Source organism: Akebia trifoliata, chromosome 10, assembly GCF_017979445.1.
Source record: "Akebia trifoliata isolate Shusen 1 chromosome 10, ASM1797944v1, whole genome shotgun sequence".
In the NCBI taxonomy this organism is placed as follows: domain Eukaryota; kingdom Viridiplantae; phylum Streptophyta; class Magnoliopsida; order Ranunculales; family Lardizabalaceae; genus Akebia; species Akebia trifoliata.
This window is the reverse complement of record NC_141384.1, coordinates 24895836-24967924: the sequence shown is the minus strand read 5'-3', so window position 1 is coordinate 24967924 and position 72089 is coordinate 24895836. Positions and strand designations below refer to the sequence as shown.

Below are 72089 nucleotides of genomic sequence, written 5' to 3'. Positions count from 1 at the left end.
AACACTACTGAGTTCTTATTTATTCTAATAACATAGTCAGATTCTTGTAGATACATCACGTAGTCATCTAAAATTGTAGGTCTCCTTACTTTTAGAGATCTTCTCAGAACTACAATTTGTGATGGTTTTATAGTTTCATTGATGACTTCTTGATGGAATAGTAAATAATTTTCATTCATCCATTATCTTACTTCCTTAGTCTATGGCATAGATTGAGAGGCAATAATTCTTTGAAGATTAAGAGGTAATAGGACATCCACTTTAATTGCTTCAAGTATTACATTACAAGATCTCACAATCTCACTAATTTAGTCATTTTCTAAGAATGTAGCATTTTCAAAATCAAAAATTTGCAAAAGCACTCAAGTTATTTTTGGCATTTTTTAAATTGAGGAATGGAAACTTAGAACTTTACCCAAACGTTAAAGACCTTTGACTGATTTGGGAAATATCATTATATTTGTTTAGCATACTTTGATTTTGATATTTATGTAAAATGTAGAATTTTGTAGGTATATTCACTACAAATCACGAGTCAAATTCATCTACCTAGTGCCAAATGCAATCGTGAAACCTACGAAAGTGATTTTGTTTAATTTTAATTTTTGCTCGGGACTAGAAAAAATCAAGGTTTTGGGGTGTGATCAAGTCCTAGAAAGACATTTCTACGACCATAATTATAGAGAGTTTATCTACACTTGATTGCTAATTTTTCCAAATAAAAATAAATCACTTAAAAATTCTAAAATTATTGATAATTAAATAATTTATATTGTTTGCAAGTAAAAAAGGCAAATATTCGGATACAAATGGAAAAAGCAAAGCCAACACTGTAGTACTTGAGCAAACTCAGATCAACAAGCCAAAATTCAGTTCATGTGTTTTTATCTAAACCACGCCACCTTAGAGATGTGGTACGTCGCAGTGGTCCCAAAAGGGACAGCCTTGAGATTTATGTTGACACTTTTCGGCTGCATTGTCTTTTCATCAATGGAGTTGTCTCAAAACAACTTGAGTGGGAATGATCCAGAAACTCTATAAATAAGAAGTGTTGTTAGTTTGTTAGGGAGATTAAAAGGTGGGGAAAACTCCAAGGCTTAGAGGAGAGGCTCTTCCTCTCCCTTTTCTCCTCTCTTCTTTGTTCTTCTTTTAGTTTTAGTTTTAGTTTAGTTTAGGTTTTTAATTTGAAACTTTGTAATGAAGTATGATTCAACTAATGTTCAGACTCAAGATCAATAAAGAAGACATTTCATCTTTTCATTTCTATTTCATTTTCTTTTTGATTATATTTTGCACTGATTATTAGCTAGACCTTCCATTAGAGTGGTCAATGAAACTGGAGCAATCTTTTCTCTCATAGTTAAATTTTCATTTACCTTATGCTTCATAGTTTTCATTATGAGAATTCTTAAGTAGGGATTATTGGGTTGAGTATTTAATTTCCTAATTTTGATGATTTATTCTTAGATAAACTCAAGTTAAATCATGCTTCACCAAGAACATCAAATACAAATCCTTTAATTTCATCTTATCAATTTATTCACAAACTTTTAGATTTCATTTTTGACTTAACCGCTCTTCCGATCTATCGACATTAGTTTGTTGAGAGGATTGAGACAAGTATAGGACAAATTGATCTAAGGATAAGATTTGCTCAGTGGATATGATCGTTCTAAGATTTACATTGCATCTTTATTTCTTATTTTGCTTTTAGTCAATTAGTGAATCTCTTTTCTGCTAAAACTATTTTAATTTGATTACTTAATTCTAAGTCGATTTTGAGTTGAAAAAAATATTCAATCAACATTGATCATGTGGATCGATCCTTGCTTGCCAAGATTTAATTTTGTTCATATTATATCTGTGATCTGCATTGAACATCTTCCATGAGGTATATGTTCGTTCTATCACCAAGTAGTTGACAATGTCAGCATACCATGGTGTACCCAGATGAGAGGTTGCTACTAATTGTTTGTCTAGAAAATTCTCGGAGATGGGCAAGGTGTTGAAACCAATTTCAACTACTAATCTGGATATGTGGTTGGCAACCACATTTTCACATCCTTTATTATATCAAATTTTGATGTCAAACTCTGAAAACAAGACGATCTATCGGATTAACCTTACTTTTGCATCCTTTTTGGAGAGAAGGTATTTTAGTACTGCATGATCAGTGAATATTACTACCTTGGATTCTATCAAATATAAACGAAATTTATCTAGATCAAAGACTATTGTTAGTAGCTCTTTCTTAATTGTGGAGTAGTTGAGTTAGGCATCATTTAGTATTTTGTTTGCATACTGAGTGACTTTATCAATTCATTGTCCTAGTACAATACCTATTGCGTATTCTGAAGCATTACACATCACCTCAAAGGGAAGATCTCAATTGGGTGGCTGGATGATAGTTGTTGAAGTCAACTCAGTTTTGAGTTTATCGAATGCATTTAATTAGGTTGTGGAAAGTTCAAAGTTGTCATCTTGGATAGTAAGTTGCATTGGGGTTTGGAAATCTTTCCAAAATCCTTAATGAAGCACGTATAAAAGTCAGTGTGCCCTAAGAAAGAACAGATTTCCTTTACAATTTTAAGGGGAGGTAGATTAGCAATAAGATCAATCTTTGTCTTATCTATCTAAATTCCCTTGTGGGATACGATGTGTCCCAATATAATCTTAGAAGTGACCATGAAATGACACTTGTCCCAATTTAACATAAGATTTTTCTCACGGCATCTAGCTAAGACTAACTTTAGGTAGTTTAAGCAGTCGTCGATGCTAGATCCAAAGATTGAGAAGTCATCCATCAAAACTTTAAGAAAATTTTCTATCATATAGAAGAAAATGCCCAATATACATCGTTGAAATGTTACAGGAGCATTGCAAAGCCCAAAGGACATGTGTCGATAGGCAAAAGTATCAAAGGGACATGTGAACGTTGTTTTTTTTTATATATCTTTAGGGGCGATCGAGATCTAATTGTACACCAAGTATCTATCAAGAAAGTAGTAATAACGTGTCCGGCTAGGCGTTCTAACATTTGATCTATGAATGGGTATCCATAAAAAAAGTAGTAATAGACGTGTCCGGCCAGGCGTTCTAGCATTTGATCTAAACCCTAAATCCTAAAAGTAATTACTAAAGGGTCAATGTAATATGAGGATCCCTTTACATCGGTACTTTAAGGGCATGTTTACAGATATGGCAGCTAGATATGACAGCTCAACATTCACTAAACTAATTCAAACTAATTAGGGCTATCTGAACGGCTTCCAATTAAATAAACGTTTCAATCAGTATCAGGTCTGGAGAGAAGTAATATTTTCGTGTCATTGAATTTACTTTCATGTAGTCTATACAGACTGATCACCCAGTTTGGATGCAAGTCGGTACTAGTTCATTGTCCTTGTTGGTCATGATTGTTACGCCGAATTTCTTTGGGACCACTTGAACTGGATTTACCCATTTACTATCTGAGATATAGTATATAATACTCACATCTAGTAATTTCAGAACTTCTCCTCAAACTACCTTCTATAAGATCGGATTAAGTTTCCTTTGTAGTTGTCTCAAAGGTTTGTAGTTATCCTTGAGGTGTATTTGGTGTATGACTATAAAGGGACTGATGTCCTTGATATCAACTATGGTCCAATCAATAGTTTTTTTTATGTTCACATAGAACATCTAGTAACTGCTATTTTTGTAACTTTTCTAAGTTAGATGAGATGATAACATAAAAGGTTTCGATCTTCCCTAGAAATTCATATTTTAGCATGTCAGGCAACTGTTTTAGTTCAGGCTTAGGAGTCTCTTCAACTAAAGGTGGAGACGAAAGAGTAAGGAAATTCTTTACCTTGGGTTGCCACTATTGAAAATCCATATCAATAATGGATTCTAAGGAGTTTACCTCCCCGATAGACTATTCTTCATCAAAATTGAAGTCAAATTGGCCTAAGTACTCTTCTAATAGATCAATATTTTCCGTTTCCTTGAATGTGTTGTTGACCAATATGTCGATCGTATTGACTTCTTCCAAATCATCCATGTCAATGGATTGGAACTTGTTATAGAAGACATTCAATTTTTTACTTTCATGTCTCCAAAGGCTAAGGTTATGATCCCGTTCCGATATCTGATAACAACATCGGATGTAGCTAAAAATGATCGATCCAAGATGACTAAGACATGATTATTTGGGTTAATGATAGGTTCAGTGTCAAGAACCACAAAATCTATAAGGAAATAAAAGTTTTTCACTTTGATTAAAACATCTTCCACTATTACCTTGGGAACATTAATAGATCTATTTGCTAAGTTGAGAATGATATTCGTAGGTTTGAGTTCCCCTTACCCTAGTTGTTTGTAAATAAAAAAAGAAAGAAATTTCATAAGACAGTCAGGGTCTTTGAATTTAGGTATGATTGTTTGTTGGATCAGACAAGATGATTGGACTGTCAGTACAACCTCTCTTAGCACAAGGGTTTCATTTTCACAATAGTAAGATCATTCAAAAATTTAGCATATGAAGAGATTTGACGGATAACGTCCAAAAAATAGATGTTAATTTGGACATTCTTAAAGACTTCAAGAATCCTTTTCGCTACTTCCATTTTTTGTTGTCTGCTAATATATGTGGAAAGGGGGCCTTGAGAATTGTGATGTGTTTTTCTATTGGTAGTGGAATTTTTTTTATTGGTCATCTTCTTCTATGGGAGGTGTACTTTGGATTTTCCCTTGTGTTGGAAACTCATCGGACATGTGCACCTAATTATCCACAAATCTACCAAAACGTAGTATGTTGACAGCTTGTATAGTCATTAGAAGGACCAAGTTGACTTGTTATTTTATACTACATTTTTGGAGCAGTTTCTCTTAGGTTAGGCATGGTTTGACTTGGAAATTATCTTTTATTTATCTTCCTTAAAGATAAGGTTTTTGACTTAACTGAACTTCAAGCTTATTAATTGCTTGTGTATTAGTTTGAGTTAAGTAAGTTTGGCTTTACATGAATTACTGCATTTATTGTTGTTGCTTTAACATATCTACCATTATTATTTTTAATGCAGAATCATTTGTGCAACTAGGGGAGAATAGTTGGTAATGAAGTCGACGACAATCACCCTTTGACCATAATTTTAGGATGAAGAGTATGATGGTTATGAAACCAAAGAAATGTTCGCATTAGACTGAAGCTACCTATTACAGCCCTTTTCGAAACTAGGAACACCACCTTGTTGGATAGGTTCATTCTGATGATAGGAAAAGTTGAGGTGAAACCTATTGTCAGGGTGTTATGTTCGACTGTACGAGTTAGGTGTGGGTTTCTTAAAAGCACTATATGATCCAATGGCATTGGCATGTTTTACTCTGACCATTGATAGGCTAGGACAATTCTCATTGGGGTAATCGAAACTTTCGTATAGAAGAGATGCGAAATGTATCTCTGAGGTGACTTGCAATATAAGGTAGCTTCTTGTTGGTCAGTTTTGACGCTGAAAGCATCAAACTTCTTGTTCAAGTTTTGCATAGTGTTAACTAGGCTGGTTATTACGTTTTTGAGATCAGGATCACTTTTGATTTCCTACATGCCTGGTTTATTGGCTCCAAAATCATTCCTATTAGAGTCTCCTAAATTAGTGCTCAAGTTTCCAATATTTTCAACAAGTTCTATGAAGAATTCCGAGGCTTGATTTGGAGTCTGATTCATGAATTTTCCCTTATGCATAGACTCTAAAAGGATATGTTGAATTATAGTAAAACCAAAGTAAAAGAAATTGGCTAGTTGGGTTTTATTAATCCATGATGTCGGCATTTAACAAGCAAGTCATTAAATATTTCCTAGGTCTGGGAAAATTCTTCATCGGGTCTACCCTTAAAATTTCTAATAGCCTTTTTTATTTGTTTTGATTTTACCATTGGGAAAAACTTGTCCATGAATTTTCTTGATAACTCGTCCCATATGGTGAGCAAGTTAGAAGCCAAAGCGTTTAACCATGCCGTAGCATGATCTTTTAGAGATAGAGGGAACAACCTTAACTTAAAATTTTCCTCGTCGAGGTAACCATTTGAAATGTTTGACACAATGTTAGAAATTTGTTCAATTGGCTATAGGATTATTCGCTCTTCAAACTATGAAACTTAGGAAGCATATTGATAGTAGCTACCTTAATTTTGAACTGTACCATATTTCTTAGCAATTAGGAGGAGAAATCTTATTCTTAAAGTTGTTGATTTTTAAAAGAAAAAACAAAAAAATTGCATTAGTACTTAAGGTACTTTTGAAATTTTTCAAAGGAAGGAATGAGAATTAGAACTTTGCTTAAACGTAAAGGACTTGTGATCGATTTGCGAAATGTAATTATGTTTGCCTTACATCCATTGAGTTTGATTTAAATATTTTTGTAAAGTGTTTGAATTTTGTAAGTACATTAACTACAAATCCTCATAAGTCAAACTCATCTAGTAGGGGTAACTTAGGGGTTTAAAGACTTGCTATATTCGTTAAATGCAGTTGTATAACCTACAAAATGATTCGTAACTTAGTATTTCACCTAAGTTTTGCTCAGGACTAGCAAAATCTAGGTTTGAGATGTCATAAACTTTACGAATAAATTACATACTAAACCCTCTCACTAAACATAATGCATGGTTAATCCATCTTTGTCATTAATTGTCATTAAATAATGTATATTGGAATTTATTGCTTTTAATTTCATGTAATAGGAAAAAATCATAAAATTTTGAGAATAATTCAAAATAATTGACTAATTCATTGTGATCAAGGACCTAAGAATAGTTGATTGACCAAGACTTAAGTCTAGTGGACCCAGGTTGATCGCGGTGCTCAGGTTGAATTGGGCGGCATAGTCAAATCTGTAAGTCAAACCTTGTACTTTGTTTTGAAGACTTGTGGCTGAATATCATTCGTAATAAAGTAGGGTTTGTGAATTTTTGTAACTCTGGAAAGTTTTCGAAATCCTAATTCTCTTAGAAACCCTAATCTAATCTCTATAAATAGAAGATCAAACTAAAGTTAGAAATCCTCTAGATATTTGAAGAATAGCAATTTTCTTTTCTATTTCTATTTCTATCTTTTATTTAGAAGGAGTTATAATCAAAGAACCCTTGCCAATTTCAAAGTTCAAGAAGCAATAAAGAAGATTTATCTTTCTCTCATCTCCCTTCTCTTTTTCATATTATGTTTCTTTTATTTTCCTTTATTGTTCTTGCAATTATTATCAGCTAAATTCTCTGTTAGATCAGCTGGGAAAGTCAGAGTAAGCTTTTATCAATATTTTTATTATTCTCATGATAATGCATGATTGTTTTATTATGATAAATTTTAAATAAATATTATAGGATTTAATATTGATTATTTCTCATGTTTTGATGGTTTATTTTTTAATAAGTTCAAGATAAATCATACTTTATAGATAACACTTAATATTTATCCTATAAACTTGCTTTAATAAGTTACTCGCATACTTTTAAATTTCTTTTCTAATATAACTATTTGATTTTCTGATCCACAAATATTAGTTTTGTTTAATGAGTCACGAAAAATAAAGGATTCTAAAATCATTGATAGAACTTGTGATGGTGGATCTGACTGATTTACACTTCTTTATAGTAATTTAAACATTTTTCTTTTAGTATTTTATTTTAGGTAATTTCTCTCAAAAACTGTTTTTATCATTTTAAATTAAATTTAAATTGGATTTGAAGTGAAAAGATTACCTGATTGTCTTTGTGGATCGATTCTTGCTTATCAAAATAATTTGTTCTTTTATTTTAATCATAATTTACAGCTTAAGCAATTTAATTTTTGGATCAACATGCAAATATTAGCGAATTAATTTCCATATTATGCATAATTATTTAACCAAAAAGACCACAATCAATCAAAGTGATAAATCTAAGATATATGAATTCCATAGCCCATGCTCTGATACCACATGTTATATATTTCTACGTGCAATATACAATTCCATAAACACATAAAATTCAAGATTTTGAATCTTCATATATGTCAAGATTCATTCAATATAGTTATACTTATAATTTTCAAAAATTTAGAAAGCGTACCTTGCGACATTGTAATCCAATAATCAAAATATGTTACTTGTTGTACAAGTCATTTCCCTTTTGATTCTTCAATACTGGACTCACCTACTCCTCTCTGCTCTATCATTTGGATTGACTTATACTTTTCGTTCTTAATAGATTACAATCCCAAAAAGCTTGGTGAGAATCTCTACGTTTATTGGTTCTTTAATGATTATAGTGGTAAATCTAAAAGGGGTGTCGGTCTATTCTTACATAAAGAAGAGTGAAGAGCCTAGAATTCCTTTTTTAATAGGATTTCTTATCATCAAGGTTTCTATTAAAACCTAATGAAGATTCTATCCAAAATCCAATAGTTAGTAGACTTCCTAAATATTGACAAACTCTTATTAGAATCCAACTTAATTAAAATATTCAAAATGTGTAGGCCAATTGGGTCACCCTAAAAGTGAGTATAATGACACACCCTTTGACGTGGCATGTGTTAGAATTATAGATTCTTTTTCTCGGGATATACAACTGCACATATTTATAAGTTTCTACAATTGTGTATCCTGAGCAAAAAAATCTATAATTCTAGCCCATGCCACGTCAAGGGGAAATTGTCAGAGGGGACATTAGAAAATCACGACTCATAAAGAAATGTCTAATGATTTTCTAACTCAACTCTAACAAATCCTCCCACATGATGTGGCATGTGCAAGAATCATAGATTTATTCCAAACTCCAAAGAAATTAATGATTTGCAAATTCCTACATTTGTTTAATATTTTAATAAGTGTTTTCTTAAAACACTTAACAAAAGAGAGAAAAGATTTCAAATTAAAAAAAACAATAATGCTGGAGTGACATTGGATTTACTGTTATTTTTACATTTCTAAGGTTGAGGTGTGCAATATAATCGTAAATGTGTTTACTCATATAACGAGGAAACATCATCTAACGTTATGTGCATACCTCCATGTCAGAAATGTCAAAAGCACAGTAAATCCATTTTCACCGCTAGCATGACTATATAAAAAAAAATTGTTTCACTTTTATCAAAGGAAGTCTTTCAGTTTGGCCAACTCATAATTTAAAATTTTAAAATAAAAAAGAAAAGTCTGTTTTACCGGTTCATCCACTATTTTATGAAAGCTGTCGGTTTCTAATTAAATCCGGTTCTTAATGAACTAAATCTATTAATCTAAAATCTCTGATTGGTTGATATGGTCTGACTTTTAAAACACTGTTTTCTAGAAACACTGGCACAAAGAACCACAGATGAATTTGATCTAGATACGAGTGAAAAGCATTTATGGTTATTTGTATATATCCGTGTCAGCTCCGTGTCTAATACAATGTCCTGGAAAGTCAACTTAGCACTTTTCCTTGTAAATAACACTTGGGTTGGAGGTTTACTTTGTAAAAGATTTGTTTAATTGATAAATTAATTTGGTCCAAAGATCCACCCAATCATTAAGGACTCTTTTCTAAAAGACATTAAAGGAAACAGACAATAGGTTTTGTCTCCTCATCAATGAGATACTTAGGATGAGAGTAAAATAATCGATTTTTCAGGGATCAACATTGACTTTCCAGGGATTAGTATACTTGAGTCTGTCCATCGATGGGATAGTTAGGATGAGAATAAAAAAATCAAATTTTCAGGGATCAATATTGACCTTCTAGGGATTAGTATACAATTATACATTGTTTGATGGAGAGTCTCAACCTTGAATTGAGGTTAGTGCTCTTTGCATTAGAAGAAAAAAATAAAAAAAAATTTCTTGAATACATTAATTAGGAAAGTTTCTTAACCGCATGTGGAATCCAAAAACATGATTGAATGCCACAAGGATATAGATCTTAAGATTCTAAGAATTTTGAAAACAAAAAATTTAACATAAAAAAGTACCTTTTTGCGTTTTATTTTTGGGGAAATTGTCAAAAAAATAAAAATAAATCTATAGTTAAAATTATTTATCAAAATAATTCCAATTGTTTAAAAATTATCAAAAGAGTAACAAATCAGTACTTTGAGTGCCGAACTTTTTTTTTTTATTTTAATTCAAATTTCATTAAGTTCCGAATATTTTTTTTTTTAAAGAGAAAATTTATTTTTGGGACACGCTCTATTTGACTCACAACCCAACAAACGTTTGACATGTGAGGCAATGACATCAACAATAAAGAGAGCTTCTCTCTCTTGCCTTTCTACCCACTTATTTATTTTTTTATATGTCAAATCTTAAAAAAGGTCATTGGGCTCATATTGATTATAACATTGACAATCCAACGTTACAGTCTTTTAGATTTCATGAAATATTTATATTAAAAAAACAGAAAGAAATTAAAAACATATTATTTTGTGGAGCTTGATCCAAGGTGTGAAAAGAGAATGGCCACTACCACCAAAATTTAAAAATAAAATTCAACGGTGAAAAATAACTATTTAAAAATTAATTTCTAATAGTTTGAAATAAAGAAAATATTCAATTTTTGTTCTCCATGAAAAATATTATATATAGTTGAATAACTCGATTGAGTTTCTGACAGACTAGATCCATATTTCGGTTTACTCATTCGAGTTGACAAGTTGACTCAATGAGTTTGCTCCAACAAATTTTGGGCCGAACCACCTCAAAATCATATTAAGTTGTGTCAACTCGACCAAGTTTCAACTCTCTCGATGAGTTTTAAAAATATACTAAAATTTGACTTTCTTTATGATATTTTCCTAGACACAATCAAATAATGAAATTCATTTTCACTTGGAATTTGTGGAGCTCATTTTTGTTACACCTTGAGATAAGGACACGTGCCTTACCTGGGCCCATGACTTTGAGTTTAACCTCAAGCACTTTGATTCAAGGAAATGCACAAATGATCGAGACGTTAGATCTCTAGGGTCAACACGACGAATTAGCCCTCAATAGTTGGAAAAATCAAATGGGACAAGAGGAATAAGACAAAATAAAGGTTGGGTAAAAATGGTATTAAAAAACAAAGGTGAGGTCTGATCATGCAACCAAATCCTTTCATTTATTGCAGAATTCACAAGTACAAATTGAAACAACACTAACAACGACGTTTTCTTACTCACCAACTCCAAAATAATAAGTTCAAAGATGCCTCAAATTAAACTTAGGTGCTAAATTAATGAAATGCGGTAGCAGAACCCAAGAGCATAGCCAACTCATGACCTACTCGACTTATAAACTTTGGCAAATCGTGTGGTGAAACTTGTCTGGACTTACGCATTCAAAGCAAGCATAATCCAAATCACCCCTCTCAAATTCACTATTCGTCATCTTCACCAACTTTCCATGTCTGGAATTTCTACTTTAAAGTCATTACTATTTTTAACTTGATCTTTGGAGAATCTTTGGATGGCACCACACTAGGGCCTTAGCCTTCTCTACTCAAGTCATTCAAAGCTTGGATCCAGTAGCACCAACAAGAGCTGAGGCGTACAATTAAGGAAACACCAATCAAAACAGAAGAGTCTAAGGATCAAGATCTTCTAAGCCTGATCAAGAACTAGACACATCTCGAGGAGTGAGGCCTGAAAATCCTTTACACTTTTGGCATCACTCGTGGGAAGGTCTGAACTTACGAACCACTCTTACAAATGAATCTAATGACCATAAAAGGGATGAACAAAATTGGTCTACAATGGAAAGATGCCCACCCAAGGACGCTTATAAAAATTTAAATCGATGAACAACTGTGACAACGACAAGAAGAAAGTTTAGGTATCGGAGCTTCAACAAAGGCAATGTGAGATCAATTGTAGTAAGGGACGTTAGAACTAGCAAAATGTACTCCCACCTTGGATCACATGGACGAATGATCGGGATAAAAAGCATTGAAGTTGGTGAAAACACCTACAAGAAGTCGTAAAAAAAAAACTCATCGGGAGTTTCTGGGTGGACCAATCTTGTCCTCGGCCTAAAATAATTTGGCACAAAAAGAAGGTCGTCGAAACAAAGGAAAATGCTGAAACTCTAAAAAGGACACTGATCCTAGGTAATGAGCTCAGTGTGAAAGATCTTCATCAGTTTGACACCTTACTTCACACATAAAGCAATATCAAAAAGTGTCAACAAGGATCTAAATGAGTAGCTTGATGATGGGTACGGTCAGTCTCACAAAGCCACATTCACAAGCCAGACCGGTCATGAACTCCCACCAACAATTAAAGCATATTTGTGTAAATTCATGTATGTAAACTCACACATGTACTTGGATCGATAAAACGAGAAATAAATCTTCATAGGAGGTGACAAACCGGATTCATTATTTTTGAACCTTGAAATAACGATTTTACACTTACCATACACAAATCAGATATATTACATCACATTGAGGTCATTTCTAAAACACTCATGTGACTCTAGAAATCAAGTCAGATATATAACAACACAGAGGTCATTTCTAAACTACTTGGATGATTCTTAAAAGGCAAGTCAATTGTCTACCAACACACCGAAGTCGTTTCTAAAAATACTTGTGTGATTCTAGAAAGGCAATTTTTATATATAACAACATAAGGAGAGCAGTTCTCTCTTCTCAAATAAACTCCAGGAAAAGTAAAATTGATAAGTTAAGTACCAAAAGTCCATTCGAAAATACAATCACATGGAAGAAAACATGTAGTATCATAATACAACAAAAAAATTCCAACCAAGTAAGCAAGGCACTACTCAAAACCTTCTCGAGCAAGCCAAAAATATAAAAAGATCCAAGTACTCAAAAAGATTTTTGAAACACTCGCAAAAAAACATAGGAATCAAAATAAAAGAAGATAACACTCGGATGAACTCTTTTAGAAAAAATGACTAAGGCAAACTATTGAAAGGATGATTCAGGATATGAGAAAATGCCGTCAAGCTCCAAAGTGCTTGCTAAAAACAAAGAAGAAATGGGAAAAGAAGTAATAGATAGAAGTAGATACATACACAAAAATAAGAGACCATAACTTGGCCGTAATCCCAAATGTAGGCAACCTAAGGCAAAGTAAAAAAAAAAAAAAAGTTGTTTTTTCATTACCCTGACCATACCCAAGGATAATAGTACTATTTTCCCAACAATCATAGTTAGGTATTATTTATAGGATATTTTGAAAAAAAAATTTGTTGTCGTTGTTGTTGTTGTTTATCGAAAGCCCTTAGGGGCATCACAAAAATAAGGAAAATGGGAAATCACAAAAGAACGAGAACATTAGTTGGAAGATCAACTGTTGTAACAACATCAATCAGAGGTTCATAAGTTTAAGAAAGGCAACCACAATGTCCACATGAATGAAAAGGGGAATTAGGAGTTGAATGAACAACATGAACATCTACATCAGTAGGAAGAGTGGGAAGTAGAGGAGAAGAGTCTTGAAGAGACTCAAACTGGGCAATCCTCTCCTTCAATCTCCTATCGAATTGCTCCCATTCTATCAAAGTCTTACGATCTCAGTATTTGCCTCCTTAAGTTGCTCTACCAAGGCCCTCTCATTCTTACCATCGACTCCATCTCATTTCAAGATCAACAATCTTAGCCTCAAGAGCCTCATAACTCTTAATTTATGCCTAACATGCAACCTCGGAAGCCTTCAAATGCTTCGCATTCACCTTGGGCTACTGCTCCAACACTGTTAGTGCATCGTCCTTCTTCTCATAGACCTCAACAACCTTCGTCTTTTTCTAAATATTCTTGGACCAATTTTGAGACATCCCAAGCAAGGCATGTTGAAGTTATACATGGACTATAGTTTCTCAGGAAAGAAAAACATGATAACACGTTTATTACTGGGAAGGCACACAGTCTTGAAAAGACCTTTGGTCACTCGATCATCTTGAAAAGTAAAATCAAGCTCGTTGACGCACCGAGTTGCAAACTCAAAGCTTTAAGTAGAATGAGTGAAGACATGCCCACAAGAAGGTTTGGTGGAAGGACGACAAGAACATCTAGTCTCCCTTGCTTGAAGCTTGACTTAACAACCTTATTCAACTTCTTCTTCCCTTGGAGGGAGATCTTAATAGATAAGGAGTTAGAAGGGCCTTAGTCCAGTTTCTCAGTGGACTGACATTTTAGTTGTATCAGGCCCATGTTGTCAAGGGGATCATCTAGCTCATCTTGAAAGTGTCATAAGGGAGTTGGAGAAAACGTGTGGGGATTGGAAAAAGGATGATTATTAGAGGAAGTTCACATTTGAGATTCAGAGAGAGTAGTGTCTCCTTCTCTAGAATTCGAAGGATCGTCACTGAATGGCTCGATGACTCTACGATATTGGGCTTGGTCGTGAAGAAGGTATTTGCTGATCACCGACTCAGAAAGATCCCTGTCCTTAGTAACATCTACAAAACAAGCAAAAAAATGTTATGAACCATAGGAAAAAATCAACAAAAGAAACAGACCCCCTGAATGAAGTAAGTTACCTTCAAAATTAAAAGATTTAAATTTTAAGAAAAAAAATATATGATTGAGGGCTTGTTCTCATCATCTCGTGAGGGAAAATAGGTATAAGAACCATTCTTTATTAAAATTTAGGAGACAAATTGAAAGCGACATCGATCCGCGGGATGCGTGGATCCGCTTTTGACCTATGAGGTTTGGGAGTCACCACCTAGTTATTACGATCTAGGAACCGAACATTGACTCTAAAAGATAAAATAAATTAATCTACAAAAAATAAGAAACTAAATCCGGGGATCACGTTACGGAGTTGGAAGGTGTTAAGCACCAACCTCGCCCGGTAAACACCGGTCTCTACTAATTCTCAAATAGAACTATATTGCTAAAAAGACCTAATCAATAAAAAATACTTACCTTTTCCGAACGCAATAGTTTTTTTCTCTCAGATCTAATAGAACAACTTCTTGTACAGTATTCCTCACTTCGTTCTGTCACCGGATCTGATTTCTGATATCTAAGTTGAAGTATCTCTTTCTTAGATCTGAATTCTTTGGATTTGTTTATGGGTTTTGGGGTGTTTTTGAAGGGTTTCTAGGTATTTTTCAAGCTAAAATCGAAGTATGGGTGTTAGGTAAGGAGTTGGGGCTTCAAAATTAGGGTTTTTGGGAGGTTAGGGAGGCTTTTTGACCTATTTCTCTTAGGATTTATGATTTGATACGAAAATAGGGTGTGAGGACCTCTATTTATAGATTTTTGTAAGGGTTGATTTAGATAGAATTAGTGTTTGATTATAATTCTTTTAGTTAGAGTTGTGTTTTAGTTAGAATTATTTTAAGTAGAATTGTATTTTAATTATAATTATTTTACGTAGAGTTGTATTTTGGTTAGAATTCTTTTAGGTACAGTTATTATTTAATTAGAACTCTATTAGGATTTTGACTTTTGGTCTTATTTGATTGACTTTAAAATTTTGACTTTAGTCTCATTTGATTGACTTTAAAATCTTGATTTTGGTCTTGCTTAATTGACTTTAATTTTGACTTTAGTCTTATTTGATTGACTTTAATACTTTGACTTTAGTCTTGCTTAGTTAACTTTAATTTTTTGGAGAACCCCCATCTATTATATCTTTAATTCTTTGGACCCCCAAATGGAGGGGTCCTTAAGGAAATATCTTGCGAACCTTCAACAATTTTGCTTGAGAGCCCAATTGATCGATTTCTTTAGTTCAAAATTTTAAATTAATTTAATTAATGTTTCACTTTAAGTATTTAATTATTTATTTATTAATTTCGAAAATTTTAATTATGAAAATTGTAAAATTATCGTTTTGCCCCCAAAGAGGACTTTTCGCATTTTAAGTCGATTTTTAATATTCTAGGATGTTTTAGAATCAATTTTTCATAAGGAATTCAATGGAAATATTAGTTGGTGCCATTTATGAAATTTTTTGTGTGAAATGGTCATGAACTTTATGAGGGGCATTTTCGTAATTTTGTCGAATTCTGTAAAAATTGACGAAATGATTTATTTGATTTTGATTTGTTATTTTATGTGTTTGAATGAGTTTTTCTAAGTGTAACGTAAGCTCTAGGGTTGTTTTAAGGTTAGGGGTATTTTGGTAATTTGATTATTTTTAGTGATTTTTATGGTGAAGCTTCTTTTTGTTTGCAAAATAATGATTTCTATGTTTCTGGAGTCGTATTTTCCTAGCGTAGCATGGTTTCTACAGTTTTATCAGTTTGAGATACCTCATCCGGATTTCTGAAACATTTGTGGTAACAAAATAAAGCAATAGAAATAACATCCATCATTAGGAACCATTGCGATCGGGTTGATGAGTTGATTAATCAGGCGAATGCAAAAATGGGGTGTCTACACAAATAAAGGAATCGTTCCCCTTCCCCTTAGAAAGAAAGAAATACCCTAAGACAGTTGTTCATCCACTCAATTGATCTAATCATATGGTAAAAGTTTCCAGTCATTTGACTAGGGGCTCATTTGTAAAATTTTAAGACCTCATTAGGCTAAATGAGAAAAGGGTACTGATAGACCATCCTAAATTGACCTCCAAATACAATGTTGGTCTCATTCCTAAAATGACTATTGGTCAGAGGCTTTGCACAATATTTTATCTCAATATCGACAGGGATGTCCAACAAGATTACTAATCCAAGCTTTGATACCAATTTTTTCTCCCTCTCTTCTATGGACGTAAGCAATTTGTCGAATCACGTAAATCTTGTGTGTTCGTTTTACTTTCTTATCTTTATTCTTATTATGCTTCCGCACAACAAGTAGTATCATAACTAAGGTTCTTGAACAACGAAGATGACGAATACAAAGTCCAATGCTGAGAAGTTCAATAGAAAGAGAGATTTCTTTGCCAGGTAGATGATGATAAATGATATTTTTATTCAACAAGAAGTTCACAAGGCATTAGCAGGTAAATATAGAAAATCTATAAAGATTGATTATGACGATTGGAAAAAGATGGACGAGAAGGAAACTAGTGTTATTTATCTCAATATCTCGGATGAAGTTATCCACAACGTGATCAATGTAAAAACAACAAGGCTATATGGAAGAAATTAGGAAATTTGTACATTGGGAAAATTTTGATGAACAAGTTGTATGTGAAGAAACAACTTTACAGTTTATAGATGCAAGACAATATTAATCTGTTAGAACATTTCAACCAGTTCAACAATGTGAACGCGTAGTTGGCAAATTTTGGCATTAAAATTGAAGAAAAAGATAAAGCAATACTTTTGTTGGCATAGTTAATGGAGATCCATTTTCTTACATGGATGCAGTTAATAGTAAAGACATTGAAAAATGGTTGGTTGCAATGGTAGAAGAGATGGAATCGATACGAAAGAATGAAACTTGGGATTTGGTGAAATTGTCTAGAGGAGAAAAAGTTGTAGGTTACAAGTCGGTGTACCATAAGAAAGAAGCACTTTCAGATACAGAAGCTAAAAAATACAAGGCATGGTTAATAACTAAGGGTTACTCGCAAAGAGAAGGAATTGATTATAATGAGATTTTTTTTGTCGATCATGAAACATACATCCACTAGAGTAATTTTAGTTATGGTGGCAAAGAACGACATGGAGTTGGGGCAAGTTGATGTGAAGATAACTTTTCTACATGAAAATCTAGATAAATGTATCTACATGTAGCAATTTAAAGGCTTCAAGGAATCAAGCAAAGAGGACTTTGTGTGCAGACTAAAAAGGTCATTATGAGGCCTAAAATAGTCTCCTCGATAGTGGTACAAGCATTTTGATTCATTCACGGTGGTACATGGGTATATGCGTGTTGAATATGATTGTTGTGCTTATTTTAAAATGCATCTTTATGGTTCCTTTATCATATTTACTCTATATGTCGATGATATGTTACTTGCTATAAAGAGTAAGTATGAATTCAACAGGTTGAAGTCTTTATTGAGTGGTGAGTTTGATATGAAAGATCTCGGATTAGCATGCAAGATCCTTGGCATAGAAATATGTCGTGACTATAGGGCTAAAAAATTATGTTTGTTTCACAAGAAATATCTTGAAAGGTGTTGGACAAGTTAAACAAGGTTGATGGAAAACTTATAAGAACACCACTAACTACATACTTCAAGTTGACATTTCAATTGTGGCCAACCACAAATGATGAGGCGAAGCCTATGTCTTGAGTGCTCTATGCTAATGCAGTTGGTTGTCCTATGTATTTGATGGTGTGCACTAGGCTTGATATTTCACATTCAATTAGTATGATTAATAGGTATATGGAAAATCTGGAAAAAGAACTTTATAATACAGTGAAGTGGATTCTAAGATACCTTGCCATCACACGGGGTTCAGGCATCATGTTTGATCGCAATGGGACATTAAATAAAGTTATGAGTTATATGAATGCTAATTAAGCAGGGAATCTAAATTCTTAGAGGTCCATTGCTGGTTATGCGTTCACATTTACAAGAGGACTGGTTTCTTGGAAATCAGTTTTGCAGGATATTGTTGTTTTTTCCACAACTAAGGCGGAGTATATGATAGTGACAGAGGTAAGAAATTAAGTTATATGGTTAAAAGGACTAGCTTCAAGCAAAAGAATACTTTGCTACATTGTAACAACCAAAGTGTAATTCACTTAGCTAAGAATCATGTTTATCATGCTAGAACCAAACACATTGATGTTCAATTTCATAAGATCAAAGAATGGGTATCTTTAGGAGAGATAAACCTTTCAAAGATTCACACCATGGAGAATGCAACTGACAAATTGACAAAATCGATTCCTATAAAAAAATTCAAGAATTGCTTGGACTTAATCCACTTCACTTCTCATTGATTTCATGATGGTGCACCCAACCTGTAAAAGGCAATGCAAAGAGGTATCCATTGGAGATACCTCGAAGTGACATGTACAAGCTTTCTTCAAGGTAGTTTGAAAGAATACAAGCCAAAGTGGAGATTGTTGTGAGATGTCTAGTACTCTTATCGGGCTTGGACTTCAAGAGGTAAGGAAGTATTAAAAGGGACCTTCCTCGTTTGGATTTGGTAATAGTTAAATAGTTACACATTGACAACCCCACGCATGATATGATTGTTTTTTATTCTTGTAAGAGAGATACTAATCTTATTGTCAATTTAACCACTTGTAATTTTAAAATTCATTGAGTCAAGTTGGAAGAGAGAATTTATTCTACTCTTATATATCTATTTTTCAAAACAAAAGCAGGGAAGATATTTATTGCTCTTTAAAACAGAAAAAAAATTTGTGCCTTAAGTGAAATATTTTTATTCTAAAAATTGTAATTTTCCATTTTTGAAATTAAAATGAATAGTATGTTGAAATGGGAATTTCCCAATATTTATCTACCTTAATGGAGATTTCCATTGGGAAATTCCCAATATATATGATGTCATAATGACCCTAGAATTTCAACAAACTACAAACATGATTATTGATCCAAATCTTCAAACTACTGAGGCATATTTTCCACAACATGGGTATCATATAAACTAAAATTAGTAAGATTATTTTTCCTTTGTAATTAAATTGTTAATTTCAAAACCCTACCAAACAAAAGATAAATAAAAAAATAAAAAAGGAGACCAAAGATTTTGATCTGCACAAAGTCTAAGGGTTTATTTCTGATTAATCTTACTCTTTCAAGTAATTATCATAGAGGTTTACCATACTAAAGATTTGATCACCTCAAATTTGAAGTCTTTAGATACTGTTGCTCAAAATATTTCCATTCACTAGTGATTTATTCTACTCTGTCAAATTTTTTTATTTTTGTTTAATTAGTTGGGTTGTCAAGGGACCCACTCATTCAATAAAAAAGATACAAAGCTACACATTATCATCAACTAAATTCTTTTGACACATTTGATGTTGGGCGTGTCATACTTACGTAGGATATTTATGATACCACTTGGTCGAAAAGAATGGCTGCCTGGGGTCACTGAATATTCAAATGACTCTTGGCTTGTGATACACGTAATATAATTTTCTTGTGTCCGCAGAGATAGGGACTTGACTTATTTTATGTTTAATATAGTTTTCTTTGGGTTCAATTTGCCGAGGAGATTCCCAGAGAGCATGTGTTGAGTTGGGTGAACCAAGAGCAGGTCAACCAATTTAAGTCAACGCTGATTGAAGCCTATTATGCATTATCATCTACTTGTTCAAAAAAAATAAAAAATAAAAAGTCTACCATGGAGACAAACAGGACTGCTGGCTATATTGCCCGTAATAAATAATTCCTCAAAGCAAGAGTTGGTATACTGGAATGGGAATTCTCCCATTTTCTTTAAACATGTGACTTCGTTAATAATGTAACTTGTAAATCACCGTGTGTGGGTCAGACTGAGTGGGGCCCTTTAAACCTCATGATACATATGTTAAAATTCAACACCAGCCCAAATTGGGAAAAGCCCACATTTATTGTCCAAGCCCAATAGTTATTTATAGCCCAATTTCTAGAATCTTCCTAGAGAAAACTCTAGATGTCTTTAGATAAGAGGAAAATAGAAGATTCTAGAATTATAGATATTTTGGTAGAAAACTCTAGACTAATAGATATTTTTAGAAAGTTCTAGATGACAAAATTGTAACCACTAGATTAAGAATGTGTTGGCACAATCTTAACCATTAGTTAAGGAGGTGCCACTAGTATAAATAGGGGTGAGTCCTCTCATTTTGTAATCAAGTAGTAAGAAACAAGTTGTGAGTAAGAAGTCTTGAGAGGTTGTAAAAAGTGTGAGTGTTTGTAAAAGTGTGTTTTCCTTAATAGAGTGTTATTTTCTTCTTCAACTTGTGAGTGATATTTTTATTGAGGGTATAGTACAAGTAAATTGTTTACTTGTTTATATCCAATATTTGTGCATTTAGAGTCAAGTATTCTAGATTTTTCCTCAACAATTGGTATCAGAGCGAGGTTGCCAAGGATCGATTTTGGTGGAGTTATCTTGAGTCGTGAGGAGTTTACTATTCTACAAGATCGTTAGTCAAGTTTGTTCCGTTCAGTCGAAGCTCTGTCAGCACGATGGGTGACCTTCAAGTAGTTGGAGGAATCAAGAAGCTCAACAACCAAAACTACAACACGTGGGCAACATGCATGGAGTCTTACCTACAAGGTCAAGACCTTTGGGAGATTGTCGGTGGTAGTGAAGTTACACAACCGACAACAGAAGATGCCAATGGCAACTTGAGAAAATGGAAGATTAAAGCAGGCAAGGCGATGTTTGCTTTAAAGACTACAATTGAAGAAGAAATGTTAGAGCACATTCGAGATGCCAAAACACCGAAAGAAGCATGGGATACCTTCGCTACACTCTTTTCAAAGAAGAACGATATAAAATTACAACTTCTCGAGAACGAGCTGCTATCAATGGCGCAACGTGATATGACGATCGCCCAATACTTTCATAAGGTGAAGTCGATATGCCGTGAAATTTCAGAGTTAGATCCGAATGCTGCTATTGGAGAAACCAGGATAAAAAGAATAATTATCCATGATTTGCGACCCGAATACCGAGGCTTTATTACTGCAGTACAAGGATGGCCGACACAACCATCACTTGTTGAGTTCAAAAATTTGCTTGTTGGTCAAGAAGCTTTGGCTAAGCAAATGGGAGGAGTCTCGTTGAAGGGTGAGGAGGAAGCACTCTACACAAGCAAAAACAAAGGTAAATTCAAGCAGCACGTCAGAGGTGGATCTAAAACGAATGGTGACAAGATAAGAGGTCATCAAAGAGAGGGAGGCTCTCGTTCAGGGGGAGCTTCAAAGAATCACGGTAATAGTAGAAGGTTCGAAGGCGATTGCTACAACTGCGGGAAGAAGGGCCACATGGCGAAAGACTGCTGGTCTAAGAAAAAGCATGCTGAAAGTAATGCTGCTACTTCCAGTTCTAAAGAGAAAATTGAAGATGAATGGGATGCTGAAGCATCATTTGTAAAGGAAGAAGAAGAAGTAGCTCTTACAGCTACATCTGAACGGATTGACTACGAGAATGACTGGATCGTAGACTCGGGGTGCTCAAATCACATGACAGGTGATAGACAGAAGTTGCAAAACTTGTCTGAATACAAGGGAAGTCGTGTGGTGGTGACGGCTGACAACTCAAGGTTACCGATAGCTCACATCGGTAAGACGATAGTCACACCTCGTTATAATTCTAACCAGGTGCCACTTCAAGATGTCTACCATGTTCCAGGAATGAAGAAAAATTTATTATCCGTAGCTCAATTAACATCATCAGGCTACTATGTCTTGTTCGGTCCCCAAGATGTCAAGGTATATCGTGACATCAAAATCTCAGAAAAGCCAACGATGGAGGGACGACGATTGGAGTCAGTTTACGTAATGTCAGCAGAGTCTGCATATGTAGACAAGACAAGAAGGAACGAGACAGCAGATTTGTGGCACATGCGGTTGAGTCATGTTAGCTATTCCAAGTTAAGTGTGATGGTAAAGAAGTCGATGCTTAAGGGACTTTCTCAGCTTGACATGAGAACAGACACGGTCTGTGCAGGATGCCAGTATGGCAAAACACATCAATTGCCATACGAGAAATCGAAGTTTAAAGCAAAGGAACCATTAGAGTTAGTTCACTCTGATGTGTTCGGGCCAGTCAAGCAACCATCAATCGGCGGAATGCGGTACATGGTAACCTTCATTGATGACTTCTCTAGGTATGTGTGGGTTTTCTTTATGAAAGAAAAATCTGAAACATTTTCAAAGTTTAAAGAGTTCAAAGAGATAGTTGAAGGAGAAGTAGGAAAGAAGATCCGTTGCTTGCGCACAGACAACGGAGGAGAATATAGCTCGAACGAGTTCTCTCTATACCTACGAGAATGCAAAATACGTCGTCAGTATACATGTGCCAATACACCACAACAGAATGGTGTAGCAGAAAGAAAGAATCGACATCTTGCAGAAACTTGTCGGAGTATGCTACATGCAAAGAATGTACCGGGAAGATTTTGGGCCGAAGCTATGAGAACAGCAGCCCATGTGATTACTAGACTTCCTCAACCAAGGTTAGAGTTTGTTTCACCCTTTGAGAAACTGTGGGACATAAAACCTACAGTTAGCTACTTTCGAGTATTTGGATGTGTATGCTATGTATTTGTTCCTGATCATTTACGTAGCAAGTTCGATAAGAAAGCAGTCAAATGTATCTTTGTTGGATACGATAATCAGAGAAAGGGGTGGAGATGCTGTGATCCTACAACTGGAAGGTGTTATACATCGCGAGATGTGGTATTCGACGAAGCATCGTCTTGGTGGTCCTCAGGAAAAGAGGTGTTGCCAGACTCAAGAGAATTCGAAGACAAATTACAACAAAAGATGGAGGAGCACACTGTCAACATTCAACCAAGTTCAGATGAGGCTGGAGATTTACATGACAGTGATGGTGATCAAGAGATGGCCCAGAATCCTTGGGAAACTGGTGTGTATCAACAAGAAGATCATCATGGAGAAACGGAAGTATCAACTCCACAATCACAACTGAGAAGGTCAAACAGAATTCGCAAACCAAATCCCAAATATGCCAATGCAGCCATAGCTGAAGAAGCAACTGCTAAAGAACCCGAGACATTTAAAGAAGCATCACAAAACTCTGAGTGGATCAAAGCTATGGAAGAAGAAGTCACAGCGTTAAAGCAAAATCAGACCTGAGATCTGGTGCCAAAGCCAAAAGATGTGAAACCCATATCCTGTAAATGGGTTTACAAGATAAAGCGTCATCCAGATGGATCGATCGAGTTGTACAAAGCTAGATTGGTGGCTCGAGGGTTTTCTCAACAATATGATGAAACGTATAGCCCGGTGGCAAAACTCACAAAAGGATCAAGTACTGGTAAAGTTCAAAAATTTTCGTCGTCAGCTCTGCATGGTGCATAGAGTGAGAGCTGGTGTTGAGGGGGAGTGTTAAAATTCAACACCAGCCCAAATTGGGAAAAACCCACATTTATTGTCCAAGCCCAATAGTTATTTATAGCCCAATTTCTAGAATCTTCCTAGAGAAAACTCTAGATGTCTTTAGATAAGAGGAAAATAGAAGATTCTAGAATTATAGATATTTTGGTAGAAAACTCTAGACTAATAGATATTTTTAGAAAGTTCTAGATGACAAAATTGTAACCACTAGATTAAGAATGTGTTGGCACAATCTTAACCATTAGTTAAGGAGGTGCCACTAGTATAAATAGGGGTGAGTCCTCTCATTTTGTAATCAAGTTGTGAGAAATAAGTTGTGAGAAATAAGTTGTGAGTAAGAAGTCTTGAGAGGTTGTAAAAAGTGTGAGTGTTTGTAAAAGTGTGTTTTCCTTAATAGAGTGTTATTTTCTTCTTCAACTTGTGAGTGATATTTTTATTGAGGGTATAGTACAAGTAAATTGTTTACTTGTTTATATCCAATATTTGTGCATTTAGAGTCAAGTACTCTAGATTTTTCCTCAACAACATACAACTAAAAAAAAGCAGAAAACAGAATGGAAGAAAAAGAATGCTCCATGACATGATCATAAAGGGTAAATTACCATTTCTTGCTTTGTGTACGACGAAATTCCAATCCCGATACACTGTTCATTTTAATTCCTAAAACATTATTTCCAGTGGAATTGCCACTTTTATGATAAACGATGTCACTTAAAAAATATCTACGATCTCGCCATTAAAATATCAAGGATATTTTTCTTTAAAACTACTTGTGATCTTGCTGGTAATTTATCAGTGATATCATAACTTTAAATTAGATTTACTAGCTGTGATCCCATTGGAAAACAGGTTTTGTGAATTAAAATGAGCAGTGTGCCGAAATAGGAAGTTTTGCAAAAGTTGCACACGTTTATGAAATTTTCTCATTATAAAATGCCACTTCTATATTTTGCTCACCTTGGTAAAAAAACAACAGCCTAATTGTTTATTACTAGGTGTGTTAATGGGTCATGCCTAATTGGGCCTAAAATTTTTAATAAAGCCCACCCATTTATTAAGTGGGATGGATCTTATAAAAGTCAATAAGTACAAACGTGATGAATTATATTTGGAGCAATTTGTCTATTGGCCCAAACTAGGTTTTTTTCTTGGGTAAATTTTAAAAAAGGGTAAGAAAGAGAAAGGGATGGGAAGGACTTGAAATCATTTGATCAAATTGATTTTTGGCTATGCATAAGAAACTTATTGTCATTCGATTGGAATTGTTTCATTGTTCTTAAACATGAGTGACCTTCAGGATCTCAACCCTTACACGGTTGGAAACTAATCTTTTGCACATTTCATGCATGGCTAGATATCCAGAGAAAGTGTTTGAAAAGAGTTATTGTAACTTGATGGAGAAATTGATGCAAAAGAAAATTGAAAATTAGTGATGACAATGATCCAATAGACTTCAAGGCTTAATGATGAATCTCATGTGGAAGATTGTGATCATAATAAGCTAGGTCCTGCGTGTATACCAGAGTCAAAAGTACTCTGGCAAAGAGTTACAGTTGGAGGTCTCTGTGAAAGAGTTGGAGTACTCCGGAGCATTGTATGCATTTGGGAACCAAACTCTATGAAATGCTTCTAAAAGTACTTTTGTGTTGGAATTGCATTGGGAACCATACTTAGTTCTCCTAACCCTTGAAAATAGATCAAAATACCCTTTTATTCAATATGTGACTTTTTTTTTGTCATTTAACATATTAAGTTAGTCCAATCAACATAGCAAAATAAAACAGTGAGAGTTTCAATAAGAAAATACAAATCACCTAACATGTTTAGAGTTACATAGATTAAATACCCTTGAAATAACACTATACATGCAATACACTAGGAGGAAAAAATTTCGTTCAAGCGACACCAATTTTTAGGGATAAGGCTTTGATGACAATTAATTGCTCATGGACCTATGTCTCAAGAAATTTTTATTGCAAATAGATAAGCTAACGTTTCATCAAGAGTTATCAACTCCCTTCAACCTTATCCCTAAATTTTTTTTGTACTCCCTACGTGCACACCAATCAGTGAGTTGACTCACGTGCCAACTTATGAAAGCATTTTCATATTGAATTGATTCTAAAAGAAACTTTAAAATTGATGATTCGACTTGATTTTATTTTCCCTTTCTTAAGAAGAAAGTTAAACCACCCCGATGCGCTTAACAGAATTCAGCCACTATTACGAGAGATTCATGGTTTGATCATGATAGATCATATCCAAAGCTAGGTAAAAAAAATATGATCAAAACATTGGGTCCAAATTTGCCATGAGATCATGAGCATGAAAATCCTAGGAGCTGCACATGGAGAGAACTTATTAGCCTCACAAGTCAATAAATATTATTTAAAAAAAAAAAAAATTGATTTCACCTTAGGAATCAAACAAGGTGTGGTTGCAGTGAAAATTCCTTCAAAATTCAAAAACTTGGATTGCTCCTCTGTTTATTCCGATCGAGTTCTCTTAAGAGTAGGTTGATTGTGGAGATGATAGGGCAATGGTGTATAGAGTGACCGACGGTAATCTCAGTTACCCAACGAAGAAAGGAGGTGGAGGCCGTGAGGTCATGATGTCATAACGAGCAAAAAAAAAAACAGCCCAAGACAGTTGTTTTTTTTTTTAAAAAATGACTGCTTTAAATGTCGTAGGAACAATCGTTTTGGAAGGAGTCACTTTGTATTTGCGACATACCAAAAAAGTCAGCAAAAACAGCTATCTTGGACAGTCGGAAAGAAGACTGTCATTAACAGTCATTTTGAGTCGACGCCATAAACGACGGTCTATGGCTATCATTTTCTAGATTTATAAGTACAAAAAAAAAAAAAAAAATTGAACCATTAAGCGAATTTTGGTTCAAAATTCTGTTTGAAAATCTAAATATTGCTCGGAAAGATGTAAAAGAACGTCATAACTATTGTCTTTGCTATTGGCTATGCTCAGAGTATCTCAATCAACGAATAGTAGTCTATATAGATCAATTCACCTTGAAAGATAGGGAGTTTGGATGGAATTTACACACTTATAATGTATTTTACATAAGCAAATTAGTTAAGGATTAGCCACATTGGGCTTTTTCATTGGTGCTATCTCCCTGAACCTCCTCGAACTTCCCTATCGTCAAATTTACCCTTGACATTGGCTTCTTAAGGAGATTCTTCCCAATCTGGACCAGATTTAGCAGCTTCTCTTTCGTCGTGATGACAACCGATGAGGCATCACCCATCAATGTGTCATCCTATAAAATTCACCGCAAGGAATTGTGACAAAAACAACTAACTACAACTTTACACTAATATATAAGAACAATAATGATAGATTAATCATGATTTATTGCACCCGTAATAATTCTCATGATTTAAAATAAATTGATTCAACAATTAATTTTATTTTTAAAACACAGGTCTGTATAAAATACAGGTCTGAATGCGAAGATAGTTCTTCTTGACATGGCCAGCTTGAAAGAGAAAAAAATAAAGAATGAATGACTACTACATTTGAGCTAGCATTGTTGAAAACATCGATCAAGGCTGTGTCACCTTTATTGTATAACCATTCAAGCGAACCCCACTTGGAAGATTTAGTTGCACTATATCTCTTTTCTTGCTTAGTTGTCCCTATCCCTAGGGAAATGATGAAGTAATTGGTGTAATCCATTGGTTTATTATGGGAGAAATATGGGTTGTGCTTCCCTTAGATCCATAATCTTGATATATACATGCTTGGCTAGAAACTTTTTATTTTAATCCTACTAAGAGAGCTATACATTTCTTCATCATGGTCAAGCATGTGTAATGTGTGTGCATAGTGTACATTATGATGTATGAGAGATACATAAGTTTAAAAAAGGCTTATCTCTATCATTTCGATCAAATCGCCTCAAGCAATCTATGCCCAAAGTTGATGTTCAAGTTATTAGGAATGAGGGAGGGTTCTCCACTACATTTTAAAGATTCTCTAACAAAGAGGGATAGAAGAAGAAGATGCAAGCTTAAAATAAAATTAAATCCTAACCCACTTTGTCCCTTGATAGTCTTGAATGAGATTGTTTTAAATAGAAGAACTAGAAATTAAGAATTTTTACTACATGTTGGAGGTAAGAGATTAGTGTTCGAATTGTAGAAGATTGATTGTAGATATAAAATTGAACAAATATTAAAATAAAACTTTGGTGAGTAAGGTTCGTTCCTCAAAGACAATAGTGATTCAAATTTTCTTTCGAATTTAAACCAAAACAAATTTTGATAATAGATTTTCAAAACTAATTAGAGGATTTGAAGCAAAAAGTGAATTTAAAATAATGTAAAAGAACTTAGAAAGATCAAATCAACATTTGCAAGTCATCTTAAAGGAAATGCTGAATAATTTTAATTCTAACTCAATCCACGCAACAAACCATTGTTCATGGATTGGAAGATAAATCGGTTAACTCTTATAGATGACTTGAAAATATAAATGTGAATCCTGAACTTAGATGAGATAATCAGATTTGTATCTCAAAATTATCACAAAGCATGACTAAGCTTGATCTCATCTAAGCGTGAATCATCAAAGTTAGAATAATTAGTACAAATTGGATGATCTCACTTTAAGAGTCTTCAGAAAACACAATTAAAATAAGGGCACTAGAATTAATTCAGTAATATTAAGATGAACTCGCTTTGACGTCATTGACCTCTCTAAGGAGAGTCTAGCCGATCATTGTGAGGAACAAGTTGCAACAACAGTAAAATAGAGAAAATATGGTGGAGAAAGGATGAGAGAATTTTATGTTACACTTTGATTTTAAACTTCAAAATATGATTTTACAATGGAGTTACAAAGAGAAATTAAAGAAGAAAGATGAAAGAAATACTTCTTGAGCTCTCACTTCTACAAGGATTTTCTCTCTAAAAGAAAAATTAGAAAATAACAGAGAAATTAGGAAGAAGAAAAATGACCCCTTCCTTTGGGACAACCCCTCAATTTATAGATTTTCTATATGGGTTATTAGGTCAAATTTTTACGTTAATTGATTCGAGAAGAGTCTACAGTTGCAACGGCTAAAGATTCTAGAATGTTCAACTCGAATCTCGAGGCATAATTTTTGGAGAATATCGCGATGCACCACAAGGGGGCCGCAGTGCAATGACGTGACAACATTTGATGCTGAGTTTTGACTGATTCTCCTTTTTTGCTTGCATATTGTAATGAAAATTGTTACAAAATTATTTGTATTCAAAATTGCCTATCTTTACCTGCAAAAGGTGAAAATTTTCTATTAGTTTCGATAATTTGACAATTTCATATAATTTACTCTTATTTAAGGAGAAATAACAATTAGGTGTTGATAATCCTTATGTAATTACCATCCCAAAAAATGACTTTATGGGACCTTATCAATTAGTGATGATTTTTGTTTGGAAAGTTGAAGGTTGGGAGGAGGTTGAAAAATGGAGGCTTGAGTTGAGTAGGGATTTTGATAGAATTTGAGGTTGAACGATTGGGGTTTGAGAGTATAAATTAATCATAGGAAAAGTGTTTATAGAACTTTTAAGGATAAAGTGGTCCAACCCTAAAAATAAAGGGAATAGACATGAGATTTTGGTTTTATCTTTTGGAATTTTCTATCTATGAGGGTGTATAGATAGAATTTGTGAGATGAAATTTAAAAGTATTTTTTATTTTTGATTTTTTGGTAAATAGAGGTATGAGAACAAAAGTACTTTTGGCAAGGTGAGTAGGGGAGTGAGATGTGAAAATTTGAAATTGTAGGTAAAATGTAGACTTGGGTTCTCTTGTAAATATCCCCAAAAGCAATGGTAAATATATATTTTTGAAATAGACCGATGGGAGACCTACATGTATGTACATGAAGATTCTTACCTTTTGGGGGTAGGATTGAAAGTTTTCTTAACTTTCAGGATTTTTACCAAAGATCAAATCATTTTTTTGGTTTGACATTACTTTTGAAGGAGGGTATTATCAAAAGAGTTGACTTTCCAATTAGATTTGAGCATTGGGCATTGGGACTTATGTGAGACCACCATGCATTCTCTTTTGGGGAGAGGTGTAAGACCATTGACTTAAAATGGGCTTGATATGACTTTGGACTTAAGTCATAGGCTTAGGATGAATTAGAATTGGGTATTTGGACTAGACTTGAAACTGGGCTTGTATTGAGTTAGGATATGGATAATGGATTGGTTAGTGGAAAGTGGGTATGGAATTGGGAACTGATTATGAAATTGGGTCGAAAATGGGTTAGGGAAGTGAATATGAAATTATATGGGGTTGGATTAAGGATAAGGTTTAGGCATGTAAATAAATATAAAATGATGCATGTGTGCAAGTATGCATGAAGAAATATGCCAAGTGACAATTATAGTAATGTGGGCCCGTTTAGACCTTTGATCAAAATCAACTTGACTTTGTCCTAATGGGTTCGTGCAAATTGAGATGTCTACGCAAAGGATTTAGGGCATTTTGACCACAAGTTTTCCTCCAATATCATAAATCAAGTATTGTTTCAAAGCATTATCTCGCATTCACGGGTATAACAAACTTTTTCCATTGTCAAAACATGAATAACTAAATATGATCACATTTTTTTCTTCTAATAATTAACTACAAGAGAAAGAAAGGTATAGATTTATCGTAGCTAAAAGCTACTGATGTACCTCTTAATGGCCTTCCTCTATAGAATTCCAAGTCTAACTTTAATGGTGTTAATTGAAGGAAAAAAGTTCAAGAAGGAGAATGAAGATCCTTTTTTGTCCTAAAGTTTAATAGAAAAAAAAAATTATTTTTATAACATTTTATTACAATACATAAAGGGTCGGGTTCTTACGACCCTTATTACAACTCACATTGCGACACACCGTTTTGTCTTATATGGGCAAAAATGTTTGGAATGGGCTGATTTTTTGTGAGGATGATCTCTATGGGAGATCATCCTTGCCAAAAATCAGCTCATTATGAAACTTCTAGCCCCTTGTTTACAAGTTGAAAAATATAGTCGAAGTTGAATCCGAGTAAGTTTCAAACGATTGCATAAAATGTTCATCTTCTAGCAAGTTTTGAGTTTCTTCATAGTCTCCTTCAGCCTTCAAATCGCCACATTCCTTTGTCAACCCATCAAGCACGTCAGCCACTTCAGTCATTGTGGGCCTTTCTGTACTAGGCATTGCCACACATTTCTCCGCAAGCTTAGCAACAATGTAGACCTGCCTCATTTCATGCTCTTTGACATCTTCAACCTTCAAAATCTCATCAAGAAAATTTTCTCGAATTGAAGATACAAATAATGTAACTAAGCTTGTATATTTTTCAGATCGTGCATTAGAAATCGGCCTCTCTCTGGTTAATAGCTCCATAAGAACAACTCCAAAGCTATATACATCACTCTTCTTCGTTAACTTTCCTGTCTGAAGATATTCGGGGTCTATGTAACCATAGGTCCCTGGACCGCTTGTGGGTGCAATATTTCGGTCAAATGGAACTAGCATTGAAGCTCCGAAGTCAGCTACTTTTGTGGTGCATTCACTATCTATGAGGATATTGCTCGATTTAACATCTCTATGAATGATGGGTGGATCAGCTTTGGAGTGAATATAGTCAAGTGCACCCGCAGTCTCGGCAGCAATCCTTAAACGTGTTTTCCATGCGTTTAAGATCGTTGATTTTTCGTTATGGATGTGGTGGAAGAGTGTTCCATTTGAAATAAATTCATAAACCAACAATGGAACTTTGTCATCTAAGCATAATCCCAAGAGCTTCACCACGTTCTTATGGTTGATCTGTGAAACAATTTCAACCTCATTTAAAAATTGGACAATTTGGTGCTTGTTTACCACTTTTGACTTCTTAATGGCAACTTCATTGTTTTCTAACAAGCCTTTATAAACTGAACCATTGCCTCCTTCGCCAAGAAGCCGACTAGAATTGTAATTGTTTGTTGCCTTCCTGATTTCTGCTTCTTTAAAAATCTTCACTCTGTGCTGCTTTAACATACCTCCATTTTCTCGAAAATATTTTTCTCTACTTTTCAGTTTTAGTACCCAACAAACACATAAAGCAACAATTGCCACCAAAATTCCTGCACCAATACCTGCACACAAAAAAAAAATCACCTTTAATACATATATAAATGATTTTCAAGTATGGTACCATACGCAAACAATGAATATGGGAGAATGGATGGTTGGATTAATCCAACCATGGAGTGACTACAAACCGTGGAGCTGAAATTCTTGCTCTCTATGGGGGGATTAAGCTCATTTCTCAAGAATTCTCATCATCGATCATAATGTAGACCAATTCCTCTGTTCTATTCAATGCTTTTAGGGGTGAGGCAATATTGGATGGTTGAACATTGGATGGATAGTGTTTTTGATAAGTTAAAGAATTTATTTTGGTCGACGACCCATGTTTGACGAGAAGGTTACTAAAACACTGTTGATGCATTGGTGTACTTCTCATCAAGAAATAGAGTTGAATTGCTGATAGAGGATTACAGAGTTGTGTCAGCTGATTTTCCCAAGATCTGTGAAAAGGGTATCTTTTGGAGAAATTATGGGACTCTTTTAGATTATCAAAATAGTAACTGTCAGGAGTATCCCCACAAATGTTTTGTAAGTTCCTCATTAGTTCAATTTCCTTACTATTACTTAGCCAAAAAGAAAATAAATTAGGATTAAGAGGAGCTTACCACTGAATACTGTAATTAAAGGATGTAGCCGGCAACCTACTTTTCCATCGCCATGTTTACCAAATGGGCAGCTGCAAGTGTAATTTCCTTGCGTATTCTTGCAAGTCCCTTTGCAAGAATATATGGTTGGCTCCAAGCACTCATCAATGTCTAGTAAAATTAAAATGTAAGATCTAATGTATGTAGCACTATTAGATATATCCTACATATATAAACCACCCTGATTGTCATATTGTGAAGTAAGTAGGTACCTCGACATCCATCGGGGAGATAGGGGTTCCCTTTGTAACCATTGTTACAGGAGCAACGATATCCAGAGACACTTTCAGAATTGTTGCAATGGCTGTTTGGTCCACATGTACCTGTTCCAACATCTTCACACTTCTCCTCCCCAACGACCCAGTCCAGGACCACATTAGAAGTTAAGTATTCACTTTCTACAATTGAAAGATTTTTTCTTGAGAATTTGAACCACTCTGTGTCAGCTAAGAAAGCACGACTGCAGGGATTAGAATTTGCAATTCTTGTGTGATTATTAGCGCTTTGCACTCTTATATGTAACATCTTCTGACCTGGTAGATGAATAATGAGTGTTAAGAATGAATATTAAGGATATATAAACGTAAGGTTAGCTTGGCCAATGTATTTGGATTTTTTAGGCGCTACATCAAATATACTGTTAGAATAAGTAGAAAATACATAGATTCCCTAGTGATTAGTTCATTTTCCTAGGGATTAATACAGTTTTTTTCTTCTCCGGGAGATGCATTTTTCTTGAGAATTTCAAGAATGTCAAAATGGATCTGTACCATCCCAAATCGATTGGCTTATTAAAAAAAAATCCTTGTGCTTTGGAAAATCTCTCAGGTTTTGTAATGCATGGTTTCACAATGCAAATAACTCCAAATCATTCTCTTGAAGGCAACATCAAAATGACAAAGTGCTAAAGATAGTAAGATCTTGCATTGGGCGATTCACATTTGTTGAGATGCATAGATAGCAACAAAGTCCACAGATTGCCTAATTGACACCAATGAGTAAAATCTTTTGTGTTTCTTGACTCCATAATAGCAACAAAGAACATGCTAAATTATTAGCAGTAGATGTGATTCTAATCGTCTATCTAGTGGAAAGCCTCAAATTACTATGTGAAAACTGAAAATTTTGACAAGAAAATTTGACGGGCCAAAGCCCACAAATTTTAGAAAGCGAATTTTTCTCTCTAATTTATCATGTTAGGAGAGAGAGAGTAATAAGCTTCTTTTTGAAGGGGTGGATTCATCTTGTGACACCATCTTGAAGAAGATGTCGGATGAGCTATCTCTTTTATTTGATGGGGTGGTGGTTTTGGATGACAAAAATTGGTCTAGTGCTTCTTTCTTCCCATCTTGCAACTGACCTTCTCTTGGAAGCAAGCTCAAACTAGGAGTTTCTTTTGGAAATGCCCCGATTCAAATATTATCAAGATCAACATTCCCTTTTAGCAGCAAGGGGTGGTTTTGGTTTCATTGAATGAAATCATAACAACAATTTCTTGTTTTCAGGCTATCCATGAGATGTTACTTTTTATGAAACAAAGAGGTGGCACAAGATTATTGGTGAGTTCGGACTCTCTATACTCAATCAAATATAATCACCAATACGATCACTCCTTCCTGGAAATATATTTTTATTCTTGTTAAAGAAATCCAGATTCTGTCTTCTAAGTTTGTTTCTTGTTCTTTCAAATTTATTGGAGACTGACTAATAGAGCCGTTGATTATTGGCTTGATTAGGTGGTGTTGGGAGGAAATTTTTTTTTTTAATCATGGAGGAGAGTTCTTCTCTTCCCAAGAGCTTGTGAGAATTTTGTATTATGATCTCACTTGTAATTATTCTCGTTGATCTAACATTATCCTCCTTTCAACCCGAGGTTACCGGAAAAAATTAAATAAAAAATAGGGCTATTAATAATTGCAATTAAATTCACAAAAAATTATAAATTTTATTGCATTAAAAGAAGTTTTCAAAAAAATATTGCAACTTTTTTCCATGTCTCTTCCTACAATTTTGTCCTCACCCTTCTAGAGAAACGACTTGGAAAATCCTTATTTTTATTCAGCATTTTCAATTCTGCAATTATCAAATGATTTTTGTCTTTTAATTTGTTGTGTGCATATGTGTAAAAGCTTTGTTTCAATAAAGAGAATATTGTATAAGAAGTCTGTGGAAGAAAACGAAGATAGAAAGAAATGAGAAAGGGGGCAGTCGGGATTTATTTAAAAGGGATTGAAAGAGTTAGAAACTCTATAGTGTGTTTTAGTACAATTTATTTATATTTAACCCGTAATTGTATATTTATGTAAACTAAAATACGACTGTTGTCCCACCTCCCTCCAAATTCCCTTCTCTCAATCCCCCATAAAGAATGCATATCTAGGATAATTATAATTAATATAATATATTAAAGATAAATTTTCTAAAATATGATCAACTTTTGATGAAATTCCAATTCCATCTCACTATTTGTTTTAATTCCAAAACCATGAAGAACGAGACTAGGGATTTGTCAAAGTGATAACCTTGCCGATATAACATGAATAGTGAGTTGGAATCAGAATTTATTCATATTCAGCCCACAAAATGGTAATATATTTTATCATTTAATATGTTATAGGTATTTTTGGTAATTAAAATAATTTTATAGATAACATAATATAAATTAAAGATATTCAGAATTTTAGAAATCTAAAAACTCACTTAATTATAACGGTCGTGTCAGTGTAATTTTATTATACCTACTTGTGTTTATAACAGAAAATCCTAAATTGATTTAGTACAACACTGTGCTGACAAGGCAGTGGGGTATATAACCATGGATTATTTTCCTCAAGATACGAGCAAAAGATCTATGATTCTATCTAAACCACCCCATCAACGGAGTGTCTATAAGAAAAGTTAGTTTAATATCTATAACCGTTTTTGTAATTTACCTTTGGGTATTTCAGTCTGGCAACAGCCGACCCCTGAGCACAAACTCTCCTCCGTAGCATTAATGCTGTTAGCGCTGCATAAAGATAAAGAGATGCATCCAAAGGTAGAGCCAGAGAACAAATCTTTATTATCTGAGATTAAAGCCATTGTGTCGCAACCAGTGGCGAAGAACTTGTTTCGGGTGTTTGAAAACGTGAATGGTGTTCCTGTAAGATTCATCGGCTGAACGAAATTTTGAGTATTTCCTGAGCTGTTGTAACAATCATAAGCCACATCGATTTTGCCGATGACTAGGTTGTCTTGCAGCGATATGTTGAGAATCGGAACGTTAGAATAAAACAGTTCAGTATCGTTACAAATTAGCTTGAATGTTGAATCTTTGTAACAACTGGAATCTTCACCAAAACCGAAAGGGTAAGGAACACTGACGTTCCCACATTTTTTAGTGCAGCCGGGCTTAACTTCAGAGATTTCTTCTGCTGCTGCTGCTGCTACTGCACATAACAAAAATAACAACATTTGATTCCCACTCATTTTTAACTTCTCTTTATTTTTGTGGGCATTTGATATAGAGATAGGATCAGAGTACCCTTTTATAAACTTTTCTAACCTCAAGTGACCGCTGGAAGGTCACCGTCTCACACACACACACACACACACACACACAAACACTTATATATATATATATATATATATATATATATATATATATATATATATATATATATAGAGAGAGAGAGAGAGAGAGAGAGAGAGAGAGAGAGAGAGAGGGTGGGTTTCCGTAGACACATAAAACTACTCATAAAGCTACAACGTTTTTGTCTTATATGATTAAAAAGGTTCGGAATGGGCTGAGTTTTTGTGAGGATGATCTCTGTGGTGAGGGGATCATCCTTACAAAAAATCAGCTCATTCCAAAACTTCTAATCCCAACAAAAGTGATTTACAAAAAATGGATAGTACATAATTCTTCAACTTGTAAACATGGGGTTAGAAGTTTCAGATTGGGCTGATTTTTGGTGAGGATAATCTCCTCACCATAGAGGTTATCCTCACAAAAAATCAGCCCATTCCAAACTTTTTTGTCCATATAAGACAAAACACATTCTAGCTTTCTGAGTAGATTTATGTGTCTATAGATCCTGATCCACATATGTATGTTGTTGTGACGTGAGGAAAGTAACAAAAAAAAAAAAAAACAAAAATCCAACAAGAAATTTCAAACTTCTTGGATTCTTCATCTCACACCTAATCCCACAGCTAGGTTTCCTTAGAATTCGATTTGGGTTGGATTATTGTTAAATGGTTAAGCATTTACACCCTCAAACATGACATGACAGTTTCTTGTTGATTTAACTCGTTGAGCCAACTAAGAAGAGAGAATTTGAAAGGTTTAGGGAGAGTTGTTTTGACTTTAATCAGGAAAGCTTGTAAATACTGTTCTAAAATGACTTTCTAGCAATGTTTTATAAGGAGTAATGACTTTTTAACTAAAAAGTCTTCACTCCTTCAATACGCAGCTGACATGTCGTTAGGGACACTGAACCATTTATCTGTTTCCTTGGGATACACAAATGCAAATTCCCATAAAAGATTGTATTTGTGTATCTCAAGGAACAGATTTACGATTTTGTGTTCATAACACATCAGTCGAGTATTGACCAAGTGAGGACTTTCTAGTTAGTATATCAGCACACTTTTAAAAAATTGAATGTCCGAATAGAGTTCAATTCGATCTACCCAATTTATATTTACTAAATAATTCTTATATATAAATATATACTAAAAATATAATACAATTAAGAACTCAAAAATTAATGAAGAATTGTAATTGGATTAAAAAATTAACAAGCATTTTAAAGAGAAGGGAATTATTATTTATTCTCTATAACCTTTGAGAAAGAATAATGATTTTCTGACCCCCCACTCCATCCCCCTTCCCTGTGACACACGTGTTATATATTTATATATGCAATATATAATTCCATGAATACATAAAAATCAGGATCTTGAATCTAACATATATCTAAAGATTCATTCAATAGAGTCATGCTGGTGAGAATATTGTCCCCCTAAGTTCCCGAATGGCATTCTGAGCTCTTTATCCCGGATCCCTTCCCAAGCGAGTTCCTCATCTCTCTTTCTCAGCATTTCTTCGACTTCTCCCCTTATCATTGGATTCCAAGCTTTGGAACTTCCCTACTGCGTTTTTATAACTGTCGAATCCATAGTTTGATAACCCTCAGTTTGTTTCGCTGCACGAAACATATGCCTTTGACTACCTTCTCTTTCCAGACCTCTTCCTATCTCAATTCTCTCTCACAGTCTCTGTTTGAGTTCCTCGTTTTCTCTTCTTATTATTGTGATTTCATCATTTTGTTTCTCTAGTCCTCTATGCATCTCTTCTCTCATATCCATCAACAAGTGATACATCCCAATCATTAGATCTTGTGGTGATAGAGGTGGGTCCACTGGTAAGAGATTTGATGGCTCTCGACGTCCTTCACCTCTTGTCCTCACCATACTAGTCGTTTTTCTCATTGTAACGTTTATCACAGACGTTTATCATAGACGGTGTCAAATTGTAGATGCAGTTTCTTGCTATACCTCGAGATCCTACTTGAGAGCTCCTAAACTCAATGGGTGGCCTACAATAAAAACACTTCAACAATCAAGTTAGACTTTTAGCGCTAAGCTAATAAAGTGTTCTCTAGGAAAAAAATTCTAACCTTTTGGGTGCGTTGTTGCCTGGTATTTATAGAGTTCCTTGCATGTGGATTTCCTTGGATCCCCTCCGTGATGTTTACCGGAGTAGTTGTGCATTCTCCCTGATCTGTTAGACACGAGCAGTTACACCTGATCTGTCAGTCGCAGGAGTAGTTACACTTGATTTGTCAACTCTCATAGGGCACCCGACCTACGTACTAGAATATTCGCGAAGGTTGATTTTAATGTAGCTTGGTGCACTCACCACTCGACTCGATGAGTCGGTTACGATTCTTCAAGATAGTCACGTGTCAATCACTCTGAGGAATACCCTCTACAAATAGTATGTTGAAATGGGAATTTTCCAATATTTATCTACCTTAATGGAGATTTCCATTGGGAAATTCCCACTATATATGATGTCATAATGACCCTAAAATTCCAACAAAATACAAACATGATTATTGATCCAAATCTTCTAACTACTGAGGCATATTTTCCACAAAATGGGTTCCATATAAACTAAAATTGGGAAGATTAATTTTACTTTGTAATTAAATTGTTAATTTCTAAACCCTACCAAATAAAAGATAAATAAATAAATAAAAAGGAGACCAAAGATTTTGATCTGCACAAAGTCCAAGAGTTTATTTTTGATTAATTATACTCTTTTGAGTAATTATCGTAGAGGTTTACGATACTAAAGATTTGATCACCTCAAATTTGAAGTCTTCAGATACTATTACTCAAAATATTTTTATTCACTAGTGACTTGTGAATTATTCTACTCTGTTAAATTTTTTTATTTTTGTTTAATAAGTTGGGTTGTCAAGGGACCCACTCATTTAATAAAGAAGATACAAAGCTACACATTATCATCAACTAAATTCTTTTGACACATTTGATGATGAGCGTATCATACTTACGTAGGATATTTATAATACCACTTGGTGGAAAAGAATGGCTACTTGGGGTCACTGATGAATATTTAAATGACTCTTGGCTTGAGATACACGTAATATAGTTTTCTTGGGTCCACAGAGATAGGGATGTGACTTATTTTATATGTAAAATAGTTTTCTTTAGGTTCAATTTGTTGAGGAGATTCCCAGAGAATGTTAATATATTCCCATCTCAGCTAACTCTTGCACATTACAATTTTCTTTAAATTATTGCCCATGGGTTCAAGGCTGATTGAAAACTATTATGCGTAATCGTCTACTAGTTCAACTAAAGCATAAAATAAAATAAAAAAAAGTCTACCATGGCGACAAACAGGACTGCTGACTATCTTGCCGCCCTTAATAAAGAATTCCCCATCATTGTTGAGGAGCGAGAGTTAGTCTACTGCAATGGGAATTCTCACAGATTCAGCACATCAAGTGGTAAAGAATGCTCCATGATTTGATCATAAAGGGTAAATTACCATTTCTTGCTTTCTATATGACAAAATTCCAATCCCGGATTTCCGATACACTGTTCATTCTAATTCCTAAAAACATGTTTTCCAGCGGGTGGGATCGTCACTTTTATGATAAATGATGTCACCTAAAAAATATTCACGATCTCACCATTAAAAAATCCAGGATATTTGTCTTTAAAACTACTTGTCATCTCGCTGGTAATTTTTCAGTGAGATCGTAACTTTAAATTAGATTTACTTGCTGTGATCCCATTGGAAAACAAGTTTTGAGAATTAAAATAAGCAGTGTACCTAAATCGGAATTTTTGCAAAAGTTGCACATGTTTATGAAATTTTCTCATTATAAAATGCCACTTCTATATTGGACCTGAAGGTTTGCTCACCTTGGTAAAAATTTAGCAGCGTAATTGTTTATTACTAGATGTGTTAATGGGTCATCTTTAATTGGGCCTAAAAGTTTTAACAAAGCCCACCCAGTTATTAAGTGGGTTGGATCTTAAAAAAGTCAACAAGTCCAAACGTGATGAATTATATTTGCAGCAACTTGTCTATTGGGCCAAATTAGGTTTTTTTTTCTGGCTAAATTTTAAAAAACCGATAGAAGAAAGAGCGAAAGAGATGGGAAGGACTTAAAATCATTTGATCAAATTGATTTTTGATTATGCATAAGAAACTTGTCGTTATTCAGTTGGATTTGTTTCATTGTTCTTACACATGTGTGACCTTTCAGGGTCTCAACCCTTACATGGTTGGAAACTAATCTTTTGTACATTTCATGCATGGCTAGATATCAAGAGAAAGTGTTGGAAAAGAATTATTGTAACTCGATGGAGAAATTGATACAAAAGAATATTGAAACTTAGAGTTGACAACAATGATCCAAAAGACTTCACGGCTTAATGATGAATCTCATGTGGAAGATTGTAATCATAATAAGCTAGGCCCTGTGTGTATACCAGAGTCAAAACCTGCAACCTCAAAATATAAGCTCTATTCCCTAGAATCATCACTTAGAAACCTCTTTTCAACCCTATTAGACCTATCAGCCTATATAACAAGCAATCACAATCATAGATTATATCGTAGGTTCAACCCATGAATCAATAATCTGGCTATCCAAGAATTGATCTAGAAATTGAGAGTCAAGTCAGGCTGCACTGCATTAGGAAGGTCCTACTAAATGTCAAAATTTCTAGTGCATACTATAGGTTTTTGAAATACTTAATGTCATGTATCTCTACATTATTTTACATGCGAACAAAACTACAGAAGTACTGTCGGGCCTGATTAGGATGTCTAGAAGAGCCTAGAAAAATTTAACTTTCAACCACAGATTTGTGTCTACAGCTCTTGTTTTGACTTGTATATGTAATGGACTGAACTTTTGACCTTGTCTCTCGATTACAATGAACTCTAAAGTGGGCTAAACCATGGGCTCATTCGTTTTTTTTCTTCAGATTTGTATGAAATTTGGGGGGAGATGAGGAAGTGGAGGAAAAAGGAGCACTATCATTAGTTGAAAATACAGGGGTATCTTAAATTATGACCGCGGACTCCTTACTAGCTCATCCCTTGATAATATTTGGTGTTAAGTGATACCAAAGGTTTTTTTTTTTTTTTTTTTGATTGATAAGTTGGGGTTAAAGGGACCCCACCCTCAAAACACTACTAACGAGTGTATATACACATTAAATCTTCCTCAATAATTATCACTAGATCCTGAGGAACATTACTCCTCTCTTCCATAACAAAATAATTATTCGAATAGCATCCCAATTTTGCAAAGTAATCCGCCGCCCTATTTGTTACTCTCCAATAAAATTCGAAAGCACATTTTACAAAAAATTCGATCTGTTTTGAAATTTCTAACAAAATTTCACTATACTTCCATGAAGGCTCGATTTCATGCTTAATACTTTTGATTGAGTATAAAGAATCAGAGGAGATTATAATTCGTTGAATTCCCTTCATCCTTGCATATCTCATAGCCTCTAAAATAGCTTGAAGCTCAATTTGAACTATATATGCAGAATCTGTATTATTCCACCCTGTAAAAAGAAATTCTCCTACATTATTTCTGCCTATGAATCCAAATCCTGACCCATGCTGAGAACTCGCTCCATCTGTGTTTATCTTGACTTCATTGTCCTCCGGAGTACCCAAAAAAAAATGTTTGAGCATTGGTTTGATGACTGAGTAGCTGCATCTCCATTTATTCATGATATGCCATGTTATGCTTCTCGAATCATCTTCAATTTCTGCTCCACCAAGACATTTCTTCACTGCCTCTCCCACCTGATTCAACATTATCTCCTTTGTAGACTAAACTTCCGCAAATATACGTTGATTCCGTTCCTTCCAGCAATAATAAATAACTGCATAAAACGCTAAGTATAACATATGTGTAATCTGATTACATTTGAACCGCACACTGTTAATCACTTGAAATTCATCTTCTATTGATCTTGTTCCAACTTTGTTTATTCCAAATTTCTTTAAACATTGGATCCAAATCCATTGCGTATATGGACATCGAAAAAATAGATAGTCATTCATCTCTTTATGGTTACCACACAAGGAGCACTGTGACACCCATTTGAACCCCTTCTTATTCAGATTTTCAATAGTTGAAAGCTTCTTTTGTACAACTAACTAAGCAATAAAGGAAAATCTTGGAATACGGTTCTTATTCCATATAATTATTTTCCAACCAAGTGAACCTTGCCCTTCAATTAACATCTTATGTGCTGATTTGAATTGGCCATTTGCTGTCAAGCTCCAAACAACTCTGTCCCTCATCAACATTTTCGGAACTGGATTGGATGTAATATAATCAATGACTAAGTTCATTCGGTCATTGTAAGGTCTTGGGAAAATCCACTTCTTGTCGCCAATAAAATCCTTGATCTTTGCATTTAAATGACTATCGAATTGATTAATAATTCGATTGCCAAATCTAGATATTATGTTCTCTTCTTGAAGTCAAGGATCTCTCCAAATATAAGTGTCTTCCCCATTACCAATTAAAAAGCGAACATGCTTTCGAACAAATTCTCTCTCCCTTAAAATGCCTCTCCACGCCCAAGAAGCATTATTTGCTTGCTGACATCCCCAAATATTCGAATCCCCCACATATCTCTTCCTCATCCAATCTGCCCAAGAGGATTTATTTTCCACCACTCTCCAAAACAACTTTGCCATCCCAATTTTATTTATATCCCTTAGGCGTCGAATGCCAAGACCTCCTTTATCATATGGTTTACACACACTTGCCCAACTAATAGGATGGATAGACCTTAAAAGAGAAGGACCCCTCCAAAGAAAGTTATTGAGAGTATTTTCTATTTTTTTCAAGAAACTCATCGGAATATTGAATGAGGAAAACTAGATAACACTGATTTAATTAATTCTAGCCTTCCCACATAGGACAACAGGTTCGCTCTCCAACCCTCCACCCTTTTTGAAATTCTATCAATTAGAGGTTGACAAAGAGTATGAGATAATCTTGAAGAAAATAAGGGAAGACTCAGATATTTAATAGGAAGAGTACTTTTCGAAAACCCAAGAATAGAGAGAATCATGTTCTGATTTTTACAAGACTCACTAAAAAAAACCTGACTCTTTGCTTTATTTACTTGAAGCCCCGACATATCATAAAAGTCATTCAGAACATCTCGAATAGACGAAGCTGAAGAATTATCATTATTCAAAAAAATTAGGATGTCATCAGCGAAAATTAAATGTGAAACCCCTGAAATAGTTGAGACTCTCAAAATAATCAACTGACTTGAAATAATATTCTGATTAAGACTGCAAGAAAATGCTTCCATAATCAATGTGAATAAATAAGGAGATAGAGGCACCTTGTCTCAACCCTCTTTCACTTCTGAAAAAATCATAAGAAGTGCTATTAATGATAATAGAAAAGCTTGGAGTGGATACACATTCCATGACTCGATCAATCCAAACAGGAGGACATCCTAATTGAAAAAGAATTGATTTAAAAAAACCCCAATTAACACAATCATAGGCTTTTCTTATATCAATTTTAGCACAGGTGATTTCAAAGAATGGTAATTATGGACCATTTCATGGGCTAGAAGAATATTATATTGGATTTGTCTTCCCTTAGCAAACGCCGATTGATTAGAAGAAATAATGTATGGGAAACAGACAACTAACCTATTAGCTAGGATTTTGGAAATGGTCTTATAGATAAAATTACAAAGGGCAATGGGTCTGAATTTTTCAAGACGCTTGGCATTATCTTCCTTTGGGATTAAACAAATTAAAGTAGCATTAATTTCCTTCAACAACTTCCCCTTTTTGAAGAAATCCAACACAACTGTATAGGCATCCTCTCCAACAATATCCCAGTAATTTATAAAAAATTCACACCCAAATCCATCTAGACCTGGAGATTTATTTCTTGAGGACGCAAATATGACAGATTTTATCTCCTCCTTAGAAACAGGACTTGATAAAATTTGCACATGTTCCTTAGAGAATTTAGAAATAAATGGAACTTGAGAACTTACTGTAGGATTCGGGTTGCAAAAAATTTCTGAAAAATATTAAGTGGCCCATGCTCCGATACTTCCCTCATCTTTAAGTAATTCACCACGATCCGTTTCCAACTTCATAATTCCATTCTTTGCAATGTTCGTAGTCACTGAAGAGTGAAAAAATCGAGTATTTCTGTCCCCTTCCCGAAGCCACTGAATTCTTGATTTTTGCCTGTACAAACTTTCTTCATTGTCTAGTTCCTCATTGTAAGCTCTAATTGCTTCTCCCTCTTGAGCTTGAAGGTTGTTATCCATTGGTTGTTTCCGAATTCGATTTTGTATTTGAAACAAATGTTCCTTGGCTTTCTCTTTTCGACCATGAATGATTTCAAAGTAATTCCTATTCCATTCTCTGATGGAATTTTTAACCGCCCTAATTTTTCTTGTAAGCTTAAACATAGGGGTACCCATAATATTCTGATTCTAGGCATTAAAAACCACTTTTTTTTAACCCTGGTTTTCCTATCCACAGAGAGAAGAATTTGAATACTTTTGGTCCTCCTAAAGAGTTACTTGGAAAATACCAGCTTCAAAGGAGAATGATCTGACACTCCACAAGGCAGGTAATTCAAAATCATTTGCGGATATTTTAACAACCATGCCAAATTTATTAACACCCTATCCAACCTACATAGAATACGTCAAGTTCCTGTTGACTTATTACTCCATGAGAACCAATCATCATTAGTTTTCAGATCCTGAACTCCAATATTATTAATACATTCATTAAAATCACGCATTGATCGGATTGATGCAAGACGTCCTCCCACCTTTTTTTCCTGAAATCTAACCATATTAAAATCCCCCAATATAATCCATGGCTCCAACGTGATTAAATGGTGAAGATCTGACCATAGCAACCTTCTATCATTTTCAAAATTTTCGGCATAAACAAAAGACATGAAACTATCAAAACCATCCCTCAGATGAAGTACCTTGTAATGAATAATCTGATTCGATTCAAAAATCTTTTGTACAAAGTAGACCAACAGATTCTATCCAACCCAGATACGACCATAAAAGTGTGAATCATAATTATCGATAAATTTCCACGTTCTATATAGCTTCCTTTGATACTTTGAAGCATCTTCGATTTGAACCTTTGTCTCACAGAACCCCATCAATTCAACCTTTTCATCCCTAATGAAATCATGAACCGAATTCCTCTTTCTTGCATGATTGAAACCTCGAATATTCCACATTATAATAGACATTAGCAAAGAGTAGTTTGATTTCCCTCGGTAGGGACAATTTTTGATCTCGTCGTTCTGTTGCATCCCTCCACCACATTCTTCTTCTTATTAATCTTTCCACCTTGCTTCTTGGTAGATTTAGTACTCATAATACTAACTGCATCTAGCCTCTCATTCTATAAATTTCCCGATTCAGAGTTGTTGTCCCCAATTTGCTGTGAAACATCAGAATCTCGAGCTTCCTCATCACTATCTAACGCTTGGAAAGCCTTTTCAATTCTCATTGGTTGAATGCTCAAAACAACCTCGAGATTTGCTTCCATTTCAGATTATCCCTATGTTTACCCACGTCATTATGGATCCTCAAATCCGACCCACATTCCTTAGACGAAGAGCCACGTCTACTAACAACCATATTCCATCCATCTTTCGTTGGAGTGGAATCCGGCCTCATATACGAATCTTGCGCACCCAAATTGTTTACTCTATTTACCACATCTCCACACGTCTTTTTTGAATTTAAAACTCCTTGATTTAAGGATTCTGGAACTGCCACGTCATCTGTATCTTCTTCTCTTCGATCCTCCATGGCTGCTTCTACAACGGTTTCCAAATCTCGAAAATTTCCTTCCAAATTTACATCCACTCCATGCACATAGGTCCCACAAGAATCTTCATCTTCAGGTCTCAATCCTACTAATTTTATTGTTTTCTCTACTGGCTTTGCTGCCCAGGCTGAAACAGTTATCCCCATTTTCATCCACTGCACTTTCGGACATTGACCATGACTATGATCAAAAGTAACGCATACCGTACACAGCTTCGGCTTCCATTCATAAGATATTCTTTGATTAACTTTCACTCCATTCTCTCTCTCCAAAATAATAATTTCTGGATAAGTGCAAAGAGAATCAATTTCTACACATATACGAGCAAACCCAAGACTAATATATTCGCAGTTGCCTCATCAGAATGCAACGGAATTCCAATTTTACTACCTATACGACCCAAACAACTTGGTGACCAATACTGAATTGGTAACTGAGGCAAACGAATCCCTATTGGTACCGTTGCCAGCATTTCTTGCATAGTTTTTGAATCCATTGACCATTTTCGAAGAATTAATGGTCTCCCTCCAATACTCCAAACAGCAGAGTTGAGAACCATATTGCAATCCTCAGAGTTACTAAATTTAAACAAGAAGAATCCATCATCCATGGATAGCATCTCCATGTGTCCTTTTATTTTCCACATCCTTTGAACTGCAATTTTTAGGCCATGAAAATAAGGACGTTTCCCTAAAAGATAACCCACTAGAGAATTCTCCCATCTAATAGCTTCAGATACTATAGCTTCTTCTGACCTCAAAACTATGTCTCCTTTTTTAATTTCAGGAAAAAATTCTAGGTTTTTATCCAACAAGGAAGGACGACCACCTTTTAGAAGCTCCTTCGAAGATTTACCCGATGAAAACACTACCATTAATTCAAATAGGAAAAACTACACACAGAAAGTATGGTGATTCTATAATCTTCTCCACAAGTATGGAGAAAAACGAACCTTCCTAAACCTTTCTTTTGATAGTTTCTCTGTCTAGAATTCACAAAAAGCAGAGCTTCTCTCTCTAACAAACACCCGCAACCCTTCTTGCAACGTAAACTTAAGTGATACCAAAGTTATCATATATGATTTCAAAAAATCAATTTCGAATCATTTCTCACATATGTGTGTGTATGTGTGTGTGTGTGTGTGTGTGTGTGTGAGAGAGAGAGAGAGAGAGAGATAATGACATATGTGAAAAATATGATTAATGGTCAATGTCTCATCCCATACTTTTTGCCCCACCAAGCACACGTTTACTTTAAAAAAAAAAAAAAAACTTGTATAAAGTTCAATAAAATTTAAAAGGTTATAGTTACATGATCAGGAGGAGAAAATCTAATTCTGTTGAAAAATCATTTTGAAAAAAAGTTGCGCTAAGGCAATTCCAAGTTGCAGCTTATGGGTTTATGCTCTTGCCTTGGAAGAATTCAGTTTTAGCATGCAAGTCTTGAGAATCAATTTTATAAGAGCAATTTTATGTTACTGTAATTGTTGTTTTACTGTGGAAAAACAAATCATTGAGATGAAACCACCCCTAAGACCTGTTTAAAATACCTATTCAACATTTGCCCAAGCTCAAACCCATTCCTAAGATTCCACCTGTCAAAATTTGCTTAAGCTTCGCCCATTTCTTAAGCTTTCTCCATTCCCATGATTTCTCCTCAGTAATTCATACAACCCCTAGTTTTAGTATTGGCTTCCTCTTCTCATCCTTAAGAGCACCTCTAAAACCCCATATAGAAGTGAAAAAATAAAAACATGGTTCATACTACTTTGTCTAACATGTATCCTAATTGAGAGTATTTGCTTGAAAATCTAGTGGTGCAATGTAGTTTTCAAAGTAGAAACTAGAACCAACTTGGAAGAATATATAACAGTAGGATGTCTTTGTTATCCCTCTTATAGTAACAGACACTACGTGAAAATAAGCTAAATACGGTCCAAAACCATCGAATTTTGAAAAATTTGACAGTCTCACCCGTCGAATTGGGCCATGTCGAAAAAAAAAATCGACGGCCTTAAGCCATAGAAATTATTTTCGATGGCCTTAAAAATCGTCGAAAAAACTAGATTTGACGGCTCAAACCGTCGAAAAAAAAAATTTGACAGCTTAAAACTGTCGAAAAAAAGCCGTCGAGTCTAGTATTATAATCATAAAATTCAACAGCTTTGAGCCGTCGAATTATTGGATATTTCTTTCTTCAACCTATACCTGCTAAAAAATCACATATCCACATTCCATTCACTCCAATCCACATTCACATCCCATCCACACTAATTAGTATTCAATCAATAATATCAAAGAATAGTAAGACCTTAAAAATGAAAAAAAAAAAAAAAAAAAACAAATAAACTATAACAACAACAAAACCTCCATTCATAATTTCATATATGCTCTACTAACTGAGTCCACAAAATATATCTCACCACATGAAGATGGTAATGCTATGTCAGATACTTCAGACACCGATTAAATATTCCAACCCCTTAAAAAAAAAAAACATTAAGTAGTCCAATTCTAAGAGAGAGGAGGAACTATAACTTGATCCAGGACCACAAAGAGAACCCACCCTTTCCATTGGATTTAAGGGGGACTTTCATGGTGTCTTTGGCAGCAAAAGTTTCAACCATCATCGATCCATGACACCCATTCTTAGCATCTCCAATAGTGAACGTGAGGTTATAGATTTTGATAGGAATTGTTCTTAGAACTTGAGCAATGGCACTCTCCCTCCCTGCAACAAGTTCAACCGCAGCGTGTCCAAAGGGGACAGCAAAGTGCTTCGAGTCAATGTACTTCACTGCTTTTAGTGATTCGATGATCCAACCAGGAAGAGGGGATGTAAAATCTTCTTGTTTTGGAGGGAGAAGGACACCATTAGAGGAGTTCTTAAGTAAATGGGGACCCTTTTCGAAATCACCATTTTTAGCTAGATTAACTGCAAAAAAAGAAAAGAACATGACATTAAATATAGAGATTACATGGATTTTATGATGCGGAGCCGAAAACCCAGATCAAATTATGGAGAATTAATAAAATCAGAAGGAGAAAAAATGAAATTAAACATAGCTAATTCAGAACATCATATAATTGCAAAAAAGCAGATACAATACATAAGAAATGAGTATTATAAGAGGTAATTACATTGGGCATTAATTGAGTTCGGACAAGATACAACTAAATCTTTCTTAATTAGGACACAAACTCATAATTTCTCAATTCAAGTAAAATAAGATACACAAAACATCTGGCTCATCATTCTTCTTTTCACAATATTAATACCCTTTTGCAATACTAAGAAAACCAGTAAAACTTGAATGAGATCGGGGGCTGAGAGGGCTAATAGATCTGGGTTTCAAGACCCCACCTTCACATTTAAGCCTACATAATAAAAATAAATTAAATAAAAAAAACAAATCTTTTCTATGTTTCCGAGTCCAGTCACAAGCTTGAGTTGGGTTGTGGTTTTGGTCTTCTTTTCACCATATCCAGCTAAGGTTTAAAGTTTAGATTGTTTTTGTTTGCGAAGATCATTTGGTATTTTAATTAAGTTATGTTTATTTGTGACATCAAGTGAAATAATCGAGTTGACCATATAATCGAGATAAGAGTTATGATGATCATGATATGTGGTCAACCCAACTAGATTGATGAGATGTCAGTTAAGAACATGGTTTAAATCAAAATGAAGAAAAATGAGAAGGTGAGCTCTGACATCAAGCTATGAGATGAACGTACATCAAATATTCCTTTTATGCCCGCTTCCTCCAAGGCTTCACGACATGCGGCTTGGCCAACAGTGTCATCATTTTCCCATCTACCCTGACAACCGAATAACGCAAATAATACCACATTCAATACTCACCAACAAAGTAACAAGAAGATCTGAATATTACTGAATAAAATTATTAGAAAGGAAGTGGAATGAAACTTACCTTTGGGAAGACAAGATCTTTATGATCCGGGGAAGAAATCACGAGGACTTCTAACCTATTCTTCAGTTCAATAGTCTGATCATCAACATATTTTATGATCCTGTAAGGAATACACCTGTGTATTGAATGAATAAATGGGTAAGCTACAATTCACTTGTATGCAAGCAAAAAGTTCTAAGGAACATGATTGAATGGAGTGCTTACACATAGAAGCAACTCCATAAATCCTCAAATAAGTTAGTGACTTGATCAAAACAACCCAAATTTTTTTGCAGGGGTAAGTTACAGCAAACATAACTATAAAAAACAAGTTGGCATGATAAATGCAAACCAAATTGCATTAGAAAGCATCAACTATATCTTCCCAATATAAACAAATGACAAATAAATATTGTCAATTACAAGCTATTACTATGAAAACATACTGTGACTTATCGAATTAGCATTCCTAAGGAAAAGTTCAATTGGGGACTCTACATTAGGGGATGGACCTACAACCTTTGACCAATATTCTTCCCTACATCTAGAGATACAGAATTGAGATTTATAGAAATTACCTCATTCCCTACATCAGCACAAATTACCTCATATTGTCAATTACGCTTGCATGCACATGGTTTAAGAGGGATCACAATGTGGACCAAAACCATCCCTTGTAGATAACACATGGTAAATTTACCTATACAAATCCATCTTATAGGCCAAGAATATACGGAACTCGTGCACACATGTTTTAAGAGAGGTCATGTGGCTCATTTACAACGTTGTCATTTATCAAATCCATTAACATTCCTAGTTGGATTTAGAATGCAACTTGGAGTGAGTGAGTTGGAATGTTGTATTGATTCAGTCCAAACCAACCTAGGTTTATGTTATTCAATCTTGAGCATTAGACACTCTTTATTGAGGTCACTTCAACATTATTCAACAATCTGTTCTATTTTTAACCATACTTCTGCACATATATATATGTATATATATATATATATATATATATATATATATATATATATATATATATATATATATATTTAATTAGAAAGAAGAAAAGGGCAAAAAAGCCCACTTATTCCTTACAGATACATAAGTATTGATTGATTCAACAGCAACCTCAACTAACACAAGAACTAAAATAAGGATAATGGGTTCCTAATCTATTAGAGTATGGCTTAATTTGTACCCATTGTTACTGCAAATTATCATTTAGTCCATAGAAGAGGTGATAATGGAAGGCTGAAGCCACATGTAAATGAGCTACATATATAACTCTTCACTTGACTGATTAAGGCAAAAATAGAAAAAAAGAGCAAGAAAAGAGGTAAAAAAAAGAAAAGGGAAACAAAGATTGTGAAAATTTTGAATGTTGCTCAAATGCAAGTGAATAGTTGTTCACTATATAGAGAACAATTGTTCTCTATATAGCAAACAATTGTTCTCTATAAGGTGAACAGGATAACTAAGTGGTATAGCAAATGTGAATTCTCTATATAGTGAACAAACATTCTCTATAACACTTGAGAAAAATTCAGAAACTTCCCTCCGTTCGCCATGTGCAAAGCACATAACAAATAAAGCCTAACAGAATTCTGTTAGTTTCAATTTTAGTCCTCCTTAGTCTTTAATTCACCCAATCCATCTTATCATATTAGTGTGGTGACCCCACACTAATTGGTTTAATTAGAATATAGTAGGGTTCAGAACAATGGTTTTATGGGGTGTTTGGCAATGGATGAAAGCTCAACCCAGATTAGAATAAAATCAAAATAGCTTAGAACTTGACTCCATAGTTCAGCTGAAGGTGCCAACTTACTAAGTTAGTTAAATTCTGTGTGTGGCTACCACGACAAAGGTTCAAAACCCACCTTTCACCCACTACTTACTAACTTGTGTCTCACTTGCCAAGCAAAGGAAAGAAAATTATGCAAGGATTCAAACATACTCACATGGTGACCTTGCGAGATCCAATCTGATGTCACATGTCACTATGACATAATCCTATAGCTCCCTGTCTTAGAACACCATTTTCCTTTGCCCCAATGTGCCATGTGTTACCTAGGCTAAATTCTTGTCTGGAGGCATCGTATGCCCCTACCAGGGGACCCCATGGTTGTTCCATTAGCATTATGGTGTCATGTGACTGCAGGTAAAAGGTCACATGCCTTGGAGATCAAAGGAATAGATTATTTTTACCACATGAACGAATATTTCAGAATGAGTTTGGAGTTTGCAAGGCGAGTTTTTGCTCTCAAAGGCAACCAATACACCTCAAGAGGAAGGTGCCCTCCCATAGATTGCCTTAAAAGCAAGTATTGACATGATGCCAAAGTCATATGGAGGCCGTAATGCTAATCAAATAACCTATAATCTTTGACAAATGTTTGTTCTAGTCTTCTAGAATGTCAATGAGGTGAGCTAACTAAAATGCTTATATGGGTTAAATTGTTCTGACTTTTGGATGATGTTGTTAAGTTCTGCATCTCAATTTTTGTTTCCATAATTGAGTGTTGTATGTGAAGTATCTATTAGAATTTCTAAATGTAGTTTTATCTTTTTTTTTTTTTTATAATTAGAGCATTGATGCCTGCACAATGAATAACAAGGAGAAACCTTCCACTAGATCTGTGAGAAAGTTTTTTTTTTTTTTTCTTAAAAAGAAAAATTATACTTGTAATTTGCAAGTCACTAAAGTAGTAAAAATTTATATTTGGAATTTATAAGGCATTAAAGCAGTTTTACAAATTATGATACAAATTAACATACAACACTCAATTATGGAAAGAATTTAACAATTTCTTTTACAATAATGCTGCTGGTAGAGTACCTTTGAGGCTAGCCAACGATACCTTAAAATACAAATACAAAGAGAATATACTCCATAAGAAAGACAAGCCTTAGAATGAAGGGGCAGGCATAAGGTAATTAATAGCCACACAAACCTCATAAGTTACTGTTCCACCAGACGTTGCTGCTTGACGGAGTGTTACATTGGATATAGCGTCATTTGCCGAAAGAATGCAAACAACTCGTGGACCATGATGAGAAAATGACATTATTTTTTAGGATACATCTTGAAATGTAAACACCCAAAAATAAAAAACAAGTTAGTGACTTAATCAAAATCAACCCAATTTTTTTTTTGCAGGGGAAAGCTACAGCATACATAACTCTAAAAACCAAGTTGGCATGATAAATGCAAACCAAATTGCATTAGAAAGCATCAACAAAATGAAAAATACAAGGAACTAGGGAAAGCAACATCACAAAACCGATTTTATTATAGTTTTTGGCTCCAATTGGATTGTTCACATAATTATCAAAAATTAAGAAATTAAAAAAAATGCAGCATTTTGATCATCATGAGATCACTACAATCTTAATGAGAGAGAGAGAGAGAGGATAAACCTTGGACTAGGAACCAAGGTCGTACATCTTGCCCAATTAGAAGTCACAGATGTTTTGTACAAGGTAAATCTGAGATTGCAACAAAACAAGTTAAAAAATACCAAGTCATGCACATTCTACATCAAAGGCAAGGAAACCACAGAGCGCAAAAAGAATTTCAAAGCTAATAAAAAGTGATAAATAAATCATATCATGTAGCAGTAGAAGGTTATTTTTTTTTGTAAGTATTTAATATAAATTTAAATACGAAAAAAGAAAGGCAAAGCTAAAAATTAATTCTCAAAAAATACATATTTAGTCAATAGCTTAGTGGTATAGCATTTGACTACAGAACAAGGGATCACCTATTTGAATCCAACTGAACCAAAATATATTGCAATTGACCTATAAGAACAATACTGAGTGGTTTTTAACTGAATGTTACATAACTCTGTTTCCAAACAGTAACAAAGTGAATGTCTAAAAGAGGAAAGCCACATTATCCTCTAAGTAAATCTGTAAACGAATAGATTAGCCACATTAGATATACAAATCTTGTAAAATGGAGAGAATTTAACAATTTCTACAACAAACATTGAAAAAAAATTTTAAAAAAAATCCTAAAAACAAGGGAAGATCAGTTGAACATGAAACAATACTTACTGGAACAGAACCAATCAAATGGCTATCTCAATTTGAGCTTCGAAAATGGTTGGCTGAGAAAGGAAGTTCTTCGATTTGAGCTTCAGTTCTTGGAAGGCGCAGATAACAACGAGATCGAGATGATTTGAGCTTGAGTTGAAGAAGACAATCAGCAATTGTATTAATTGGTCGATCGAATAGGTGAATGAGAGATCAAATACAGAGGGAGGAGAGATCGAGAGGATTTGGACTTAAGATCTTCGATTTAAGCTTAACTCGAAGAAGATGATCAAAAATTTGGATCGAATAGGTGAGAGAGAGAGAGAGATCAAACACAGAGAGAGGAGAGATCGAGAAAGACTTATAGAGTGCTCGAGAGAGACTTACGACAGAGTTAGAGAGAGATCGAGAGAGCTTACAGATTGATCGAGAGAGAGAGTTACAGAGATCAAGCGATCGAGAGAACTTCCAGATTGATCGAAAGATCAAGATAGATTTACAGATAGAGGAGAGAGGAGAGACTTACGGAGAGAGTAGATGAAAAATAGAACGAGAGAGAGAAAGTCCGTTAACACGATGGGTCCAGTAAAACGATGGACAAAATTTGGTTGGCTAAGCCTGTCAAATTGCTTTATGGGCTTAACGTGGACTTTGGACCAACGAAATATAAATGACGGGTTCGAGCCGCCGAATTTAACGCTACAGTGATGCTGGATTGTTACTGTTTTAACGCAATGAGATGTGGATGTTATCATTTTCACATTGGAAATTTGGAGTCTTGTAATGATAATAATAATAATTTTTTAATACCTCAATTTAAAAATAATAATTTTTAAGAATAGGAATCCTTCACCTGTATGATATTTTTGGGACATGATTTTGGTGTTGATGATGATGAATATGCCTATAAAAATGATGGTATTACCTTATATCTACATGCTTGTGTAGTAGATTGCAGATGTAAAATGAGCAAATATTAATAGACTTTGGCAAGCAAAGTTCATTCCGCAGGGATAACAATCAATGCAGATTTTCTTTCAATTCAAAATCAAAATAGCTTTTAAAAACCAAATTAAAAACAAAGTAGAGAAACTGCAGCTAAGAAGTAGAATGAAATTGAAGTAAGAGTTAAGAAGATCAAATCAACATTTGCAAGCTATCTTGGAAATTTAAACAAATCTAAGTCGATCTCAATCTAAGCAACAAAACTCTTGTTCGTGGATCATAGGATAAATCAGTTAATTCTTGTAGATGAAACAAAAGTATAGGTGAATGCTAAATCAAGGTGGTATTATCAGATTTCTATCTCAAATTGTTACTAAGCATGATTAAGCTTGATCTCATCTAAGCATGGATCATCAAAGTGAGAATAATCAATACAAATCGGATAATCCATATTTAATAGTCTTCACACAAGCACAATTAAAACAGGTGTAATAGAATTGCTTAAACAAGATCAAGATAGACTCACTCCGGTATTATTGACCTCTCTATGGAGAGTCTAGCCAATCATTGCGAGGAACAACTTGCAACAATAGTAAAAAAAAAGGAAAGTATGGTAGAGAAGAGAATAAGACAATTGTTTACTGCACTTTGATTTCAAACTTAAAAGTATGATCAACTACAATGGTGTTACAAGAAGAAATTAAGGAAGAAAAATGGAAAGAGATGATTCTTGAGTTCTTACGTCTACAATGATTCTTTCTCTCAACAAAAACTAGAAAATAACATAGTGTAATTAGGAAGAAGAAGAATGACCCCTTCCTATGGGATAACCCCTCAATTTATAAGAATTTTTTTTGGGTTATTGAGTCGAGTTTTGCTGTAGTTGACTTGAGACAGATCCACTACTGCAATGGCCAAAGAGTCTAGGACTTTTAGTACAAATCTCGAAGCATAATTCCTCAAGATTATCGAGGCGCACCACAAGGGTGCTGCGACACAATGTGGTGGCAGAGTTGGGATCTGTGTTTTTGTTGGATGCTCCACCTTGGCTTGGACATTGTAACAAAAATTATTTCAATATTATTTGTCTCTAAAATTGTCTTTTGACTTGTAAATAGTAGAAAATTCTATTAGCTCAATGATTTTGGCATTTTTATACAATTTGTTATTTAAGGAGAAATAGAAATCACGTATCGATAATCCTTGTGTAATTAGGGTTCTCTAAAATGGCTTTATAGGACCTTATCACCCTCCCAAACCTCGATTTTGCTAGTAATAAGTAAAAATTAAATATTAAACAACGCCTCTTTTGTATGATTTCCGACTGTATTTAGCATATGTAGTAAGACTTTACACTCCGACATTACCTATAGTTTTACTCGTGAGGGTTTGCAGAGAATATACCAGCAAAATTCAAATATTTTTAAGATATCAACTTCAAAATCTTTGTATATAATGCAATCGTACTAATTTCCACAATCCAGTCAAAAGTCAATTTGAGTAAAGTTCTTTTTATTTTTTACTTTCAGAAATATCTTGAATGTGTGCACAAATTTTTTCTGATTGTAAAAATAAAATTTTCAGAATAAGGTTTCCTTTCTTAACTATTAAGATGGTTGGGTCTACCTAAATTCTAATTTGAAAATTAGCCTCTTGTTTGGGATTGTGAAAAATGTAGATGTTCACTTTAATCCTCTAAGGAGCTTTATCTGTGATATTCCAGTTTACTCACGTTTTTACTATTGATGACTTTCACCCCTACTGCACTATTTGGTCTCATTGAACTCTTTTTTATTTTTGCAATTCTAGCTATCTTTGACATCTTTCTCACATTTATCTGCTTCTTATTTTCAATTTTTTCACATTTCATCATTTTTTTATGTTATTTTTCAAAAAGTAGATAGCTCTTTTCAAGGTACCTAGTCTAATCCTATGGTTGTTGTCCAAGTCATATTATTCACAGTTCTATTTTTCTTCTATCAGCCAACCAAAGAATAAGAAGGTCAAAGTTCAGTAGTTTTAAGCTTTCCCTATCATTCTAGACAACGAAAAATGCAACTTTTGTCCCAAAATAAATTATTCACTGCAATCAAAAGTGAATTTTATTTTCAAATATCCTATTTGTTGAGGAATAAGAACTTGTAAATACAAATTGGACATGAGGCTGGTTTTAAAAATTTGTAAGATGACAGTACATATAAAGATTTTGACGAAGATATTCTAGAAATGTACAGATATCAAGAATTAAATGAGCTAATCCATACCACAAAATCTAAAGAAAACATTGTATTCAATAAATAAAGAGTAGGAAAGAAAAAGATGGGTTAGAGCATACCTGAATTGGATTTCATTAATTTGCAAAATTTTGCATACAACCAAAGTGAATATTCCGAATCAGTTTGGAAAATCCTAAAGAATATCAAACCTAGTCCAAACAAAGCAAAACAAAAGCAAAGATAACACTGAAAATAACATACGAAGATAAAGTCGAAACACAACTGAGAACTAAAGATATCATCCAAAACATCTTAAAAACAAAACAACCCTACTCCTAATCAGAACTGGAGGTAGCCCTAGCACGAACAGGTGCACACTTCTCCTCTTGATAGGCCAAAAGTTGACGTTGCTACTGAATGATAGTTCGTTGACCATCCTTAATTTCTTTGTTACGCTTGTTGACTTTCTTCAATGCTTTGAAGATTTTGGAGAAGGCAGTGCGATGTCTCTTTTAAGGGACTTGTGCGAGCCATGACTCATCATCAAAATTCAGACTTGGCGTGTTCTTCTCTTCCGTTGTAGACTCCTCGAACTCTTCCCATACACGACCATAACCATGGGAACTATCATGCTCTTCTCTTTGAAGAAGTTCTGACCCCCAAAGGCCTTGAACACACGTTTTGAAGGCACGACCGCTCTTAAAGTCTTGTAATTATATAAGGTGACCCTGAATTACTAAATCAGCAAAGGAAACTCCTAAATGATGATGGAGGATGCAGCAAACCAAATAAGTAAGAATTAAGGCCCGACTCTGGTTAGTTAGGGTGTTAGTCAAAGCATCGAGGATAAGGCGAGACATGCAAAAAGTGTGATCACGTATCTAAATGGAGGAGAGGAGGTACAGGTGTTTGTTGTACATGAGAGTGGTGTTTTGGGTACCGAGGATCTTGTTGGCAATTCATCACCAACACAAATACTAGTTCTCAAACAAGTAGCTTTATCGGAGACTTCCATCTTTAATTCGAATGTTTTGGGCAAAAAGACCCAAACGAGTGACATAATGGTCGAACGTGAAATGTAAGGTGCAATAACTAGATTCAACTAATGGAATCCCTAAAATTACTTTGATATCGGAACCATCAATGGTGAAGTGAATCCATTTGAAGTTGATGGTGATGGAAGGGATCAAAGTATTGGTAGAGATAAAGGACTGGTAGAAGGCACGAACGAGTTCCTTAGCATATTGTGTATTGCCATCATATATAAGAGAACCCAAACCTTGCTCAATGATCTCCTCGTTGAACCACACGCCTTAATTCAATTCAAATGCGTTGGAAAATGCCACTTCTGAAAAAATTGTACGAATTTTTGAAGTCATGATAGCAATAAGAAGAATCAAGGGAATGCTAAAAAAAATTGAGCATGTTTGGGCGCAAAAAGGTTGTGGCACACCAAGGCCTTATCACTACGCGATGACGTGGCAGCTGAGCTCGATGATTTTTTCGTGGCACGGTCGTGAGGTAATGGTGGTTGTTGTGGGTTGGTTGGAAAAAATCTTGATGATTTGATGGTAGGTGAGTAAAAAAAATGAGAAAATGGGTAAGAAAAATGGAGGTAAGACTTTAGTTGCTTGGTTAGGAAAAAGAGATAGAGATGGAGAAAGAATAGGGTTTTAAGGTCTAAAAGGAGTCCAAATTTTCCTGCATGGAAAATCCCTAGAAAATATATTTTCCAGGAAAATTTTAAAAAAGAAAATATTTTTTTAGGAAAATTTCTTCTAAGAATTTTTTTACCCCTTTTAGAAACCCCAAAAGTGGGAAAAGGGAGTGAAAGAAAAGTCCTTCATGGCTTACAAAGAATATTTACAATAATCAAGGGTTGCCTCTCGAAATAACACAAAGTTTATTGTCTTCAGCTAGACATGAAATTGGATTTAATCCTGGTACACAAGATTACTCAAGAATGAGTATTTTTCTTGAGAGATTGGGAGAGTTAAGTCGTTGGCCATTAACCTGGAAAATGTTACCATTTTCCAGATTGAGAACCTTGATGTTTTCATGAGGGTGGATGTTGACCACAAAGGGTCATATCTATTAAGACTTTAATTTTTCAAGAAAGAGATGAAGGCAAGAGTTGTAGAGTAACACTTTTAGCCTTAAGTGAAATGATTTTCTCTGAATATGTTTGTCATACTAGACTTTCATACGATCTTTGTATAGTTTAGCACTATCGTACGCATTATTCCATAATTCTTCTAACTCAACGAGTTGAAGTTTTCTTTGTTCCCCTACCTTGACAAAATAAAAATTCAGATGCTTGATTGACCAATAAACTCGATGTTCGAGTTCGACTGGAAGATGATAGGCTTTACTAAAAATTATCCAATAAAGAGACAAGCCGATAGGAGTTTTGAAAGTCGTTCTATAGGCTCACAAAGTGTGAGTTAATCGTAAAGACCCATCTTTTTGTGGAGGATTGACAATCCTTTCAAAAATGGTTTTAAGTTCTTGATTAGAAATTTCAACTTACCCACTAGTTTGTAGGTGATACAAGGTGACTACCTTATGAGTTATGAAATATTTATGCATAAAGCTTTCAAATACATAATTACAAAAATGTGTTCCTCCATCACTAATGATGGCACGACGACTTCCGAATTGAGCAAACACAGTGTTATTGAGAAATTGAACAATAATTTTATGATCATTAGTTCGACAAACTGAGGCTTCTATCCATTTTGACATATATTCGACTGTAACTAGGATGTATTGAAATCCGTGTGAAATGGGAAAGGGCCCATGAAGTCCATACCCTATACATCGAAGATTTCGATGATCATAATAGGTTCTTTGGACATTTCATTCCTTCAGCTAATTTTTCCTAAACATTGACATCGATCATAAGATTTAACAAAGAGATGAGCGTCATGGAAGATTGTGAGCCAGTAAAAATTATATTGCAAAATTTTAGCTACTGTTTTCTTTCCTTCAAAATGCCCACCACAAGCGTGATTGTGGTAGAACTTGAGAATATTATTTTGCTCTTTCTCAGACACACATCGACAAATTATTTTATTTGGATAGTATTTGAATAAATACGGATCATCTCAAAAAAACCATTTAGATTGGACAAGGAAGCGCAAGCAATTTTGTTTATTCCAAGAAGTAGATGTTTGACCAGTGACCAGAGAGTTGACAATGTTAGCATACCAAGGTGTGTCAAAACTAAAAGTCACCATAATTTGGTAATTAGGAAAACTTTCAAAAATTAGGAGATAGTCAGAAACAGTTTCAACCACTAGTTTGGATAAGTAGTCTGCGATCACATTTTTACATTATTTCTTGCCTCTAATTTCGAGATCAAATTCTTAAAGGAGGAGGATCCATCGTCTTAACCTCATTTTTACATCCTTCTTAGCAAGAAGGAATTTCAGTGCTACTTAGTTGGTGAATATTACTACTTTGGATCCGATTAAATATGAGCAAAATTTATCCAAGGCAAAAACTAATGTAAGTAGTTCCTTCTCAGTGGTGGAGTAGTTGGGTTGGGCATCATTTAACGTCTTGCTTACGTACTAAATGACATTGGGAAGTTTTTCAAGTCGTTGGCCCAACACAGCACCTATTGCATAATCTAATGTATCACACATCACTTCAAATGGAAGGTCCCAATTGGGTGGTTGAATAATAGGTGCTGTGGTCAACTCAATTTTTAATTTGTCAAATGTTGTTAAGCAAGCAGTAGAAAACTCGAAAGTTGTATCTTTGATTAGAAAATCACACATGGGTTTTGAAATTTTCCCAAATTGCTTGATGAATCGTCTATAAAACCCTGCATGCCCTAGGAAAAGGTAGATTTCATTCACAGTTTTAGGCAGAGGTAGATTAGCGATAAGATCGGCTTTTGCCTTATCTACCCCAATTCCCTTATGGGAAATAATGTGTCCTAGAACTATCCCAAAGGTGACCATGAATTGGCACTTCTTCCAATTTAGAACGAGGTGTTTCTCGCGACATCTAGCTAAGACGAGTTTTAGGTGGTTCAAACAATTATCAAAGCTTGATCCAAAAATAGAAAAATCATCCATGAAGACTTTAAGAAATTCTTCGACCATATCGGAGAAAATGCTCAACATGAACTTTTGAAAGATAACAGAAGCATTACATAACCCGAAGGGTATGCGTCGATAGGCAAAGGTCCCAAATGGATATGTAAACATAGTTTTTTCTTGATCTTCAGAGGCAATTGGGATTTGATTGTATCTCAAATATCCATCAAGAAAACAGTAATAGGTATGACTGACTAGACATTCTAGCCTTTGATCGATAAATGGGAGAGATAAGTGAACTTTACGTGTCATCGAATTCAGCTTTCGATAGTCAATACAAACTCGTCATCCAGTTTTGACACGAGTAGGTATAAGTTCATTGTCTTGATTTGTCACAACTGTAACACACGACTTCTTCGGGACAACTTGAATTGGACTAACTCATTTACTATCAGAGGTAGGGTATATAATATCCACATCTAATAATTTGAGGACTTTTTCTCAGACCACTTCTTGCAAGATCAGATTTAGTCTCCTCTGTGGTTCTTTTGAAGGTTTACAATTTTTCTCAAGGTGGATCTAATACGTGACCAAAGAAAGATTGATACCTTTATATCAATTATGGTCCAACCAATAGTTTTATAGTACTCGCGTAGAACGTTAAGTAACTAATTTTCTTATGACTTTTCTATATTAGGGGAGATGATGATGGGAAAGGTCTCATCCTTTCCCAGAAATGCATATTTCAGCGTATTAGGTAATTGCTTCAAGTCAAGCTTGGGAGTCTCTTCAATTGATAGAGAAAGCGAATGAGTAAAAAGACTTTTGATTTTTTGTTGTTAATCCATCACTGGAACGGATTCAAGAAGGCAATTCACCTCTCGGATAAATTTTTTAGTATCAAACTCTAGGCCAAATTAATCAAAATACTCTTCTAGCGAATCCTTATTTTTTGCTTCCTCAAAAGTACTACTAAATAAAGTGTCAATCATGTTGACCTCTTCCAGATCATCCATATCAATGGAGTGGAATTTATTGTGGAAGACATTCATTTTGACCTTCATGCCCCCCAAATGTTAGGGTCATGATCCCGTTGAAACACTTGATGACTTGCATTAGAAATGACTAAAAATGGTCTTCTTAGAATGATTGGAACGTAAGTATTTGAGTTGATGACAGGTTCAGTGTCAAGAACCACAAAGTCGGCAGGGAAGTAGAAATCTTTCATTTTGATGATCACATCCTCAACTATTCCCTTAAAAATCTTCCTTGATATATCTGCTAGACTCAAAGTGATATTCGTAGGTTTGAGTTCTCCCAAACCTAGTTGCTGGTAGACAAAAAAAAGGAAGAAGATTCACACTAGTCCCAAGATCTAGTAGACATTTCTTTATCATCGTGTCTTCGATGTGCACAAAAATTATAGGAAAACCAGGGTACTTTAATTTATAAACGATTGTCTGTTGAATCAGACAAGAAAACTAGGCTATCATCATAGCTTCTCTTGGCACATGAGTTCTTCGTTTTATGGTAGTAAGATCTTTGAGAAATTTGGCGTTAGAGGGAATTTGACGGGTTGTGTCAAGGAATGCGATATTGATATCAACATTTTTGAAAACTTTTAGAATCCCTTCCAATTATTTTCTTTTTTTGTTGTCTATGAGTCTATGTGGGAATGAGGCTTTGAGAATGGTTATTTGAGTTTCGAGTAATGGAAGTGTTTCTTTTGACTGGTCCTCTTTGTCTGTAAAAGGTGCACTGGAGGTTGTTCCTTTAGTTAGAACTTCCTTAGGCATGTCTACTTTATTGTCTACTAATTTATTGGATCGTAAGATGTGGATGGCTTGAACAAAGTCATTAAAGGAACCTGTTTGACTTGTTATTTCATACTGTCCCCTAAGGACAGTTCCTCTAGGATTGGGCACTGTTTGTTTTAAAAATTGCCTTTTGTTTCTCTCCCCGAGAGATGAAGCTAGTTGATCCAACTGAACTTCTAGTTTGTTAATTGCTTGCACATTAACTTGATTGATCAAAGACTAATTCTAGTTGGTTTGGATTTGTTATTGCATGATTTGCAATTGTTGCTTTAACAACTCTGCCATCATTGATTCTAATGGAAAGTTTGCTTGAGCAATAGAGGGGAGTAATTGATTATAGGGTCAACAACGATCACTCGTTGATTAAATTTTTGACGTAAAGAGTAAGATGGTTGTGGAACCAAAGATAGGTTTGCATTGGAATGAGACTAGAGGTTGTAATTTTTTTGAAAACCTAGAAAACCTCTCAATTGAATAGGTTCATTTTGTTGATAAGAAAAATTGGGTTGGAACCTATTGTCAGTATGGTATGTTTGACTATACAAATTAGGAGTGGATTTCCTATATGTGCTATAAGTTCCTATAACATTCATTTACTTGGCCTTTACTACTGGCAAAGTGGGATAATTTTCAATGGAATGAGTAGAGCTCTCACAGAGCAGACATGATAAAGATGTCTCTGTTGCGACTTGCAAAATTGGGGTGGCCTCTTGTAGGTTGGTTTTGACACTGAAAGTATCAAACTTTTTATTCAAATTTTGCATACTACTAACTAGGCTTGTCAAGACATTCTTGAGATTGGGGCTGGATTTAATCTCATACATGCCTAGTTTCTTGGTTCCCAGGTCTCCTTTATTGAAGTCTCATAAGTTAGTACTCCAATTTCAAGCATTCTCAGCTAGTTTTATTAGGAACTCATACGCTTGATTAGGAATCTGATTCATGAACTTTCCTTGATGCATAAACCCTAGAAGGATACATTGGACTATTGGGAGACCGCAATAAAAGAAGTTGACCAATTGGACTTTATCTATCTAATGATACGGATATTTAACAAGAAGGTCATTAAGCATTTCCCAAGGTTGAGTGAATTCTTCATTAGGTCTTCTTTTGAAGTTTCTAATGACATTTTTGAATTGTTCCATCTTTGCCATCGAAAAAAAATTGGCAATGAATTTTCTTGATAACTCATCCCAAGTGGTGATAGAGTTAGAGGCCAAGGAGTTCAACCAGGCCATAGCATGATCTTCGAAAGAGAGAGGAAACAACTTATGCTAGACGTTGTCTTCGTCGAGGTGACCATTTTTGAATGTCTGGCATAAGGTCATGAATTTATTTAGATGGTTGTAAAGTTGTTCACTCTCGAAATTGTGAAATTTAGGGAGCATGTTGATGGTGGCTACCCTTATTTCAAATTGCGCCACATTCATGATTGGTATTACGATGCAAGAAGGAGGATTAACTGTAATAGCGATAAACAACTCATTGAGAACTTGCTTATCTTCATGGATATGATGAGGTGGGATTGGATGTTGATCCATTTCTAAGACTTGTAGGGTGGGTATAGAGTTGATTTCTCTTCTAATCCTAGGTAGTGGATGAGATCTTGTGATTTTCGAATCAAATGCTTAATCAGATTTTGCTGGGATCTCTTTTTAAACATACACTATTGATTTGCACGCAAGAAAGGGAGAAATTCACACGTGAATATTGGGTTCTTATGACTAAATAACTCCTAATTGTTTTAAAGTGATAATTTGAGCCTCCAACCCAAATCTTTAAAATCAAAAGTAGTCAATTTAATCCCCAGTTGGGAGGTGACGCACAATGCTGAGTAAGGGCACTCTAAAGTCACTTCTCGTTTAGAACAGACATTGTCTATCCCCTAGTACACGAGGTACAGCGGGGCAAGATCTCACTTAGGCATTAATTTCGATCAAGAAGTGCAATTGATGCAACTAGATTAGTTTTGCTTATAAGCTTAGTAGGATCTAGAGTCGAGTCTAACCAATTTTAATTAAACTTTTGATTGTGAATTCAATTTTCTAAAAGGAAAAGATATCAATGATGAAATCTGATTCTTATCTTATGATGTCATCCTTATAAGGATGCCCTTATTACTATGTGCAGATCTAGGTGTACAGTTTAATCATCCAAAATCAACACAGAAACCCACTGACGAGAGTTACGTGGGTGGTACGAATATTACCTCTCGTTCTAGATGGGGGATGAACAATTTGAGTCAACTCGAGCCACCGACATCAATTTCAGTATACGAATCTGAGGGGCCGAGACAGTTTCGTCCCACTATCATCCTTCCCTAGAACTATTGCAATCCGAGCCTTCTCGGAGTAATTTAAAAAATTATTACAACTTCAAGTTCCTAATACAAATTTTTTTCTAGTAAAAACAAAATGAAAATAAAATTAACAAGTAGTTATCTTCTTAGTAAGGGAACCGAGACGATGGATAAAATTCCACGAGTCGCCTTTCATCGATTCCTTCACTTGAAAATAGCAAGATTATCCAAGTCAGAATGTTAAGAAGAGAAACAAATATTTTCATTACAATGTTTAGGATGTTAGAAGCTTGTTCCCAAACATTCAAAGGCAAATGTTGCCACGTCACCGTAGAGCACCAATGGGCTACCGCGGAGCGGTAAAATTCTAACCAAAATGAAAAATTCTTTTTGAAATAATTTTCTGATGTATCAAGGATTGTAATGAAAATATTTTGGTCTTTGATTCTATTCGTTTAGCTTCTGTTTCAAGCAAAACAATATTCGGAGCTGTGTTGAATCTTTATCAGGTTTTTATCAAAATGAAAATGAATCAAAATCGCATCACTCGCAATGGCAGCAATTTGTTCAAGTAGTAGATTGCAGATGTAAAATGAACAAATATTAATAAACTTTGGTAAGCAAAGTTCGTTCCATAGGGACAACAGTCGATTTGGATATTCTTTCAATTAAAAATCAAAATAGATTTTTAAAAAACAAATTAAAAATAGAGTAGAGAAATTACAACTAAGAAGTAGAATTGAAACAAGAGTTGAAATTAAATCAATGGAAGAGTTAGAAAGATCAAATCAACCTTTGCAAGCTATGTTAAAAATCTAAACAATTCTAATTCGATCTCAATCTACGCAACAAAACTCTTTTTCATGGATCGGAGGATAAATCAATTAATTCTTGTAGTTGAAATCAAAGTATAGGTGAATCCTAAATCAAGGTGGTATTATCAGATTTCTATCTCAAGTTGTCATTAAGCATGATTAAGCTTGATCTCATTTAAGCATGAATCATCAAAGTGAGAATAATCAATACAAATCGGATAATCCATACTTAATAGTCTTCACACAAGTACAATTAAAACAGGTATAATAGAATTGCTTAAATAAGATCAAGAAAGACTCACTCTGATACTTTATGTAGTGTCTAGTCGATCATTGCGATGAACAAATTGCAGTAATAGTAAAGCAGATAAAATATGGTAGAGAAGAGAATGAGACAATTCTTTACTGCACTTTGATTCCAAACTTGAAAGTATGATCAACTACAATGGTGTTACAAAAAGAAATTAAGGACGAAAAAGGGAAAGAGATGATTCTTGAGCTCTCACTTCTATAAGGATTCTCTCTTTCAGCAAAAATCAGAAAATAACAGAGTGTAATTAGGAATAAGAAGAGGGATCCTTTCCTTTGGTACAACCCCCAATTTATAGGATTTCTTTTGGGTTATTAAGTTGAATTTTACTTTAGTTGATTCGAGACAGATCCACCACTGCAACGACCAAAGAGTTTAGAACCTTCAGTACAAATCTTGAGGCATAATTCCTCAAGATTACCATGGCGCACCACAAGAGTGTTGTGGCACGATGATGTGGCAGAGTTGGGATCTGTGATTTGGTTGGATGCTCCACATTGGCTTGGATATTGTTTCAATATTATTTGTCTCCGAAATTACCCTTTTTTACTTGCAAATAATAGAAAATTCTATTAGCTCAATGATTTTGGCATTTTTATACAATTTATTTTTATTTAAGGTGAAATAACAATCACGTGTCAATAATTCTTGTGTAATTACGGTCCCAAAAATGGCTTTATGGGACCTTATCACTATACTATGCAAGTAAAGTTGGTTGGTGATAAGATACTCATCCAATTTAGAAAGCAGCAGATTGAGATCTTAATGGAACTACTGGAAGGGTAAATTCGTCAATTGCTGAAGGTACTGTCACATGGAAACTTAACCATCAATGAAGGAACTAAACATTGAATATAACTTTTCCAAAATCTTGTTGTTGCAGTAAATATGTTTCAACCTTCAAAATTGGTCAAACTGGCACACTAGGATCTCTTTTTGATACTATAGGTAATTGTACGGACATTGTTTTGTATACGATTGGTAAATATACATGTTTTACTAAGTTTTTGACTTTTCTCTATTGATTGGTAAAATGTTGTTGCATTTGAACTTCATATTGGTTTAAAATGGTATGGTATAGGATTTGAGTTTTGTCATATTATGGTGTTCATCATCATTTGACTTTTTGGCTAAGAGATGGTAGATGCCTCTTCTCATATGTGATCACGGTCCATAATTTTTAATTATATGTAGATTGTGGTGCTAATGCAATGATCTTTATCCCCCAACAAATTTTGCAATTCAACTGCAGAATCATTTTTCACTAGAGATCTTTGTTTCTTGTTAAGAACATCATAGCACCTGAACTATGACATGTTTAGTGACAATTTATTGGCTTAGCTCATATTTATGTACATTTTTTTGTAAAATCTAGCCATTTTACTCCTTTCTACATAATCGTGGTGGGGTTGAAGATGAATTGCTAGAACTTGGTACTTCTGTTGTTTATGAATTAAACAATGTGACAAGAATGGAAGCTTTTTTAACAAACCTTGAATTTTTGTTTTGTTTACTTTATATTTTTCTGATGACAAGACTAGCAAACACTCAAGGCTAGGAAGGCTGCCTCCAGAAATGCAAAGGTTTGTGCAAATATTTCAATTCTTAATAATCCTTGAAGGGGCAGTGCATAATCAACCAGTTATATTTGTTTGTCCATTAGTAGTAGGAACAGACAAACATTATATCTATTTGTCCATTAGTTGTAGGAACAGACAAACTGTATATCTTTTCAAACACCAACTGTTTTACTCTATTCCAACAACTGGTATCAAAGCTTGGTTAAGGGCTTTGAGGAGATCAAATCTGTAGGAAGACCATAAGGTGTAGAATGGCTGTGAAAGGTGGTTTTTGAGCACAAGGTTTGAGGTGGGGCAGGATAATGGACGATCAAGTTTAGGTTAGAGTTGTGCTAATTCAAGAGGGACTAACTATACATAATCAAGGGATCCATTTGTCCATGGGGAAGTTTAAATACATAACAAAAGATGATGATTGAGAGGAATGGATTTTAAAATGGACCATCCATTTCAATAACACATCAATTTTATTAAAATAATACCAAAAGACCACAAAGGAGAAGCCTCTTTTCCAATAGCCAAGTTCAACAACTTGAAATAGTAAATATAGAGAGAGCACACTAGCTAGCTATTTAGTAGATAAGAGAAATTAATTTAGGATTCACATACACCAAAAAAATGATGTTGAGAACATGCCCTTTTTTTTTTTTTTTCAGAATAAGTATCTATTTAGCAACCATGGTTTCCTTATTCCATACATATTAACCTTCCTTGGTCAATATGCTTTAATTTTTTTCTTCTCCTTTAGATTTAAAGAGAATTTCTTCAATAGTTGAGGAAGGAAACTTTGAGCCATTTCAGGTACTTGACTGAACTGAGCATATGCACAGTTGATTTGCTTATATGCATTTTTCATCTATTATTCACATATGAATTGCTCATAAGTTAATATGAATGCATCTTGTGATTTTCTTATATGGATGCATGTTTTTTAATGGGGATCTTCTCTTATAATATAAATGATTTCTTATCAGGTACGTCATAATTCCACATGTTTGAAATATTAAGGAGGTTTCGTCGAATTTTATTTTCTAAAGAGATCTACTTTTGGTCCAATTATATATATGATATATTCATTTAATTTATTTTAATACAATCATTTTTCAATTATTTTATTTGCAGATCAGAGACATATGATGTAGAACTTTTCAAAATCTCTTTGATCAAGATTTTTATTTTTTATTTTTATGATGAGTTGAACAATTTATATTGGAATATTGTACTTAAATGAATTAAATTTAATGTTTGATTCAATATTTATTGTGATGAAGATTTCATATTCTCATTTAAAATACAAGCATGTTCATGAAAATCAAGTATGTCAATATATATATATATATATATATATAAAGAATTTAATGTCACTAAATTTCTTGTCTCATATTTTTTTAAGGACTTTGGTGATGATTTTTTTGTTGTGATTAATAGTCCATTTTTAGTCGCAAAGTAATTTGATACTAAATATATTCTTAAACTTTTTTAGTGGTAATTAATGATTGTTGTTAACGATTCACATTTAGCTGCAAAAAATAACACTAAATCTAGCAGTTTTAGTGTCGATTTATGGTTTTGGCTAACTCTCCACTTTTAGCAACTACTTTAAATTACCATTAAAAATCCATTTTTATCAATTAGTTTTGACAAGTTTTAGTGGCAATTACATATATTTAGTGACAATAACTTTTTAAAGTAGTCGCAATATTTTTTGTGGCTGAATATTATATTTTTAGTGATAATTTATTTGTTGTAACTAAAGGTATAATCTTTAGTGACATTTTTTAAAAGTTGTAACTAAAACATTTAGCCACGACACTTTTAGTAACGGCGTAGCCGCAATAAAGATGTTGTTAATAAAACTTTTAGTGACACCTTTTAAACATTTAGTGACGAAAAATATTATGGTTAAATATCAAATTTCTTATAATGCTAATAACTAATTCAAAGAGAAAGTTGCAAGCATACTAGGGACAACAACATAATTACGATGTAAATTTAAAACAATATGTAAATAAAATTTGAGCTCCCTAGGCCAATTTCTCCCAACTTTAATCCCATCTCATCCTGAGATCTTCTCCAAAATGTAGACATGAGTTGTTCATTTTTTAACCTCAATACTATGTTGTTTGGAGTCACAACCATTCTTTTTTGAAAATATGTGTGAATGGGCACTCGAATTAGTTTTTTAAGAAAATCATTTTTTATAACATTGTAGTGGTTCTCGTTCATGATAAAGGATATGGTTTACCTAAGATCTAGACAAGGGGATTTGGTTAAAGGATGGGGAAAGTGTTAAGTACCTCATTCTCTCCACATAAGGTGATTTCCTTTTTAAACTTGGCCATTTTTTGGGATTGTTAAAAAAGAACAATAAAATACACGAGATGCATGAAATGAGTGTGTGCATATATTGGGAATGTATCTCTTTGAAAAAAGATTTAACGTTATTATTGACATGTGAAAATATCCTATGGAAAAGGATATCCCATGGAGTCATCTCTTTTTACAAGAGTTGGAATGTTGTTTTAAGATTTTAGAAAGATTTCATAGATGGAATTCCCTTAGATCTATAACATTAATGCATACATACTTGGCTAGAAACTTAGTGTTTTAAATTTATTAAGAGAGCTACATATTTTTTCATCATAATCAAACATGTGTGATGTGTGTACATAACATACACTATGATACATGAGAGATACATGAGTTTAAAAAGACTTAAACTTCCTTTTTTTTTATCAAATCACCTCAAGTATTCCATGCCCAAGGTTGAAGTTCAATCTATTCGAGATGAAGATGGGTTCTTCATTTCATCCTAAATTTTCTAAAAGAAAAATTAAGAAGGATAGAAGAAAAAAAAATGCAAGCTTAAAATAAAATTAAATTCTAACCCACCTTGTCCCTTAATAGTCTTAAATGAGATTGTCTTGAATAGAAGAACTTGAAGTTGAGAATTTTGGCTAAGTGTTGGATGTAAGAAATGAGTGATGATTTTTGTTTGGAAGCTTGAAGGTTGAGAGATGGGTGTTTGAGTTAAGTAAGGATTTTGGTAGAGTTTGAGGTTGAATTGATCATAGGAAGAGCTTTTGGAGAACTTTTGGGGATAAAATAGTCCAACCGTAAAAACAAAGAGAATGAACATGAGATTTTGATTGTTTCTTTTGAAATTTTCTATCTATGAGGGTAAAGGTGGAATTTGTGAGATAAAACATCGAAAATATTTTTAATCTTTAGTTTTTTGATAAATAGAGGCAAGAGAACAAAAGTATTTTTATGAGAGTGAGTAAAAGAGTGACATGTATAAAGGTTAAGTGGTAGGTAAGTAGATTTGGGTTCTCTTGTAAATATTCTCAAAAGTAATGGTAGATATATATTTTTTAAATAAACTAATAAGAGACCTTCATGTATGTACTTGAAGATTCTTACCTTTTAGGGGTAGGATTGAAAGTTCTTTCAATTTTAGGGATTTTTACCAAAAATCAAAGCACCTTTTTAGTTTGACATCATTTTTTGAAAAAGATATTCTTAGGTTTTCTCAAGCGAGTTAACTCTCCAATTAGGTTGGAACATTGGGCATTAGGACTTATGAGAGACTACCATGCATCCTCTTTTGGGGAGGTGTAAGACCATGAGCTTAGAATGTATTTGATATGACTTTGGACTTAGGTCATGGGCTTAGGATGATTTAAATTTGGATATTTAGAATAGGTTTGAAAGTGGGCTTGTATTGGGTTAAGATATGGATAGTGGATTGGTTAATGAAGATTGGGTGTGGAATTAGAAAGTGGTTATGAAATTGGGTCGAAAATGGGTTAGGAAAGTGGATATGAAATTGGACGGTGTTGGACTAGGGACAAGGTTTAGACATGCAAATCAATGTAAAATGATGCATGTGTGCAAGTATACATAAAGAAATGTGCCAAGTGATAATTATTATGCAATATGGGCCTGTTAAAGAGTTTTAGACCTTTGATTAAAATCAACTTGAGTTTTTGAAAATTTGAGCTTT

At 34.3% G+C, this 72089-nt stretch overlaps 3 protein-coding genes, 1 long non-coding RNA gene and 2 pseudogenes across 4 annotated transcripts; all 6 read right to left on the bottom strand.

Annotated features, from left to right (window-relative positions):
* Nucleotides 1-26999: 26999 nt before the first annotated feature.
* LOC147393406 (patatin-like protein 3 pseudogene) lies at nucleotides 27000-27598 on the bottom strand (annotated as a pseudogene).
* Nucleotides 27599-30766: 3168 nt separating this feature from the next.
* LOC147393405 (wall-associated receptor kinase 5 pseudogene) lies at nucleotides 30767-32025 on the bottom strand (annotated as a pseudogene).
* Nucleotides 32026-35579: 3554 nt separating this feature from the next.
* Nucleotides 35580-36137, bottom strand: WAKL7 (wall associated kinase-like 7). The gene has a single exon (XM_086455115.1). It carries the CDS (start codon nucleotides 36135-36137, stop codon nucleotides 35580-35582), a length of 558 nt encoding a protein of 185 aa, XP_086311241.1.
* Nucleotides 36138-46408: 10271 nt separating this feature from the next.
* Nucleotides 46409-46972, bottom strand: LOC147393403 (uncharacterized). The gene has a single exon (XM_086455114.1). The coding sequence runs from the start codon at nucleotides 46970-46972 to the stop codon at nucleotides 46409-46411; it is 564 nt and encodes a 187-aa protein (XP_086311240.1).
* Nucleotides 46973-48628: 1656 nt separating this feature from the next.
* Nucleotides 48629-50618, bottom strand: LOC147393402 (protein BIIDXI-like). The gene is made up of 4 exons (XM_086455113.1): nucleotides 50614-50618; nucleotides 50030-50144; nucleotides 49829-49916; nucleotides 48629-49032 (listed from the first exon to the last, which is right to left on the bottom strand). Exons 1-4 carry the CDS (start codon nucleotides 50616-50618, stop codon nucleotides 48629-48631), a joined length of 612 nt encoding a protein of 203 aa, XP_086311239.1.
* A 2352-nt stretch (nucleotides 50619-52970) lies between these two features.
* Nucleotides 52971-54620, bottom strand: LOC147393401 (uncharacterized). Its single transcript, XR_015181923.1, has 3 exons — nucleotides 54074-54620; nucleotides 53432-53500; nucleotides 52971-53096 (listed from the first exon to the last, which is right to left on the bottom strand). It is a non-coding gene; the product is annotated as an uncharacterized LOC147393401 (long non-coding RNA).
* Nucleotides 54621-72089: the final 17469 nt, after the last annotated feature.

Excerpts from the sequence above, each read along its gene's own strand:
- LOC147393403 (XM_086455114.1), bottom strand. The coding sequence starts at position 46,972 with ATGGTAGTGTTTTCATCGGGTAAATCTTCGAAGGAGCTTCTAAAAGGT.
- LOC147393402 (XM_086455113.1), bottom strand. Across the intron at positions 49,917-50,029 it reads AAGATCTTGTCTTCCCAAAG|GGTAGATGGGAAAATGATGA; the intron begins GTAAGTTTCATT and ends TTCGGTTGTCAG. Across the intron at positions 49,033-49,828 it reads AAAAGGAATATTTGATGTAC|TTAATCTAGCTAAAAATGGT; the intron begins GTTCATCTCATA and ends CTTTTTTTGCAG.
- WAKL7 (XM_086455115.1), bottom strand. The coding sequence starts at position 36,137 with ATGAGTGGGAATCAAATGTTGTTATTTTTGTTATGTGCAGTAGCAGCA.